Source organism: Papaver somniferum, chromosome 5 (genome assembly GCF_003573695.1).
Source record: "Papaver somniferum cultivar HN1 chromosome 5, ASM357369v1, whole genome shotgun sequence".
NCBI lineage: Eukaryota > Viridiplantae > Streptophyta > Magnoliopsida > Ranunculales > Papaveraceae > Papaver > Papaver somniferum.
The window spans coordinates 28,329,665-28,401,439 of NC_039362.1; the positions used below are offsets into that span (position 1 = coordinate 28,329,665).

General features: G+C 37.2%; 6 protein-coding genes and 1 pseudogene across 9 annotated transcripts; 5 read left to right on the top strand and 2 right to left on the bottom strand.

Annotated features, from left to right (window-relative positions):
• Positions 1-13,289: 13,289 nt before the first annotated feature.
• On the top strand, positions 13,290-17,103 carry LOC113281248 (probable magnesium transporter NIPA8). The gene is made up of 14 exons (XM_026529938.1): positions 13,290-13,559; positions 13,724-14,065; positions 14,154-14,235; positions 14,354-14,415; positions 14,569-14,654; positions 14,749-14,822; positions 15,118-15,220; positions 15,351-15,479; positions 15,586-15,685; positions 15,776-15,895; positions 15,990-16,080; positions 16,184-16,244; positions 16,436-16,538; positions 16,643-17,103. Exons 2-14 carry the CDS (start codon positions 13,973-13,975, stop codon positions 16,862-16,864), a joined length of 1,326 nt encoding a protein of 441 aa, XP_026385723.1. The 5' UTR covers positions 13,290-13,559; positions 13,724-13,972; the 3' UTR covers positions 16,865-17,103.
• Positions 17,104-18,729: 1,626 nt separating this feature from the next.
• On the top strand, positions 18,730-21,520 carry LOC113281247 (putative pentatricopeptide repeat-containing protein At3g49142). Its single transcript, XM_026529937.1, has one exon. The coding sequence runs from the start codon at positions 18,837-18,839 to the stop codon at positions 20,931-20,933; it is 2,097 nt and encodes a 698-aa protein (XP_026385722.1). The 5' UTR covers positions 18,730-18,836; the 3' UTR covers positions 20,934-21,520.
• Positions 21,273-27,493, bottom strand: LOC113281252 (proteasome subunit beta type-1). Its single transcript, XM_026529942.1, has 7 exons — positions 27,331-27,493; positions 27,124-27,231; positions 26,808-26,889; positions 22,882-23,011; positions 22,652-22,794; positions 22,480-22,566; positions 21,273-21,715 (listed from the first exon to the last, which is right to left on the bottom strand). Exons 1-7 carry the CDS (start codon positions 27,375-27,377, stop codon positions 21,641-21,643), a joined length of 672 nt encoding a protein of 223 aa, XP_026385727.1. The 5' UTR covers positions 27,378-27,493; the 3' UTR covers positions 21,273-21,640.
• Positions 27,494-36,584: 9,091 nt separating this feature from the next.
• On the top strand, positions 36,585-39,359 carry LOC113278898 (annotated as a pseudogene).
• Positions 39,360-45,152: 5,793 nt separating this feature from the next.
• Positions 45,153-51,151, top strand: LOC113281245 (DNA polymerase I B, chloroplastic/mitochondrial-like). 4 transcript variants are annotated; one of them, XM_026529934.1, is made up of 12 exons: positions 45,153-45,372; positions 46,280-47,040; positions 47,150-47,341; positions 47,557-48,260; positions 48,566-48,935; positions 49,119-49,214; positions 49,319-49,411; positions 49,509-49,703; positions 49,939-50,031; positions 50,126-50,338; positions 50,546-50,635; positions 50,763-51,151. In XM_026529934.1, the coding sequence occupies exons 2-12, from the start codon at positions 46,351-46,353 to the stop codon at positions 50,922-50,924; spliced, it is 2,898 nt and encodes a 965-aa protein (XP_026385719.1). In that variant the 5' UTR covers positions 45,153-45,372; positions 46,280-46,350; the 3' UTR covers positions 50,925-51,151. The 4 variants fall into 4 exon arrangements, 3 of the variants coding, with proteins under 3 accessions (XP_026385719.1, XP_026385721.1, XP_026385720.1); XM_026529936.1 differs by having other exon boundaries at positions 50,583-50,635; XM_026529935.1 differs by having other exon boundaries at positions 46,398-47,040.
• A 3,857-nt stretch (positions 51,152-55,008) lies between these two features.
• LOC113281249 (protein SRC2-like) lies at positions 55,009-56,993 on the top strand. The gene is made up of 2 exons (XM_026529940.1): positions 55,009-56,113; positions 56,669-56,993. Exons 1-2 carry the CDS (start codon positions 55,134-55,136, stop codon positions 56,703-56,705), a joined length of 1,017 nt encoding a protein of 338 aa, XP_026385725.1. The 5' UTR covers positions 55,009-55,133; the 3' UTR covers positions 56,706-56,993.
• A 698-nt stretch (positions 56,994-57,691) lies between these two features.
• On the bottom strand, positions 57,692-58,879 carry LOC113281251. The gene has a single exon (XM_026529941.1). The coding sequence runs from the start codon at positions 58,648-58,650 to the stop codon at positions 57,934-57,936; it is 717 nt and encodes a 238-aa protein (XP_026385726.1). The 5' UTR covers positions 58,651-58,879; the 3' UTR covers positions 57,692-57,933.
• Positions 58,880-71,775: the final 12,896 nt, after the last annotated feature.

Sequence of the window (71,775 nt, forward strand, 5' to 3'; positions counted from 1 at the left end):
ACATTCATATTTTTCTTTTGAAAGCTTTAAAATTAGGCAATTTTTTTAAAGCTTCATGAAAGATGCGCTTCACATGACCGCTTCGGAACGAAATGATGAAATTTGAAGCGAAGGTATGCCCTGAAGTGTGAAGCGTACGCTTCATGAAAGATGCTCTTCACATGATCGCTTCGGAACGAAATGCTGAAATTTAAAGCAAAGCGCACACTCCGAAGCGTGAAGCGTACGCTTTTAAAAACCATGATTTAGACCATTTTTCAAATCCACATAACCAATACAAACATTAGAATATAAGTTAAAAAAGGAGTGCTGCTACGTTGACCGGGGATGAATCCCATGTCAAATCATTGCAAGAACATTCCAATCGCATATCTCCCCAACTCGAAAATTCAAAATTTCCAAACTTAAACACAAAAAAACGGCCCAAAACGAAATAGCCATCTCGGGTCAAACCCTTTCACTTTAGGGGAAATTAGGCTAAGTCCCAACCCTTGGATAACCCATAATATGAGGCCCTTAATTAGAAGAAGTTTAAATCTAGGCCCTAAATTATTAAAAGACCTCGATACCGTTATGCATATTGTCAAGCCTATAATTTAAAATTTAAATTTAGGCCCAAAATTATTAAAATATTATGTGATGATGTTCCAACCACCTCCGACCACCACAACCACCGCCAACTACCTTAGACCGCCACCACCACCAACCACCTCTGACCACCACCGCCAGCCACCTCCGACCACCACCGTCAAACCACCTCCGACCACCACCGCCAGCCACCTACGACCAGCACCACCATCGCCACTGACAACCGCCGCTTCCAACCACAATCGCCAACCACCTCCCACCACCACCGCCACCAACCACCTCCGACCACCACAACCGCCGCCACCCAGCACCATCGCCGCCTCCGACATATGGATGTGTACATAGAAGTTACACATGCATATGGCATGTGTATCCAGAAGTTACACGTTCACATGGCATGTGTAATGTGAAGTTACACTTGTGTACATATGTGTACTGACACATGCGTATAACATGAAATGGTTGCACATGCATATGGCATGTGTATGCAGAAGTTACACATGCGTATGGCGTGTGTATCTACGAGTTTCAAATTCATATGTATGTGTAACTTTTTATTACACATGATATATGTATGTATATCCACAAGTTACTCATCAGTTATGAAAAAGCGGTGGTACAACAACCACATCCAATATCTCGCTTAGAAATCTGTATGGACAAACTCCAGTATACTTTCTAGATAATCAACTAGACAGTCAGACTCAATCTAGATAAAAAGTATATCAAAGAGTTGATATCTCAATTTCTCGATTTGATATATACTCAAGCAAACAGAAATCTGCGAGTCTTTATCAAATACTAGAGAGATAACTTGGATGGTACCAAAGACCAATATCCAAGTGTCAATCAATATAAATCAACAACCAAAAGGTCGGATATTCTAATTGATTGAACAACGCACAACCTGTGATATTTCAATTATATGACAAAACATAATGCGGAAAAGAAATAACACAGACACCAGAATTTCGTTAACAAGGAAACCGCGAATGCAGAAAAACCCCGGGACCTATTCCAGATTGAACACACACTGTATTAAGCCGCTACAGACACTAGCCTACTCCAAATTAACTTCGGTCTGGACTGTAGTTGAACCCCAATCAATCTCATACTGATGCAAGGTACAGTTATGCTCCTACGTCTCTGATCCCAGCATGATGTTACATACTTGATTCCTTTAGCTGATCTCATCCACGAAAAAGAGTTTCTACGACCCAAAGTCGAAGACTTTAATAAACAAATTTGTATCACACAGAAAAGTCTATGGTAATAGATAAATCCGTCTCCCACGAATATACCTACGAGTTTTGTTCCGTCTTTTGATAGATCAAGGTGAACATGAACCAATTGATAAACCAGACTTATATTCCCGAAGAACAACCTAGTATTATCAATCACCTCACAACAATCTTAATCGACGCAGCGAAAAAGATATTGTGGAATCATAAACGACGAGACGAAGTGTTTGTGATTTCTTTTATATCTTGCCTATCGGAGATATCAATCTCAAGCCAATTATTACAATTGTACTCGTACGATATAAACATCAAGATCAGATCACACAACTACGAGAAAGTAGTATCGGTCTGGCTTCACAATCCCAATGAAGTTTTTAAGTCGTTAACCTGGTTTAGTAGAAGAAACCAAAGGTTAAAGGAGAATCGACTCTAGCTTAGCAAAACTAGTATCACACAGAAGGTGTATGGATTAGGTTTCCCAGTTTCTTGAGTTCTCCCTTATATAGTCTTTCAAATCAGGGTTTGCAATCAATGTTAGCTTGGTAACAAAGCATTCAATATTCACCGTTATATGAAAACCTGATTAGATTCAAGCTAATATCTTTTAACCGTTAAATCGAAAACTAGCTTGTTACAACAAATGAAATGCACGTTTCTATGCTTGTGTAATTGTACCCAAACTTGTACATTTGTTGGTTCAGCAATAGTCAATCAAATGGTTAGCCATATGATCACTTTCATATCAACCATATTCTTCTTCACCATAACTAGTTCAAGTGACTCAAATGAACTAGTTAGAGAGTTGTTCAATTGCAAGGAAATCGTATGTAACTACACAAGACACAATTGAAGCAAAAACTATTTGATTCACTCAAAACGGTTCGTGAACTATATAGCCACGGTTTTCAATTTGCATTCCTTAGTTTATATAAGAATAAGTTCACAAACATAGTTTTTAGATATAACCTACTCAAGTTCGCGGACTTAAGTTCCCGGACGGAGTTCACAAACTCCAGCAGAATTTTTCGGGACAAGAACTTCCGCCAGTTCGCGGACTTGGCTCACGCCACCATGCCGGTTCTCTTGATCAACAAAGTTCGCAAACTTCGGTTCAAGGAATAAGGACTTATACATATATGTGTTTCCACAACAATAGTTATATCCTCCAATGGTTATATAATCTAAAATCTCATTTCAATCATTGAAACATTCTTAGAGGACGTTGATATTCTATAGTTGTTATTCACAAACTATTTATCGTCAAAATAAGCAATTTTCAAAGTGATTGAAACTTGTCATGACTTTCGTCACTAGGTAAATATGAACTTGGCTAAAGCGAAAGCTTACCAACACATATTTCGAGAAATAGATAGGCGAGATGAACTCGGCTCGAAATAGGAAATGTGTATAATCTAAGTCTATATAGCAAAACGACTTTTTTCTCAAGATAGGAGATAAATAGACTTTTGAGTGATAGATAAGTTCAAGCGTCCACATACCTTTTAGTCAATGAAGATCCACCGGTTCCTTGAGTAGTCCTTCGTCTTGTATGATGATTGCCATGGAGTTCTTGAGCTCAACTACACTTTCTATCCTAGTCCGAGACCTTAGCTATAGTAGACTAGAAATCAAACATTGATCACTAACATTGACAAACATGCTTGAGATAGCAACGCATGCGATTTCGACCGAGCAATGCTCTAACAATCTCCCCCCTTTGTCAATTTTAGTGACAAAACTATCAATATATATGGAATACAAAAAATAAATAAATTAACTTTTATACCTCCTATTCCATACGCCTAATCTTCAACATTACTCGAAATCTTCGTCTCTTCCAAGTATTCCAATGATCCCAAAGGTTGTAAGTTCAGCATCATCGTTGTTGAAAATTCGTAGCTATAACAACGAGAAAACAAGAGTTCTCAATCATTGTTATATAGTGTCATAGTATCATTACACAGCGTCAAAGTTCAATTGTATCACAACTTCAACAACAATACTATGGTGATATGTATCACCCCCCCTAGTCAATACTCCATCGCACATGGAAACCACTCCCCCTTACATAATGATCCGAAAACCATATGTATTTGTAGTGTGAACTACATATTAATTCTCCCCCTTTTTGTCAATAAAATTGGCAAAGGTACAAGAACGGTATCCTAATGAAATTTCTGAAAGAGACATTTCATGACCAAAAGAAAGAAACACATATCATCTTATTTAGATGCAATCATAAAGCCGAAGCTAAATGCATTCATCAAGGAATTTATAAAGATACAAGATAACCCCTATAATATTCCACAGCCGCACTCCCCACAAAGATTTGGCAATTAAGCACAAGTTGAATTAAGAACTCTCCCCCATAAAATGTCATTCCCGAAAGAACAACAAGAGCGACCTTAATTTTGAAAGAAAAAAAGGATTTCTTTGGACATAACAAATCACATACAAGTATGAATTTGAATCCAAAAAATTCAATTAAACTAACCACGAGAGAACCCATGATTAATTTAATCGAAAAATGTTCAAACATAAGTGAACTTATGGAGACTCAAAAATATACAATTAGATTAATTATAAGAGAACCCATAATTAATCTAATCGAAATACACAACCAAACTAATCACAAAAATAATCAATTTAATTGGTCATGCTCATCATAAGAAAACTTACAGAGCAACAACTAAATAACCAAACAAGATGATTAATTTAGTTGAAAATGCTCGACATAAAGTACCTCACGGAACAACAACATAGCTAATCATAAACATAATCAACTTGGTCGTTTAATGCTCAACATAAGACACTTTACGGAGCCTCACAGTAATACAAAAAATATGGATCAGGGAAGATCAATACTGCGAATACACAAGGATTCATTCTATTTTTCATCATTATTCGCATAACGACATTCAATAGACATAATCTTTGCAAACAAAAGATTTTAACCTATCTTCCATCAATAACTGACATAATAGGCTTAACTTTTGTTATTCATTCTTTTATCAATATATGCATATCAACATACGAAAGACTTTACTTTTGACAAGGTATGGGACAATCATAGTTCACGGACGTAAACACACATATCCCATAACAATATTGCAATATATAAAACCATAATGATTAATACTGCAAAAATCATCTTCCAAACAAATTTAGAATTTAAACCAATAAATCTAAAAGCAAGAAGATGAAAACGTTGGACATAGCTATGTGTAATCACAATAATGGTTATTCCAAACTCTAGTTATTCTTCTAACAAAAAGAAAAAAAATAGAAATTTACTAGGCAAAATAAAAGAAGACTCCAGTACCATGGCCGAACACGAACTAAGGTCAAACAGACGGTTCAGGATCCTCACGAGTCTTGGCGTCTTTGAGCTTGTGATTAGCAACATCCATTGCATCTTCAGAGAAGAGATTCTCTTTATGAATATCATTGATGTGAGATTTTATGATACCAAGGTCAGTTGAAACCTTTTTCTACTCACTTTTCAACACATCAAGACTTTTCAGAGTATCAACGAGCTGTAGTTTTGCTTCCTCAAAATACTTAAGAAAGTCATGGACCACTTCAGCATAAATCATATCATCCTTCTCAACATTCTCATGAGTATATGCATAGTAACACGAGGCATTATGATGATTTTCATCTACAAGGGTTCTTTTCTTCCTCCCTTCGGACTCAAAACCAATACCTTTATCAAGAAAGCCTTTAGCAAAACCACACGTTTGTGAAGAGGACGACATTCTTGATAAACCAAAATAACCTAGAGTACGCAAACGTAACTAAGAGGTTTGGTATTTATATGTTTTCTTAGGGAAGAAGACCTTTAGGGTTCACAAACCGTTGACTCGTGATGGTAACCCGTGTACACATACGAATACAACATGGCCCATAAGGAATAAAACAACAAAAAACTTTTTCTACATGAGAATTCATAAGTGGCTCAATAAATTTCATACCAACATAGGAGTAATTTAGAGCACAAGTGTAGCATCCCACATAGTTGCAAAAGAATTTTATAAAGAGAGAAACGATACAACACAAATACTTCTTAGGCAATATTATCTGCAGGCACTAGTTTAGCTATAAACGATAAGAGGATAGCTCAACTAAGCAGAACACCAAATTGCCATAGTATACCTGATTTTTACACATCTTGCTCAACAGGATTTTTATGAGCAAGTTCTTGACCCTTATGATTAATTAGCACAAGGATGAGCTCTGAGCTCATTAAAAGAGTTGTGTTTATGATCGAGTCTCTTTTTCCTTCTGAATCTAGAGAAGGATCCTTTTTTATGTGAGAAATTATCATAAAACTTATTGTCATCAAAGTACGAGACATAGTTAGAGTTCTTACCCGAAGAATTTTGACTTGATGAGGATGACAACCTGTCGACAATTTCTTTATATCCTTCAATTATCTCCACCAACTTATTTCTCATATCGTCAATTTTTCTTCTTTTTTCTGGGATTTCATTCACATCAAGGGTAATGTGGTTTCCAGAGGAATTAACTTGATCTTCTCTTAGGAGATTCTTGTTAAGACTTCTATTCTGCTTCAGAACATTTGAGGAACTCATTGAACTGACCTTCCTGGTAACATACACAGGGTAAGTACGAAAACCAACTGGTTTAGACATACGAATGTCAGTTACACCTTTGAGAATTAAGTCTAAGGTGTGTTGAAGTTGAACCAAGGAGGTTTTATTCAACCTAGAGTTTCTCTTTTGTTTAACAGAGTTTTTTGCATCGCAAAAAAATGCATACTTTCCGATCACAAGAGTGATTAGACAAAGTAGTCTTAACATCCTTGTTAGAAGATTTCTTCCTTCCATGTGATGTGGAACATCCTTGATCGATGGGAGATTCAGACACATTTTTTTTTGACAGGAAGGGATTCCGATTTTACTTCTGGAGCTGGAACGTTTTCAGGCGTAGCAGAAGTACTTGGTATATTAGACTGCTTAGAGCATCCTTGAATAGAGAGTTTACTCAAGCAATGTTCCAGTTCCAAAACATCCTTTTTGAGGCTTGCCTCGAGAACCATACGTGAAGAGTGATCTTCAGTATTTTCTTTAAAATTGCAGTCCCTTATTACACCAAGCAGAACATCGACATGGTGTTTAACCGATTAAATCTATCAGCTTGGATTCTATCAAGATTTAGAATCAAGACTCTCTCTTCAGCTGTTTCCCGTTCATTTAGAGAGATAGACTCTTTTGAGGGGTAATCGGAAATACTCATGTCGGAGCCTGTCTGTCTTGTTTGAACACAAGGTTCGTCTATGTTCGAGATTGAAGAATTTTTCTCTTTAATAGAAATAGACGAGACAGACTTTTTATTTCTGGTGACGCGTTTATTAGAGATACTATCGTCCATCCTCAGATCGCTACAAACACAGACTTGTAAGGTCTTGAACGTGTTTGCCTGATCTGATACCAATTGAAAAAGCGGGGGTACAACAACCACACCCAATATTTCGCTTAGCAATCTGTATGGACAAACTCCAATATACTTTCTAGAGAATCAACTAGACAGTCAGACTCAATCTAGATAAAAAGTATATCAAAGAGTTTATATCTAAATCTCTCGATTTGATATATACTCAAGCAAACAGAAATCTGCGAGTCTTTATCAAATACTAGAGAGATAATTTGGATGGTACCAAAGACCAATTTCCAAGTGTCAATCAATTTAAAATCAACAACCAAAAGTTCGGATATTCTAATTGATTGAACAACGCACAACCTGTGATATTTTAATTATATAACAAAATATAATGCGGAAAAGAAATAACACAGACACCAGAATTTTGTTAACGAGGAAACCACAAATGCAGAAAAACCCGGGGACCTAGTCCAGATTGAACACACACTGTATTAAGCCGCTACAGACACTAGCCTACTCCAAATTAACTTCGGTCTGGACTGTAGTTGAACCCCAATCAATCTCACACTGATCCAAGGTACAGTTATGCTCCTACGTCTCTGATCCCAGCATGATGCTACGTACTTGATTCCCTTAGCTGATTTTACCCACAACTAAGAGTTGCTTCGACTCAAAGTCTAAGACTTTAATAAAAAAATCTGTATCACACAGAAAAGTTTACGGTAATCGATAAATCCTTCTCCCACGAATATACCTACAAGTTTTGTTCCGTCTTTTGATAAATCAAGGTGAACATGAACCAATTGATAAACCAGACTTATATTCCCGAAGAAAAGCCTAGTATTATCAATCACCTTACAACAATCTTAATCGACGCAGCGAAAAAGATATTATGGAATCACAAACAATGAGATAAAGTATTTGTGAGTTCTTTTATATCTTGCCTATCGGATATATCAATCTCAAGCCAATTATTACAATTGTACTCGTACGATAGAAACATCAAGATCAGATCACACAACTACGAGAAAGTAGTTTCGGTCTGGCTTCACAATCCCAGTGAAGTCTTTAAGTCGTTAACCTGGTTTAGAAGAAGAAACCAAAGGTTAAAGGAGAATCAACTGTAGCTTAGCACAACTAGTATCACACAGAAGATGCATGGATTAGGTTTCCCAGTTGCTAGAGTTCTCCCTTATATAGTCTTTCAAATCAGGGTTTGCAATCAATGTTAGCTTGGTAACAAAGCATTCAATATTCATCGTTGGATGAAAACCTGATTAGATTCAAGTTAATATCTTTCAACCGTTAGATCAAAAACTAGCTTGTTACACACAAATGAAATGCACGTTTCTAAGCTTGTGTAACCGTACCCAAACTTGTACATTTGTTGGTTCAGCAATAGTCAACCAAATTGTTAGCCATATGATCACTTTCATATCAACCATATTCTTCTTCACCATAACTAGTTCAAGTGACTCAAATGAACTAGTTAGAGAGTTGTTCAATTGCAAGGAAATCTTATGTAACTACACAAGACACAATTGAAGCAAAAACGATTTGATTCACTCAAATCGGTTCATGAACTATATAGCCACAGTTTGCAATTTGCATTCCTTAGTTTATATAAGAATAAGTTCACAAACATCGTTTTTAGATATAACCTACTCAAGTTCGCGGACGGAGTTCACAAACTCCAGCATAATTTCTCGGGATGAGAACTTCCGCCAATTCGCGGACTTGGCTCACGCCACCATGCCGGTTCTCTTGATCAACAAAGTTTGCAAACTTCGGTTCAAGGAATAAGGACTTATACATATATGTGTTTCCACAACAATGCTTATATCTTCCAATGGTTATATAATCTAAACTCTCATTTCAATCATTGAAACATTCTTAGAGGCCGTTGATATTCTATAATTGTCATTCACAAACTATTTTTCGTCAAAGTAAGCAATTTCCAAAGTGATTGAAACTTATCATGACTTTCGTCACTAGGTAAAGATGAACTTGGCTAAAGAGAAAGCTTACCAATACATATTTCGAGAAATAGATAGGCGAGATAAACTCGACTCGAAATAGCAAATGTGTATAATCTAAGTCTATATAGCAAAACGACTTTTGTCTCAAGATAGGAGATAAATAGACTTTTGAGTGATAGATAAGTTCAAGTCTCCACATACCGTTTAGTCGATGAAGATCCACCGGTTTCTTGAGTAGTCCTTCGTCTTGTATGATGATTGCCATGGAGTTCTTGAGCTCAACTACACTTTCTATCCTAGTCCGAGACCTTAGCTATAGTAGACTACAAATCAAGACTTATAGTTTTGATCACTAACATTGACAAACATGCTTGAGATAGCAACACATGCGAGTTCGACCGAGCAATGCTCTAACAAGTCTTACACGTAACTCGTAAGCAATCACCTAAATATGCATATAGAACAAGCACTGTGAAACTCATCAAACAAACACGATGATGAAGACACATTTTAAGAGAGATCAATACCTGAAAGAGATTTGAATGGATGGATATCAACAAGTGGATGGATATCAATAAGCGAACTTTAATATCTTACTTCATATCTGCACTACCACATAGGTCTTGATCCATGAACTTCTTTACATCAATCCCCTGTCATGCATTAAACAATCTATATAACACTAGAACCACAATGTTCAAACCAAACAACAGAACCCTGCCTGAAAAAACATCACATATGTCGAGAATTTAACCACTGAAACACTTCGTTCTTTCAATTTAAAGATCATAATCCAACCACAAATCGTATAACTTACATTGTCATTCCAATCTGCATGATACACCTTTTCATAAGAACCTGCAATATATAGAACATAGACTTTAGATCCCTGCATGTGTAACTAGAAGTTACACATCCAATTAGTTTTTGCAACTAGAAGTTACACATCCATATAGCTTGTGTAACTACTAGTTACACATGCATCATGCTAGTGTAACTTTTAGTTAGACATGAAACTGACTTGTCTGGTATAACTCTGGCATCCATACAAAACCTCTCAGCTTCATACATTTTAACAAATTGATACTAGCCTTTTCCAAATTTCTATACAATTTACCTAAAATGATTTCAACTAATATCAATCAAGTGAAAAAATATAGAGGATCTTACGTGAAGCAAGGCATCGCTAACCTAAATCCCCAGTAACATTACTAATCCATTTCTAATATTCTTTTCAGGAAACGTCTGCAGGAAAATAAAAAAACATGCTCAGTTGTAGAAAAAGTATCTCTACAGAGCCAAATAAGGGAATGATCATAGTAAATTATATATTTTTACGGTCAACATATATAAGCAATCTTAAACAATCTCCCTCCATGCATTAAACAATCTATATAAATTACACTAGAACCACATTGTTCAAACCAAACAACAGAACCCTGCCTGAACAAACATCACATATGTTGAGAACTCAACCACCGAAACATTTTGTTCTTTCAATTTAAAGATCACAATCAAACCACAAATAGTATACTTACATTGTCATTCCAATCTGCATGATATACCTTTTCATAAGAACCTGCAATATATAGAAAATAGACTTTATATTCCAGCATGTTTAACTAGAAGTTACACATCCAATTAGTTTGTGTAACTAGCAGTTGCACAAGCATCATACTAGTGTAACTTTCAGTTACACATTAAGCTGACTTGTCCGGTATAGCTCTAGCATCTATACAAAACCTCTCAGCTTCATACATTTTAACAAATTGATAACTAGCCTTTTCCAAATTTCTATACAATTTACCTAAAATGATTTCAACTAATATCAATCAAGTTAAAAAATATAGATGATCTTATTCGAAGCAAGGCATCGCCAACCTAAATCCCAATAACATTACTAATCCATTTCTAATATTCTTTCCAGGAAATGTCTGCAGAAAAATAAAAAACCTGGTCAGTTGTAGAAAAAGTATCTCTACAGAGCCAAATAGAGGAATGATCATAGCAAATTATATATTTTTACGGTTAGCATACATAAGCATATTGATAGTAAGGGTTTATGCCTGAGTTTTTCTTTTTTCTAATGCAACTCCTACTCTCAACAAAATATTGGCTGAGCGGCATGACATCAGAAATGAAGTACTTAACTATAAACAAATGACTCAGACACAGCCAGTGATAAACAACAAAATAATTTTACCTTAAGACCAAAAGAATTGGCAGCATGGCATTTATAATCATCTTCATTGGCTGATTTCTCTTTTTCTGCTCTACTTTCTTTCATATATGTCAACACAGATGAGCCTGGTGATGAGGATAAACCAGAGTTCCCCTATTTCTCAGGAGAATAGAATAGCTGAGCAATCAAATTCTTTCGTGATTCAAGCGTGTCTCCTGTTGGTTCATCTATAGCCACTTGCATAACAATAAAATCAAAACATTAAACAAACTGCACAAAAATAAATAAAGCATAAACTTAAAATGGTTCATCCTCTTTCTTCTCACCATCTCTTCAATTAATCAATTCTGAAAAACACCACAACTTATTTCAAATCCTCCCAAACCTGCTCCAATACCACCACCTCTACCACAAGCTACTCCAGAACCTACACCTCTACCACCAATACCACCACAAATTCGTTAATCAAACTCAACATATGTAGGACTCAAGATAGGCAAAATAAAAGCACCAACAAGTCAATAACTGAATCCATTGGAATTATGATATTTCAACTAGTATTATCAACGAATCCAACTCAAACAATAACATCACCAGAAACAACAATCAAAACTTGTTGATTCATCAAAAATCATATTGTTCTGTTCCGATCTGTTTAGAACAACTAAATCAAAAATAAAATAACCTAATCAAATTAATAAGAAAATAGAACTACTAAATGAAAAAAGCATATTGAATCAAATCGAATACCTTACATGAAGTAGCTATGAAACAACAAATTGGAATCAACTGATTGATTTGAAGTTGTAGATTGATCATCGGTTGTTAAACCTATTTGAATCAAATCGATTACATGAGATGACTTCGAATCAACTAAAAAATCCAGATTAAAGGACTTAGATCAAATCGATTCAATGATTAAGATGTTAAATCGATTAACTAATCTATAATATCTTTGGTCTGAGATTCAGTAAAAATGCATGATTTGTTCATCGATTTGTACTCATCAGCGGAGATCGATAGACATCGATAGAGATCAAATCATTCCTCTATATAATCGTTTTCTTCTGTTTGACTTGATAACCCTAAAACTGTACAGAGCAGAGACGAGAGAGAGAGAGAGAAATGAAATCTAATAGTTAGTTTCATTGCATATAAATACTAAAGGGTAGTTTTGGTATTATTAAAATTCGTAATAATTAATTATTGGATCTGAAGAAAATTTGATTTTTTTGGGCCTAGCAGTATCATTTTCCTAAAACATGGAGTTGACTAGGGGTGAGCATGGGCCGGTATGGACCGGTTTTCACCTCATCTGCATCCAATCCAATTCACCACGGATTTTAAATTTGGCATCCGCATCCAATCCAATATCCAACAGATTTGCATCCAATGGATGCACCGATAAACGGATTGGGTGCGGATAATCCAATGGATGTGTGGTAGTTAAAATTTATAATGAAAAAATAAAACCAATATAAATGACTTCTTATAGAACCTACACATTTTATATATCTATATAAATATAGAAGTGCCATGGACAACACTCCAAGCAAATACCTTAAAAATTCCAAAACTATCCATATATATTTTAGAAATTATATAAATATTCTTAATCTAATGGGTATGGATGTCCAACGGATTTTCAAGGTTACATCCGGGTCCAAACCGTTATTCGTTAGATTTCAAAAATTCCATCCGCGTCCAACCCATTAGCGAACGGTCCGGACATCCATCCACACAAATACGGTTGGTCCCGGTTAAATTCGCGCAGATAAAATGCTCACCCCTAGACTCTAAAGTTGACAATGAATGATCTACTTAGTGGGGTTTTTATACGTTCAACACTACATAGAAGGGTGGTTATAGTATCTTTCACTTAACAAAGTGTCACTCCTTCCTCCTCTTTTGACAGTTGAGTAGGTTGTGGGGAAGAAAGAAAAAAACGTTTTCTATTCATCAAGAGTCTCACGTTTAATACTTTGTTGACCCCCACTTTCTTCTTCGTCAAAATCAAAATTCATTTAAACCAGAAATCATTTTCTCAATCTCCCTCCTTCCTTCAAAACAACTAGGGTTAGGGTTTCTTCCTCTTCATCATCTTTAATTGAAGCTCCCTTTCTCTTTCAATTTCTTATTAGGGTTGGATTCAAAATCTTAATCAAGGTAATTTTGTTTTCATTCCAGGAATCCTGGATTTGGTTATAGATCATTCGTTTTCAGGGGAAATCATGAAATGATTTGTTATTTTTCTTGTTTTGATTAGATCTGATGAAAGAAAATAGAAATAGATCCCCAAATTGAATATTAATTCTATTTTGGTTGTGCAGGTATTTGAGGTTCTATTTGGGTATTCTGGATCATCGGAGAGAGCTTAAATGAAAATGTGTATTACTTGAAGAAGAAGAAGAAGATTTTTCAGGCTCTGTGATCGATGGATCATAGAGAAAATCTTTGGTTCTACAATTGTTTTACAATTAGTTTGATGTTCTGTTATTATTCATAAGCTCACTAAGAGGTGGTAATATCAGTAGTTAACAAAAGATATTAGAAGTGTTTTCTGAATATATATATAATCTATGGGGGAGTGGATTGTTGGAGCTGTTATTAATCTGTTCGGCAGCATTGCTATAAATTTTGGAACAAACCTCTTAAAATTGGGACATAATGAGGTACGCTGGTTTGATTACATTTTTTTGATGCCTACTTATTGAGAATGCCAGTCTTAGAAGTTCTGATTGATTTTACGTTCTTTTGCAGAGAGAAAGACTATCCGCCCTTGAGAGTGATGGGGGCAAGCTTACGGTGAAACCAATAATATACATCCAAAGTTGGAGAGTTGGTAATTGTAGTCAATTCTATATTCACATTTTCTGTTATGATATGATAATGGTGTGAATTTGGTCTGTATTTTGGAGGAAGGAGATTTACTATAGTAGTTAGAATCTTGATATGTGCAGGGATTTTGTTTTTTGCTCTTGGGAATTGTCTCAACTTCATTTCATTTGGATATGCTGCTCAGGTTAGTTTCAGGACTCTAATCTCACACTGATCTCTAAGAACAGAATTGTTTTGCCGTTTTAGTGATCCTGCTCAATTTACATCCTTGGGTTGGACATGTGTTGGTATTATTGTGGGGTTTAACAAGTATGTTTTTTTTTTCTTGGTTATGTAGTCACTTCTTGCAGCCCTGGGATCTGTACAGTTTATATCAAATATAGCTTTTGCATACTTTGTTTTGAAAAAGAGGGTGACTGTCAAGTATGTTGTTACCTGAATGTCAATCTGCTTCTTCTTTGAAATTACTACATTTTTGTTTTTATAATTAACCTTTGGTATGTTGTTTCTCTTGCAGAATTTTGATTGCCACTGCTTTTATTGTTCTTGGAAACATCTTTCTCGTTGCATTTGGCAACCATCAGTCACCTGGTATGACTTGTTCTCGCAATTCAGATATTACACGTGTTTACTATTTGATAAATAATAGAAAGGTGCAGTTAAACATATGGACGAGGTATCCGAAGAATGACATGTCTTTCGTTTCAAAGCTGAGTTAACCTCGTATACCTTCGGATGTCAGCTAGTTTCAAGCTTACATTCGAAGACTTTCATGACTCCCAACACTTTGACTATTGTATCTTGAGAGTCATTAATTTATGCTCCAGATCACAAAGGATGCATTTTGAGTCCGTTATGGAATTCGTTGGCTTTTATATTTTTGCAGTTTACACGACAGAGCAGTTGGCGGAGAAATATAGCAACATTGTATTTCTTCTTTACTGCATTAGTTTGATCTTGGTAGTGGCTTTCCATCACACTATCTACAGGTAAACATATTACTGCATCTTTATCCAAAAAAAGTTAACTGCATTGTTACATTAGTGAATTGGGATTAGGCGGCTGCATGTTGTATGCTTCTTTTTCCTACCAGCTGATTTTTGAAACATGGTAATGCAGGAAAGGAGAACTTCTTTTTTCTGTTCATGGACATGATCTTAACTCATATTGGAACACGTTGCTTCCATTTTCATATGCCATCGTGTCTGGTGCTATAGGTTCATGCTCGGTATTATTTGCAAAATCTCTGTAAGTCTTCTTTACATCCCATTACCTTTTCTTTGAACAGTATTCTAAGATTGTACAGCTATACTTGGGTCTAATGATAGTTTTTTCTTTTAACTCATATTTCCAGGTCGAACCTGTTGAGATTGACCATGTCCAGCGATTATCAGTTCCATAGCTGGTTCACATACTCGATGTTGCTTTTGTTTCTTAGCACAGCTGGGTTTTGGGTAATGGTCTATGCTGCACGTTATTAATCAGTTTATCCCCTAGAGAACTGCCACCACACAATTAATTCTAGCTTTATTCTTACTTCACAGATGACAAGACTCAATGAAGGATTGGCTTTATTCGATGCAATACTTATTGTCCCAATGTTCCAGATTGCTTGGACATTCTTTTCCATCTGTACAGGATTTGTTTATTTCCAGGAGTATCAGGTTAGCGGTGAACTTGTCTATTTCAAGTCCGGTATTCTCTGCTTAGCTGCTCTTTTAGCCTGTTGTTCAAGCTTGTATTTGGTTCTTTACGCAGGTGTTTGATGCTTTGAGGACAACAATGTTCATATTGGGAATGTCATCTGTGTTTGTGGGTATTTCTTTGCTGGCACCAGATGAATCAAAAGGTACTACCAATCTCTACTCTTATGGTTCAAGTTGCTTCTCTTTTTTCTTTTTCTGCGAGATCATTATGGTGTGAAAAGTCTAGTTAACAAGTGGAAATTTCAGGTGGTGAAAGCAGAGAGTCTACATCTTTAATGTCTTCCACCTCTCCAAACAACACAGATAGGTAAAAATTCCTCAATCTCCAATTCTTATGAACAAATTTTGACACACTTGATTTAGTCCTCAGAAAGTTTTCGACAAAGGGGATTTTTCGGTATCTTATGATCCTATAAGCACTACCATATTATGTAGATAGGAATTTCTTCATTTATTTCTTTTTCATTCCTGTTAATAATTAGCTTTGTTTATATATAGGCTGGATAAACTGCCAACCATAGAGTCGGATATTGAAGATATGAGGTCTTCGTTTGTGCAAGCAATGATAAAGAGGGTGTCAGCTATAGTAGTCAAGGCAAAGGTGCTTTTAGCTAATATAGAGAAAATGTCATTGTCTTTACTAGTTAGGTTTGAAGGTGTTTATGGATTTTAAATTGCTTAATAAATATGCATTTCTTTCTGCAGAGCACGTGTTCATTGTCATTAGGTTTAGGAGAGGACACTATTGGAGCATCCTCGGTTTTTGTGATGCCAATGGTGTCTTCAAGAATGACAGGATTTAGAGGAAACGGGTTGACTCGGGGTAAATTTTCTCCAAGACACCCGGGTTGGACTAAAATCACAATTGATGACAGTGATGCAGAAATGCTAGAGACAAGCGCTATGCTGTCTCAGAACCGTGATTAGTGAACTCAAGTACAAAACATGAAGATGCCTGCCGATTACAAAATAGAAAAAGGTATTTTTTGGACAAAAACATTCTTTCATTTCAACTGTATCATGATTGTATAGAATCAATATTTTCTTTAGTCTGTACGTGTAATGTAATTCTATGGGACCTTGTCTGTATCATACCCTTTTATAGTATTCATGATATTGTGATAATAGTTCATTCATCCACAACGAGTTATCTGTTCCTTTTTTCATTTTGACCGAGTGAAGTGATGTAGCATACTGCCATTGGATAGTAGCAGCCAGCAAGATGTGGAACGCACCACCTACCAATATGCAATTTGTAGTCCTATTCCTGTTAGCTAGAAATATGCACTCTCAACATCTATTTTCTATTTGACAAAGTGTTGCTTTAATTGTATGTAATGATTTTTGAGGTGTGGGGGTTCAGTGTTCACCTGAAGTGAGGTTTTAAAGTTGACTTGTTCAGAAGCAATAATCCCTTCATCTTCCTGTAACATTCACACGGTTCATCTGGTAAGGAACTACAGAAGAAAAAGAACAAGTCTGTTACTGAGGAACTAACATTTTTACTGCCAACATACAAGGTAGAAGAGAAAAAACTTAACTCCAGCTGTAAGAACAGTTGCATTTTGCAAAAGCTAAGTGGCAGAAGTTAAACAGTTCACATGAAGAACCTCTTTAGCACTGACACTATGTAAAGGAGGCTCAATTTTTTGATTGTTAGGGAGATGTTAAATTCTGTAGGAATTACTGGCTAGTCCAGTTCTAGCTGACCCAATTAATGGCTAGTCCACCCGGGGAAAAGATTTACTCTCATGTTTTTGGACTAAATTATTTACTTTTTAGTCCAAAAACTTCGTGGAGACTATAAAGTGTATTTTATAAATTCCTAAAACATCCTTCCAGGTCTAATTAGTATCAACACATGTAAATGTTACTAGTAGTATGTTACTACATACTAGTAGTATCAATACGGTGATACTACATATTAATATGTATTGTACTAGTAGTAACAAAAATATCTTATCGTTACTAATAAATTATGTAACTACTTTACTATACTAAACTAGTATACTAGTATCCTACTATAGTATAGTATACTAGTAAACTAGTAGCAACTAGTACTAGTAGTAAAATATGTAGTATCAATACATGACAATTTTTTTTGATATGTAGTATTAATACATAACATACTACATATCAATATGTAGTATCAATATGTAACATACTATATATCAATATATAACATACTACATGTCAATATGTAGTATCAATACATAACATATTACTACTAATATACTAGTTACTACTAGTATACTACATACTACATATGTTATTACTACATGCTACATACTAGTTACTACTAGTATATTACATACTACATATGTGATTACTACATACTAGTATGCTACATATGTTATTACTACATACTACATACTACATACTACCAATTACTGCTAGTATACTACATATGTATTATTATTATACGTAATGTTATATATTAGGGTTAGTAGAGTAATTTTACTCTTTTCAAAACATTTTTGGACTAAGGAGTAAATATTTTTTGGCGCTGGACTAGTCAGTAACCCGGATCGAGTTTTCTGGATTAAACAATAAATCCCTCTTAAATTTTTGTTGATTTTTGTTGTTGAAAAAAAACCGAACCAAGGCCGAGGCCTGCTACTTCTACACTGCCGTGGGATTCCAAGTTTCCAACCTCTGACCTCAAACCTCTTGGTACGACCACCAGCGAATATTTAATCCCACGTTCGAAAAGGGTAATTGTATAAGGTTAAAAAAAAAAAAAAAAAAGCTCACACTGAATTGCACACATAACCGACTTCAACTATCTCTCACATTGAAGGTCAGCAATTTTGTGTCTCTGCTGTGTAATGGGGTGCGTCAATAATGCCCGGCCTTAGTGAAGTGCTGCACCAATTTTTTTTCTTCTAGGTTTCGCTTGATGATGCGTAAACAAACACTCCAACGTGCTTTGCACAATCTTGCTGAACAACTAAATCCAAATATCTTAATCCATCCCATCCCTGACTCATCAACATGCATTTCACTCATCAAACAATGCAAGACCATCGAATCACTGAAATCCCTTCATGCTTCCATGATTCGTTCTCACCTTCACCTCAACCTCTTCTTTTCTACCAACCTCATTACTCAATACTCTTCTTTAGGTTCCATTTCTCACTCATATTCAATCTTCTCGTCTACGCAAACTTCCGATGTTTTCCTTTGGAACGTTATGATTCGATGCTTCGTGGAAAGTTCTTGTTATGATCGTGCAGTTCGTCTTTATTGCCGCATGAAAGAATACGGTGTCAGACCTGATAACTACACATTCCCTTTTGTTGTTAAGGCGTGTGGACATCTCCAAGACGTTAAGTTGTGTCGAGTGGTGCATGGAGATGTTATCGAGTTTGGGTATGAATACGATGTGTTCGTGGATAATTCTCTTATAACAGTGTATGGGAAATGCGAGCAAGTTGAGCTTTCTAGACAAGTGTTTGATAGAATGTCTGACAGAAGTTTAGTTTCGTGGAGTGCGATGATTGGTGCTTATGCACAAAATGGATTTTACAAGGAAGGGTTTTCTGTGTTTCGGATGATGTTAAGCGAGAGAATCAAACCGAATAGAGTTGCAGTGTTGAACGTAATTCCGTGTGTCAGTAGTGAGACTGATGCAGATGAAATTTCTGGAGTTATAGTAGATTCTAGACTTGATTTGGAACAGTCGATCCAAAATGCAGCAATGGTAATGTATTCGAAATGTGGGAGAATAGACATTGCTCGAAGAATTTTCGAAAAGATACCTGACAAGGATTTAGTAACTTGGAGTTCTATGATTGAAGCTTATGCTCAAGCTGATAAGCCAATCGAAGCATTGGATCTTTTCAAACAGTTGAAGCTGCAGAAGGTACAATACGATTATGTTACTATCCTTAGCGTTATTCGAGCATGTTCAAGTTTAGGTTCACTCAGACAAGCTCAGTTCATTCACGGGGTTATCACTAGATGCTCGTTCCAAAATGAATTAATATTAGAAACTGCGCTAATTGATCTTTATGTGAAATGCGGGAGCTTGGAATATGCTCGAAAAGTTTTTGAGAGAATGCGGAAACGGAATTTAATTTCATGGAGCACCATTATATCAGGTTATGGCATGCATGGCCGAGGAAGAGAAGCACTACTATTATTTGATCAGATGAAGGAAACCGAGAAGCCCGACCATATCACATTTGTTTCTGTCCTATCGGCTTGTGGTCATGCTGGATTGATAGCTGAAGGTTGGAGTTGCTTCCATTCTATGACAAAGGATTTTGGATTGACACCAACGTCTGAACATTATGCTTGTATGGTTGATCTCTTGGGTCGTGCTGGCCAGTTAAATGAAGCTCGAGAGTTCATCAATAATATGCTAATCAAACCAGAGTCTGGCGTCTGGGGTGCGCTGTTAGGTGCATGTAGAATTCATTCTAATGTTGAGCTTGCTGAATTTGCTGCAAAATCTCTTTTTGAATTGGATCCAGAAAACCCAGGTCGATATGTTTTGTTATCTAACATTTATAAATCTATGGGGAAGAGAGAAGAAGCGGATCGAATTAGAGCTGTAATGAAAAGGAAGGGTGTGAAAAAGGCTGCAGGTCACACCATTATTGACGTCAAGAATAAAATGTACAAGTTTGTGGTTGGGGACAAATCAAACCCCCAAACAGAACTGATACACAAAGAGTTAGAGATACTAATGGAAAGGATTCGCAGAGAAGGTTATGTACCAGATACGAACTTCGTATTACATGATGTCGAAGAAGAGATGAAGGAGAAGATGTTGTATTTGCATAGCGAAAAGCTAGCAATTGTGTATGGAATTCTGAACTCAAGTCCAGGAACTGTAATAAGAATCAAGAAGAATCTTCGGGTTTGTGGGGATTGTCATACTGCAACCAAGTTCATATCTAAGGTTACAGGAAGAGAGATTGTAGTGAGAGATTCTCATAGATTCCACCATTTCAAAGGTGGAGAATGTTCTTGTGGGGATTATTGGTGAAAACCCTGTCAGAAAATCTATTGTCGAGGATAATAGAAGAAGAGGATTCCAGTGACAGGTTTACCTTGAATGTCTTAGAAAAGGCTTTTTCGACCGTCGAACTCTATGCCTTGTGCAGTCAGAGTTGAATCCATTTAGGCTATGGGATCGAGGTATTATTTCCGTGAGCTATTAGCTGTTGGGAGCTGGGACAGTCAGATTCCATCTCTTGTGCTGCGCTTCAAATCTATATATACTACTTTTCAAAAGCCATCAGGTATTAAAAGACTAATACTGCCTTGCATACCTGTTGCTGACCTGTTGTGCGCATACATAATATATGGATATAGCACTGTTTTGTTTAATGACTAAATATATAACCCATGCCGTTGGCTTATGGGTCTGAGCAAGAAATAATGAGACATGGACAATTCATAAGACAACCTCAAAAGGAATTCCTTAGAAACAAAAGGAATTCCTTAGAAATAAATATGCAAGCAACAAAATCCAATACATATGCAACTCTTAAACTCTGTTTCAGGGAAGACGTACAGTCTCGGACAGCCTTTCCCACAACACTAATAAAAGAGCTGGAAATTCAGCAGAAATTTGTTATTTTGAAAAGATGATCTATGGTAGTTGATGGTAGCAGTTAGAGAAACTGTCAAAACTGCAGTTTCTTGTGCTCCAGATTCCACACCAGAAGGAACAGCATCAGGGCACACATACTAATCTTTCCTGAGCTCAACGTACTCGGTTCTGGTACCTGCTGCGTTTACGATCATTATTTCAAGCCTGTCTCCCTGTACACCATACATTAAAATGTTAAACATGAGGCGGGAAGTAGGGAAAACAGACCATGGAACGCATTTGCAGAAGCAAAAAGAGAGATAGACAAATATCTAAAACACATATTTATGTAATAATTCTCTAGAAATCCAAGGCTAAATAACATCAGAACATGGAGCTTTTTATACACAGATAACTCCAACAAAACCATCCTTCATTACCTAATATTATCTAAAGTACTTGTTACAAGCCACATATCGTCTAAACTTCCGATAGCATCGCTAATGTTCTCGTATCTTTTGGAAAGTTAGCCGAAGCTTTCCAAAAACCTTCCTTCTTCCTAGGACAATCTCTAGCACAATGCCTTGACCACACTTGTAATAATCACCTTTGAAAATAGTTCGTTTTCCTTCGTTTTCCTCATAAAGTTCTAAGACACTGTTTTGTATGATTCAGGAAGTGTCCAGATCAGTTGTAGGGATTTTTCTCGGTCATTCAAGTTGTCACCAGCAACTTCGAGTTTGAATTTTAATGAATCAAATGCAGAAATATGATCAATAACTGGAACTTCTAAGTTCCAACGGATATAGCATCCGAAGCTATACAACTACCTGACACTTTAATCTTCATGAGGGATTGTAATCACATTCTATCGATAATTTATGAACAAGGAAGTTTATGAATTTTTGTGACAAAATAGATTTCTAGCAACAAGCCCACACCAGGTTTTAAGAGTTCAGCCAGGGATATGAAGAATACAAAGCAAGTGAGAACTTACAGTGTAGATATCTCTTTCAGTTGCAGATGCAAAAACATCTTTAACCAAATCAATTGCTTCTGCTTCTGATAATGGAGTCACAGCATCCTGTAAATTTAGGTGACATTTAGTTTCTTAAGTATACAAGATACAAAATTGAAACTGAAGTCCATAATGCAAACCAAAGTCATACCACGGCAGGTAACAAGAGAGGGCTGGGAGACTTCAGTTGATTATCCAAAACAGGCATGATAAGAGTAGAACCGGAACCTTGAGCACTGTATCCAACCCTCTCATAGGATCCCACGGCATCATAAGTGTAAACACAACCCTTTCCTGAAAATTCATTTGAAAGGAGTTCAGAATTGTAGAGAAAGTACTGAACATGTCAAAAATTCAGGTTTAAGCTGATACCCCCCTCACCTTCATTATCAAGGCCACCTAAGACGTTGAAAGCATAGTAAGGAAAGAAACGTTTGTAGTAGAGGGTATTGGAGAGCAGCTGCCCCATGGCAGGGCAGCTCACCTGCTTCCCATGTTGGTGCTGATAGATCTAAACCATGAAGATATAGATGACGCAGAAATTAGTATGCACTTAGAAAAAACCACAAGTCTACTAGTAATTGGTATCACTTTAAAGTGCTCAGCTTTGATTGACTGAATTATGGTCTGGGATATACAGTGGCGGAGCCAGCTTTTCCAAATGAGGGGGGCTAAATTTTTTTTTTTGTCGAACCTCTAGTCAATGTCCATCACATACTTGGCCTATATAATAACATGGAGTAATATCGTGGCCAAAACTTATAGAGTTGCTACCAAATTTGATTGAACACGCACATTAGAGAATATGAAAATGATCACGGTGCATGGTGGGTGCAAAGATGAAGCTATAGCTAGTTGAATCGATATCGGTTTACAATAAGCATCAGTTAATAGAAACGGAAGAACGAAAAATGATAGAAGAAACAACATTAACAATGGATACAAGCTTCCGCACATACCTAGTTTAGAAAAATGTATACTTCTTCAAGCTCAGACTATAGCACATGCCTTGCATTGCATAAGTGACATATAAAGCATATATAAAAACCCAAGCTTCAACTCTGGCAACCCAAAAGTACCTCTCATCCCAAAAATAATACCAAGCGTCAGCTCTGGCAACCCAAGCTGAACCATTGGAGTTGCAATTCATGCAAGGCGCCCCTGTTATTTACTGTCTTAGAAGGTAATACTCATCTAATTGCGAAGAACTGGGGGTAACCCACCAAGTGTGTAGGGTGCTTGAGTTGTATCTTGTATGGAAACAAGACACTTCAGGGAGGTATCCTAATACTAATCTCTTAGAACTAACAACAAATACGTTGCATACAATTAGAACCCATTTAATCTCTTGTTATTACCGTCTTAGAACTATTACCAAACACCTTGCAAACATTTAGTAACCACCGATATGAATGTAGTGGACAAACAGTATGTATACGGTGGACTAAACTGCTGATTACTGGTGGACTAAACTGATCATTTTCAAACTACTCCTTTGGTGAAGTTTTGTAAGAAAAAGGGGGGGCTACAGCCAGGTTTAGTCAACCTGTGCTTCCGCCCCTGGGGATATAATAATCTAGGTAAACAAAGTAATTCTGTAACTTGACCTACCATACCAGACGTCGTAACTCGTACAAACAGAGTTATAAACACAAAATATCACAGGTTGTTTTTAAGAAGGCCGACTTGGGTGACAGTCCATTCTGCAATTCTGCAATTCTGACTAATTTGGTCTGTGATTTTAAGAAGGCCGACTTGGCCGACTTAGTACACTCATCGCAAGCAAAGTTCGACCCAATTGCAGTGGAATTCAAAGGCGTGAAACCGACATTCAAGTTCCTATTTACTGGTATAGAATGCATTACAGGTTTTACAATGTTGGCTTTGATGACCATTGCTTTTGTACTTGCAACTAGCAAATTCAGAAAGAATCTAGTGAAATTACCAGCGCCACTGAACAGAATGACTGGTTTCAATGCCTTTTGGTATTCTCATCATCTTTTTGCTATTGTATACATCCTGCTAATCATTCATGGAGAAAGCACATTCTTCGTCCATGACTGGTACCAGAAAACGGTAAGAACCTTATGAAAATCATGCATTTCTGCTGTTTTCGATAACTAGTCAGGTTATCCAAAGAGAATTTTACTTCTGCTAAAAAATACCCAAAAAGACAGTCTTACAACTCGGTTTGACTACAACTCATCAGACTAACCATGCATAAAGCAACAATGTCATTTTGTTATCTGCTTAAGGCTCGAAAAGACAATCCAAATCAACTAAGCATTGAAAATATTTACTTGCAGACATGGATGTACATATGTGTTCCATTGTTACTCTACGCTGGAGAAAGAAGCTTAAGAACCAGAAGATCAAGACAGTTCTCTGTGAAGATTTTCAAGGTATACCCTCACTATCTTTATCGAACAAGGGTTCAAGAATTTCTGCTAAACCTTAATGGTGGATAAGGACAGGATCCACCAACTGTGGAGTGCAGAAAAACATAAAGAGTTTATCTGACGGTTCATTGTGATGTTCATAAACAGGTTTCAGTATTACCAGGAAATGTATTCAGCTTAACTATGTCTAAACCCCAAGGGTTTAAATACAAAAGTGGCCAATACATATTTCTGCAATGCCCAACAATCTCCTCGTTTGAATGGTAAAATTCACACCCTGGCTGTCAGGTTCTCGCTCAGTTCAGGTCTAAGGGATTTTCTCTGACTAACTGGGTTGTTTTTCCTAATTATGGTTACTTGCAGGCACCCATTTTCAATAACATCAGCACCTGGAGATGACTACTTGAGTGTACACATAAGAACAGTAGGAGATTGGACACAAGAGCTAATGAGAGTATTCACAGAAACTTGCAGTTCCCCGAATCATATTGGGTTAGCAAAATTTGGACAACCAGGAAGAATTGATCAAAGAAGGTAATACATAACAACACTGAGGTTGCCTTTCCAATTTACTAAAACCTAACGGACTAGCTTATTTTCATTCCAGTTAAACAAATTCTTTCGTTAGGTTTGAACGCCTAATGAACTAGCTTATACGTCCAAAATGCTACCCTACTCTGCTAACACGAAATGGGTGGGGGTTTAACTTTATTTCAGTTTACCGCGGTTATCTGTCGATGGACCATATGGAGCTCCAGCGCAAGACTACCGAAACTACGATGTTCTACTACTTGTTGGGCTCGGGATTGGAGCAACGCCTTTCATAAGTATCCTAAGAGATCTTCTCAACAACGTAACATTAGCGGAGGATCAAACAGTAAGATAATTCAGAAAAAATAAGAACGACATTTCAATTTCATATAGATTGGTTCTTTTATGAACTTCACGAGTCAACTAAGGAATTGTATATGAATTTCAGGATTCGTCGGTAACGGATATGAGTAGATCAGAAGATAACAGTCTGAATAGTATAAATTCTCAAACAACAATGTCAGCAACAACAACAACATCAAGTATGAAGAAGAAACCACAAAGAACTACTAGTGCTCACTTCTATTGGGTGACTAGAGAACCTGGTTCTTTTGAATGGTTTAAAGGTGTTATGAATGAAGTTGCTGAAATGGATCAAAAAGTAAGTAAACTGAGAATTTATTTCAAGTTGTTTATTTTAAGGTTCTAGATCCGAACTGAAAACAGGGAGTTGGCTTGGCTAATTGAAAGGTCAAATCCACTGACCAGTAAAAGAACAGGTATGGCCACTATGGCCACTCTTTTTTCATTTCCTATCATATTCTGCATGGTTGTCTACTAGTTCAAAGACAAATAACTCTAATACCCCTATCTGTGAACCCGGAAAAGAAATATTTCCAGAATTTGGCTGATAAAATTTTCAATAATCAAACACCAAATGTGAAGTGAATTTCGAAGGAAGCCAAATCTAGTCTAATCAACATTTTACTATACCCAACCAGCATAACAAAGAGTTACACCAACATCTACTGACTATGGCCAAAAACCAAAACTTAAGGTCACTAGCTTACTAAGGGAATACAAAGATTATCACAAGCAAACCTAAAGCAAAGTATTTATGTTCTCTTGAATCATCGCAGTCATGATTTACAATGAGAAGATAAGAGTGAATAAACGAAAGAGGAACAACTTGCAATCTATTATCTGTGTGGCCAAATTCTTTCTGTATTTTTATTGGTTTACACTTGCCTATGAGAGCACTTCCTAACTCAAGCCCACTCCGCAAAACTTTTACTAATAACAGAACCAAGGAAATAGCAAAACCAATAAAAACAACAAACACTTTCACTAAACATATAGTTAAGAGTTGCAACTAACCAAGTGCTTTGCAGACAAGGCTTTCTGCAGAGCTTTCACATCTGCCTGAAATCCCCCTGATGCCATTATACATTTATCCGCCCTACAATTTGACAATAATTTAAGAAGTTCAGCTACAATACCCAACCAATCTCTAATTGGGTTCCAACAAAACCAAAAAAATTTAATTTATACAAAAATTGCCCTAAAAAAAGAAGTATTTTTTAACTAAGATTTAGACCATAAACTAACAAGGAAATAAATTTAGGGCTAAATTTTGCCATAAACAAAAACTAGGGTTTATAAAAAAATCACAGAGAGAGATTAAGCATCATACAATTTGCAAAGTTTGGAGTAATCTCGTGTAAGAATACTGTAACCAGTAGACATCCTAGTATCTGCTGCAATGACACAGTAATCTGCTCCTGCGATCGCAACACAAGTTCTGCAACAACAACAACCAAAAAACAACAATCAGAAATCAGAAGTGAGTGAGGTCAGTAAACTTAAAGAGAGATGGGTGATTGAGAGTTGAAGAACTAACCCTCCATTCATGTCATAAGGATCAAATCGCTGTTGTTTGTGAGCCATGGTTAGATCGAGATTACAGAGAGAGAAGAAGGTGAAGAAGAACTAGGGTAGGACTTGGGTTTTTGATTTTGTGTTTTTGAGGAGAGCTTTCGGCTTTTAGTTTCGTGGTGAGCTTTTTCTTTTAACTCAAGAAATCATGTCGGAGCGACCGTGCAGGAATTTATACCTGTGTATGCGGAATTTGGAGGAGTGACTTGACATATAAGTAGATGATGTGGCATTATATCGGCCGTCAATCTGATGACCAAAACGCGGTATCGTACGGAGTCGGACTTTAACGAATCAGATCCACATATGTCAGGTGATTTTGGTGAATTAGATTCAAACGATTTTAGATCTAAACGGTTTTTATCCATTAAAAGAAAAAAAAAAATTAGTACATGCGATTTTCTGCCGGTCAATTGAAATAAAACACTCATTTTTTATACTTTTTTTTTATACGACATATTTAATCTAGTTTCTATGAACTTAACAAGTGGGATACCCATCTTGCTAAACCGATCCGCTATCCAACAGAAAACAACTTCCGCTATATTCATGGAGGAAAGTAAAGCAAATAGGGAATACAACCTTCCCTAATGGGAGTAGATCTCATACCTCTTTCCCACACTATGGTCAAAATAAAGTGGGCAACACCGTTATAGAAGTGGAACCAACCGTTGTATTTAACTGGTGTAGACAAATTATATTTAATACCCTAAATTAGATTAGACAATGAGAATATAATTTTGTTACGGTGGTAACTGCATATCACATAATGAGATAAAAATCAAAATCCCACAAATAAGACGTCGATATGGTTTGTATTCGTGACTCAAGTATGTCTCGTGAAAAATCAATCATTGTGATCCAAAAGTATTTTGTTACCTTAAATTTTCTAAAATGATCTACCACTTCATGGTCCAAAATTTACCACACAACCACCGCGACTACCGCGACCACGACCACCTCTTTGGCTAGTACCCACGCCGTGCACCTCCTCTTCAAAAAAAAATTCTTCGCTTCTAGGTGAAGGTTGACTATGGCTAGTAGTCGCACCTCCAAGAGAGTTTCTACTCCTATTTAAGCCTCTTTCTTCCGTGACTAACCCCTCATACAATTCTGCCATGTTTGGATTATGCATGTTCCTTATTTGCTCCTGTAAGATCTTTTGTTGAGGAGCTTTAATCACACCATTACTACGGATGCATGAAGTCATGCTATTTGCCAAAGCTTGTCCTCGCTCTTTCTATTCACATATCAAAAAGAGTGTTAAGAGATCATTTCATAATATACATTAATCTTAAAATCCAAAATCAATATAGCTTTTTCCAAGTCAGACCAAATAGACCCTTTTTCTCTTTGGTCTCCTCGACCTCCTTCCTTTGTACAAGAGCCTTTTGAATATATGGCCGGGCCTCCGGATTATTATTGATCACATGTGGATGACCAAAATGATAATACCAATCCATGTAATCATCAGAAGCTTCTTTCGTGTTGTTACAAGCCCTTGCCTCTCCCGTTGCGAGTTGATATATTTGTTGATGGCGGTTGTTCCAAGCATCAACAGTCGGAGTTGGGCGGTCGTTGAGTATAATGGTGGGGCATTTTGTCTCGGATCCTTCCTTGGATAATTTGAAGTTTTCCTTGATAACCCTTCTTGAATATGACCAATTTGGCGTAGAGTTCGACGAGGATTGGTCATAATGTAACCTATGGGATGGTACAATGGTTTATTGTAGGCTGCGGTCTCTGTGAACTGCCGAACATCTCCATTTTGGATCCTCAAATAAGGGTCAAAGATAGCATCTTCAACAGTGAAAGCATCTATTTGGTGCCTCACTCGAATGAGCTTCTCCTCTTTGTTCCTTTGTTGACTACTAGTGAACTTAAACTTCTTTCCTGTAGGGCCATGATCATGTTCTTCCCATTCAGTACTACGTCTCAGGCTCGGAAAGTGGTCATACACCCATGCCTAAAAAAACAAAATTAATTTAAACTATTGGCACATGACTAAAAATAAAAAATATAACAAACTATTATATGTAACCAAACTTACCATTAGAAGCGCGACATTCCCGACAATTTCAGTAGCTCCAACCCTCGAGGCCTTTCTTAGGATGTCAAGTAAATATGCAAGGGTGGCAGTGCCCCACGAATAATCTTTGATCTTGTCCAAATTCTTCAACAATTGTAGGTAATGAACATTCACCCTATTGTCCGAGTTATCAGGAAAAAATACGGTCCCAAGAGAATACAACAAATACGTTGTGGTTGTACGCCTAACTCTTGTTTCATCCATCACCTCACCTGCCCTTTCCTTTATGAGCGTTCCTCCAAACTTTGTCTTCAGATTCTTCAATAATAGCTTTCTGATGATAGGTTGCTTATGTGGTTCACTTGGGTCATACCAGCAGCCAACCGAAACTTCATCTCGGTTTCGTCTTTCTCCCACCCAAGTGTTTCTTGGACAAGGATGTAAAGGTCAGTCCAAGACATGTTGGTGTCGAAACCTTTGGCCGTAGATTTTTCGTCAACTTCTAGGTCAAGAATTTGCTTCACATTGTCCGGTAGTATTGTCATCTCTCCAAATGGAAGATGAAACGTATCGGTTTCAAGCCAATATCGTTCCCTGAAGGAAGAGACCACAACACTATCATACTCCGATTGGGAATGAAGAATTCCAGGCCCTAATCCTGTACTAACCACTAGATTGCGAACAGAAGCACATTATCCACTTAATGGCCAATGTATAGCCCTTTGACGCTTAAGCAATTTGTTCGCCTTTGCATGGTCCTAAAAAAACAAATATACAAAACATGTAGTGGGTTATAACCCCAAATGTGTCACTATCCATCCACATAAAATCCATCCAAACAAAGGTAATACAAAAACCCCAAATAATCTAAACAGTCTAGACTGCCCTTCCCCTAATTCAACCCAAAATAACTAAAGAATAAACCACCCACTGTATCTTTATTCGTAAACCCAAAAACTCCATTTGTAATGACCAAAAAAAAACCCATTAAACTCCCTTCCCTCAAAATCCAAAAACTCTCAGATCTGTGAAAATCATCCACCGATTTTCGATTCTCTCTTTTTCAATTCTTACTTACTTCAACTAGTGAAACATAACCATAAATCGAATCATTTCTAAACCTAATTTCTGACCTGAATCGCCTCAAAACACAAGATGGTGAAGAAACAAACTCAACAGAAGAAAAAGAAAGATGAAAAATTAAACAAAGCAGTGAAACAAACTCCAAACAGTAAATCAAAGAAAATATTCCAAAAGGTAAGAATCGTATCAACTAATTTTGTATGCACTGGTTTTTTGTGAAGTAAATTTCGTCGTATTTCTCATTTGTCAATTCAAAACTGTGTTGATGGTTTTATCTTTTTTTTTTTAATGAAATCAACATGAATAAGTGATTTTTGGCTTGGTTTCATCAGTGATTTTGATAATTAGGTTTAGGTTTGGTTTCATCAGTAATTTTCGTAATTAGGTTCAGGTTTGATTTCATCGGTAAATTTTTATATGTTTTCATGTGTTTGTAGCTATTAATTAGGTTTAGATTTCATTTGTTTTCATTTTATTATTCACGGTTCAATTTTAAAATTTCTATTGGTGTGTTTATTTGATGTTTGTATGATGAAACCATATTTGGTTTCCATTTATACCCGGGGTTTACATATGCTTGGAAACCAATTTTTTGTTGGTGTGTTTACTTAATTTTTGTTTAATGTAACCAGATTTGGTTTCACCATTTCTGTTTATGGTTTACATATGCTTGAAACCAAATTTTTATTGGTGTGTTTACTTAATGCTTGTTTGATGTAACCGGATTTGGTTTCACCATTTCTTTTTATGGTTTACATATGCTTGAAACCAATTCTGACAGTGTGTTTACTTAATGGTTGTTTGATGTAAATAAATTTGGTTTCATCATTTTCACTTATGATTGGAACTAAATTTGTTGGCATTATTTATTTATTTCGGTGTCTTTGATGGAACCAATTTGGTTTCATCATTTTCATTTATGGTTTACTTATAGTTGGAACCAAATTTGTTGGTGTTTTTACTAATTGGTTTCTTTGATGCAATCAAATTTGGTTTCATCATTTTTAATTATGGTTTATATATGCTTGGAATCAATTTATGTTGATGTTTTTACTTAAAGTTTATGTGATGTAACCAGATTTAGTTTTACCATTTCCAGATTCGGCTTGACCATATTTAAGAGATCGATGACACAATTAATCAACCAGAAACATACAAATGCTAAAAGCTATACATGTTGTGAGCAAAAAGGATAAGTTAAAAGCCAATTATGTTGATTTTGAAATGCTGAAATCAACTATGTATGTTTGTAATTTGTGAATCAATTTCTTTTTCGAGTGCTTGAAATATTTGTTTGTAATTTCAGGTGAAACTTTCGAGTTCATGTCTGCTATTGCATGAAGAGCCTGTTGAAGGGAAAATGAAGTTTCTGAAGAGGGCATATCATAAAAGATGGGAAACATGAGAGCAAAGTTGGCATTCAAAATCCTGATTGCAAAAGCATATCAATGAAGACATTGATGTAACTATCAACTAGTTGTAATACTTGTTAGCAAGTTGTAATAGCATTTTGCAACATTATATATTTCTTGTCAAAATGCTTATAATATTTCTAAAAGATTTCAGTTGCTTATGAATGGTTTCAACCGTGAATTCATTTTTTCTTGTCGAATTGATTTAGTTGTGTGTTCGCTTTCAAACCAAACTTAAAAGAGATTTAAAACTCATGTGTGATATAGGAACCATGTTTAAATGAAGTTTCAACTGTAAGTCTGTGCTAGTTCATCCGTAGAAGAAACATCTTGATGGTAAGTACAACTACCAATAACTGTATGTAAGAAACTAAGGTACAAGTATAATTTTCATATGGCAAATGAAACCAAAGAAACAACAGTAAAAAATGATGAAACCAAAAAGGGTTCCAACAAAAAATGATGAAACCTATTTTGGTTCCAGCAAATTATAAAAGCCAGCAACTCTGAAATACGTAATCTAAAATGAAACAAACATGAAACACCTGTATAAAATTAACATGTTTAACTGTACAGAAAATGTAGATAAGAGAATAAAATAAAAATAACAGTCCAACTAAATATAAAATGAAATAAAAAAAGATTCAAATACATTGTAGTCTAAACAAAAACTGAAACTGAAATTCGATAAATTTTCGTCGAAATGACTTAACATCTGCCGCACATAGCATGTCCTTCGAATTTTTGTTGTAGAACTCAATTTCAAATTCTGAACAAAGAGCTTGTCGCCAATTCAATAAGGTTGTACACTGATCGATCACTCACAAAAGTAAGATGTTTTCGCGGGGAAAATACTTCCTTCAAATTCTCCAAAAATAATTTCCAGTTCGCATCGTTCCCAACGAAACCACAACAAAAACAAAAGAATAAATTTATGCAACATAAACACAAAAAGAATATGAGAAAAGGTTTCAGCATAAAATACAATGAAACCAATATAAAAAATGTTTCAACAAAAACAGGAAAATAATAACTAACATGGAAAAAGGTTTCACCAAAAATAAATAAATGATGAAACCAACAAAAATAATGATGAAAAACAATAGAATGTCTGAAAACCTACCCCTATTCCCGGTTAGACCTTGCTGCCACAATATGGCCAAGGTATTTGTTTTTAAAGTATGAAACCAAAAAAGGAAAAAATATCCATTGTGTGGCATATAACCGCAAAACAGATTTCATAATCTACAAGACAAGGTATGAAGCCAAAAAAGGTTTTACTATATGTGAATATGAACAACAACAAAAAATTGAAAAACATTATACATGACAAAGTATGAAACCTGAAAAGGTTTCACTAAACGTGAATATCAACAACAACAAAAAATAAGAAAAAAGTGTAAAATCGTAACAATAAGAAGGCTTCATTCTAATAAATCATAGCATTCATAAGAACGTCAACAAATTCACAAAAATCATAACATAAATGTAGGTTTCGTCATCAAAAGTAAATTTCAAATTCATAAAACAAATCAAAATTCAATACAGAAAAAAGAAAATTGAATACCTGAAAATTCAATTGAGCTGATGAATGATCCCAATACTCCAAATAGCTTAATCTGAAGATGATCAATACGAAGGATTGTTCGACTGGATTCTTCAACTCGAGATGCAATTTAAATTGATAAATCAAGTTGAGATATAATTTCAATTAAACTGTTAAAACCAGATCTCGGATAAACTGAGACTGTAGCTTCTCTTCTTCAATTAAATTGGAAGGAAATACCAGATCTCAGAATTTATTCAATCAATTTGAACCTAAAATTGATTGAACCTAAAATTACTCTCTAAATGATGAAATTGGCAGGATCTCGAATCTTTGCGTGTTTGAATTGAAACCTTAGAAACTAAGGAAAACACGAAGATATAGGAAGAAGACCTCGAATTTTTTGTGATACTGATTTCTTTGAAGAAGATCTCTTCTTCTCTCTCTAAATGTTTCTTCCGCCAAAGTTTTCTTTTAGAACACGTATAATATATACAGAAGGTCAATTGAGGAATTTACAAAATTATTAAAAACTAAATCTACACATTATAAAAGGAAATGGGGTTTTGTTCCATTTTTTTCTTAAATGGTTTTCATTTATAAGAAATAATATGGATGGAGATTTTGTATCCCAAATTTGTTCACCTTGGTGTTTTACCACTTGTTTTGTATACAAAAATAGAATTTCAAATAGAAACATATTTTGGTGAACTGAAATAAAGAAACAAATTGAATCAAGATAAGTTATAAATTCAATGTTTTAAGAAAAGTAAGGAAAATCATACCCTAGTCTCACAGACTTTTGCGGCCCAGGAACCGGTATAACCAAATAAGATTGAAGACTTATCTGGGGCCTCACCCCAAGGTCTTCTATTCTTCTTCGGTGGAAACAACAACTCTTTGCCTTTAGGAATATGCATCCCTTTCGGTGCAGGATCCTTTATCGACTTCTTTTCTTTCATTGGAGGTGCAGCTACAACAACCTCTTTTCCCTTGGAATTTTCTCCCTATTCATCATTTTCTTCCTCTTCCTCCTCTTCATCATTTGCTTCCTCTTCCTCCTTTTCTTCATCATCGGATTCTTTAGATTCTTCTTCATCTTCATCATCATTATATTCTTCCTCTATAATTTCATTTTCGTTGCCTTCACGGTTAGTTCCGACTCCGACCTCTTCTTGATCATTATGTTCCACTCCTTATAAATCAACTCCAGATTCAGCCACATGTGGTTCTCTCAACCTAATTTCAAATTTATTCTTCTCCTTTTCATTCTTGTGGATACTTCTATTGTCTACCCCTAAATGCTTGTCACCGCGAGGGGTGGGCGTATGCTCAATCGGGGTTAAGTTATTTCCTCTCTTATTCTTCACCCTATCAGGATTCCTACACAAGCATTACAATTGATTGATTTACTAAGGGTAGAACAAACAATATAGAAAACAACAAACAAAAAATTTTGGTGAGCATGCTGATTTACGGTTTGAAAGATACATCATATAACAACTGTAACTAATTACGGTTGGTAACTAATGAATCGAGACCAACCGTAACTACCCTACGGTTGGTATGTCAAATTAACTTTTGAACCGTAAATCATTATTTGATAAATTCTTAAGACACATGATGATTTACGGTTGGTAAGGTTGTTTCAGTTATAAACCGTAACTCAATTACAGTTGATAAATGTGATGCAAATACAAACCGTTAAACAAACTTTGAAACACGTAGGAAGAATTACGGTTCGTAATTCAAGTGTCGTCACCAACCGTAAGTCTATTTACGGTTGAAAATAAAAAACGTAAGTGAACATATTTCTCAAAACTAAGAACTTACGGTTGGTATTTGAGTTAAAACCAACTGTAACATCAACCCAATCTACAGTTACGGTTCGTATTTGAGTTATTACCAACCGTAACTCACATGCAACCAGAAATTTCAATTTCAATTTTCATACAAAACCCTAATTTTTGATACAAAACTAACTTAAATCCAACACAATAGACTAAACCCTAATTGGGTTTTTCGAAACATACCTCAAATAAGTCATTCCAGTTGATTTTGAAGGTTGAGGAGTTTCAGATTGATGTTCTCGACCTATTGGAGGATGTGGTTGATTAGAACGAATACAATCTTTGTCAACCTTCTTCTTCGGCATCTCTAATATAGTTTCCAATCAACGATTATCAATTTTTCAAATCGCGGAGTAATCGAGGACGATGAAAATTTCGGTTTTAATGGAGGTTATGGTTGATGAGAGGAGGAAAAGAGAAGATGAAGATGAAAAAAAACTGTTTTGATTTTTTCTGATTCATTAGGTTTAAAAATAGGGGAGGACAATTAAGTCTGTTTAACTAAAAAAAGTAAGGGTTGTCCATTTAAGGTGAAAAGGGTAATCTAGTTATTTTGTTGTACCAATAGGACATCCCCTAACCAACTAGAGGGACATTATTATCATGGTTCAGTTTCTCTAATAATTCCTTCGGCCCCTATGACGGGTTTAATGAGAAGGTTCAATTTTTTGATTGCTAGGGAGATGTTAACTCTTTTTTTATTTTTGTTGAAAGAAACCCTAAGGCTGAGGCCTGCTACTTCTACCACACTGCAGTGGGATTCCAACATCTGACCTCAAACCTCTTGGTACAACCACCCACGTACGAAAAGGGTAATTCCGTAATTGTATAAGGTTAAAGGAGAAAAAAAAGAAGCTAACACTGAATTGCACGCATACCCGACTTCAACTCTCTCTCACATTGAAGGTTAGAAATTTTGTGTCTCTGCTGTGTAATGGGGGTGCGTCAATAATGCCCGGCCTTAGTGAAGTGTTGCACCAATTTTTCTTCTTCTAGTTTCGCTTGATGATGCATAAACAAACTCTCCAACGTGCTTTGCACAGTCTTGCTGAACAACTAAATCCAAATACCTTAACCCATCCCATCCTTGATTCATCGACATGCATTTCCCTCATCAAACAATGCAAGACAATCAAAACACTGAAATCCCTTCATGCTTCCATGATTCGTTCTCACCTTGACCTCAACCTCTTCTTCTCTACCAACCTCATTATTCAGTACTCTTCTTTAGGTTCCATTTCTCACTCATATTCAATCTTCTCGTCTACGCAAACGTCCGATGTTTTCCTTTGGAATGTTATGATTCGATGCTTTGTGGAAAGTTCTAGTTATGATCGTGCAGTTCGTCTTTATTGCCGCATGAAGGAATACAGTATCATACCTGATAACTACACATTCCCTTACGTTGTGAAGGCGTGTGGACATCTCCAAGACGTTAAGTTGTGTAGGGTGGTGCATGGAGATGTGATCGAGTTTGGGTATGAATACGATGTGTTTGTGGGTAATTCTCTTATAACAGTGTATGGGAAATGCGAGCAAGTTGAGCATTCCAGACAAGTGTTTGATAGAATGTCTGACAGAAGTTTAGTTTCGTGGAGTGCGATGATTGGTGCTTATGCACAGAACGGATTTTACCAAGAAGGGTTTTCTAGGTTTCGGATGATGGTAAGCGAGAGAATTAAACCGAATAGAGTTGCAGTTGTTAGAATACAACTGCAGGATCTTAGATTGTCCACACAATGTGGGACTAATAATCTCACACCCCCTCACGTGTAGCCTCGTTGGGTCTAACACGTGGACAATTAATCGAGTGGCGCGGAGTAAAGGCGCGGTCAAATGACTCGTCGCAAATAGCCTGCTCTGATACCATGTTAGAATACGAGCATCCAATTCAAAACCAATTGGCAATGAGTGGAGAGGCCCATAGTATTATAAACTGCAGGATCTTAGATTGCCAAACAATGTGGGACTAATAATCTCAACAACATTATTGAACGTAATTCCGTGTGCGAGCAGTGAGGCTGATGCATATGAAATTTATCGAGTTATGGTAGATTCTAGACTTGATTTGGAACAGTCGATTCAAAATGCAGCCATGTTAATGTACTCGAGATGTGGGAGAATAGACATTGCTAGAAGAATTTTCGAAAAGATACCGGACAAGGATTTAGTTACTTGGAGTTCTATGATTGAAGCTTATGCTCAAGATGATAAGCCAATTGAAGCATTGGATCTTTTCAAACAGTTGAAGCTGCATAAGATACAATACGATTATGTTACTGTCCTTAGCGTTATTCGAGCATGTTCAAGTTTAGGTTCACTCCGACAAGCTCAGTTCATTCACGGGGTTATCACTAGGTGCTCGTTCCAAAATGAATTAGTATTAGAAACTGCGCTAATTGATCTCTACATCAAATGCGGGAGCTTGGAATGTGCTGGAAAAGTTTTTGACAGAATGCGGAAACAGAATTTAATTTCATGGAGCACCATAATCTCAGGTTATGGCATGCATGGTCGAGGAAGAGAAGCACTACGTATATTTAATCAGATGATAGCCGAAGGCTCATGCTGGATTTTGAGTTTCTGTCCTATCAGCCGAAGGCTCATGTCGTATATTTAATCGACCATATCACATTTGTTTCTGTCCTATCAGCTTGTGCTCATGCTGGATTGATAGCCGAAGGTTGGAGTTGCTTCGACTCTATGACAAAGGATTTTGGGTTGGCGACGACGTCTGAACATTATGCTTGTATGGTTGATCTCTTGGGTCGAGCTGGCCAATTAAATGAAGCTCGAGAGTTCATCAATAATATGCCAATTAAACCAGAGTCTGGAGTCTGGGGTGCGCTGTTGGGTGCATGTAGAATTCATTCTAATGTTGAGCTTGCTGAATTTGCAGCAAAATCTCTTTTTAAATTGGATCCAGAAAACCCAGGTCGATATGTTTTGTTATCTAACATTTATAAATCTACGGGGAAGAGAGAAGAAGCGGATCGAATTAGAGCTGTAATGAAAAGGAAGGGTGTGAAAAAGGCTGCAGGTCACACCATTATTGAAGTCAAGAATAAAATGTACAATTTGTGGTTGGGGACAAATCAAACCCCCAAACAGAACTGATACACAAAGAGTTAGAGATACTAATGGAAAGGATTCGCAGAGAAGGTTATGTACCAGATACGAACTTCGTATTACATGATGTCGAAGAAGAGATGAAGGAGAAGATGTTGTATTTGCATAGCGAAAAGCTGGCAATTGTGTTTGGAATTCTGAATTCAAGTCCAGGAAGTGTAATAAGAATCAAGAAGAATCTTCGAGTTTGTGGGGATTGTCATACTGCAACCAAGTTCATATCTAAGGTTACAGGAAGAGAGATTGTAGTGAGAGATTCACATAGATTCCACCATTTCAAAGGTGGAGAATGTTCTTGTGGGGATTACTGGTGAAAACCTGGTCAGAAAATCCATTGTGGAGGATTATAGAAGAAGAGGATTCCAGTGACAGGTTTAACTTAAAATATCTCAGAAAAGGCTTTTTCAACAGTCAAGCTGTATGGAATATATAGAAGGATACATGTGCTTGTGTTTTTGATAATGTGCAGTTGCAGGTTGACCCACTGTCAGGGTAGTGAAGCCAGGAATTCTTGAGTGGAAGGAGCATGTTAATAAGTTAAACACTGATGGTATGAATGCTGCCAGGATAAGGGAACCAGTTAGATGGGTTCCCCCACCCATTGATTTTCATAAAATAAATTTTGATGCCTCATTTCTAAAGGTTGATAAATGGGCTTAGGGCTAATTATGATTTCCATGGAGCATGGTGTATTCCTGGGATAGCTCATGAGGAGGAGCAGGCTGAAGCTTTAGCGGCTTTGGAGGCGATAAAGTGGGCCAAAAGAAGGAGTATCTAGAAGTTACAGCCGGAAGGTGACTGTCTTAATGTAGTTAGAGCTATTAACGGCAATACTGGGGCTGTGAAATGTCTTAATGAGTGGTGTTGTGTTCATGTCCCTAGGGACACAAACGCGGTAGCCAATAATCTGGCAAAGAAAGCTAGAATTAGTCTTATTTCTTTTTTTTGGGTCCTGAAACCTCACATATGTGGTTGTCAACTCTGATTAGAGAGAAACTGATTGTTGCGATTTGATGATGCAATAGAATTTTCTTTTCCTATTAAAAAAAACAGTCAAGCTGTATGCCTTGTGCAGTCAGAATTAAATTGTCACAGACATCAGATATTTGCATTCTTCAAATAGAGATGCATCAAAGCCATTTTCTGTAACTTCCCAGAAAACTTCCTGACCAAAGCTTTGCCAGTTTTTTAAAGGCTTTAAGTTTGACCACACAACTCGTTCCTTGAAGTACTAGGTAATTCCTCCTATATTTTTTCTTTTTATCTCAATTTTTTTTTGTATAATAATACTGATGAGTGAAAAATACTAGAACCTCCTACTATATGAGTTCAACATATAGAAGCCCCACTAAATGGATCATTCATTGTCAACTCCATACATTAGGAAAATGATATTGCTAGACCCAAAATATCAAATTTTCTTCAGATCTGGCTCATAATTAATTATTACGAATTTTAATAATACCAAGACCATCCTTTAGTATTTATATGCAATGAAACTAACAATAAGATTTCATTTTCATTTTCACTTTCACTTTCTCTCTCTTTGTCTCTCGTCTCTGCTCTGAAGAACTTCTCTGAAGAATATTAGGGTTTTCAGATCAAACCGAAGAAAACCATTACAGAGAGCAAGAAAACGATTTTAGCTCTATCGATCTCTGCTTATGGTGTTTACCTATTAAAAACCGAAGAACAAAATCAATTGTTCATTTATAGTTTTCAGATTAAATCTCAAATCAGAACTGCAACAATTTTCTAGGTTTTTTTTTTCTCTATCGGTTACAACTGAATCTCTGTATTTTTCAGTTGATTCGAAGATAACTCATGTATTGATTGAATTATTCTAGTTTTCAATCGATTTTATTCAAATATGTTTAAGAAGTGATCATCAATCTCTAAGTTCGAATCAATCAATTGACTCTAATTTGTTGTTTCAAAGCTACTTCAGGTAAGGTTTTCGATTTGATTCAATAGGTTTTCCTCATTTAGTAGTTTTATTTTCTTAGTTTGATTAGGTTCTGATTTTTGTTTTCGTTGACTTTATTCAGATCGGAGCAAAACAACATGATTTTTCTTGATTCAACAGGTTTTGAATCTAGGTATGTTTAAATGTTGTTGTTTATGTTGATAATACTGGTTGAATTCAATCAGCTGATCTCTCGTAATTCTAATGGAGTTGTTGACTCTTGTTGTGTTTTTATTTTTCTTATCTTGCCTACACATGTTGAGTTTGATTAAAGAATCTATGGTGGTGTTGGTGGCGGAGATGCAGGTTCTGGAGGAGGATGAGGAGGTTGTGGTGGTGGTATTGGAGCAGATTTGGAGGAGGATTTTGAAGTCAATGGTGGTGTTTTTCAGAATTGATGAATTGAAATAGATGATGATAAGAAAGAGGATTAACTATTTTAAGTTTCTACTGCTGGTGCTAGTGGTCGCAGGTAATTAGCTGATTTCAGTTATTTAATTGCCGAGTGTTGAATCTATTTGTAGAATCTGTAACTTTGTAGTAATGTAGCACAAGGTTTTCCTCTTTCTTAAATGTTTATTTTTTGTTTTGTGATTAGGGTGAACTTGTTCTGATAAAGTTACCATGTTAGCATCCCCTGTGTATGATTAGTTTTTACTATTGAATTATGCATCGAGATAGTTTTTACTGTTGAAAATATGGGTTTTTGGTGGAGCAAAAGTTGATGAGCACAGTGAAGCATCAAATTTGCTGATGTTGCAGGAGTCGATGAGGCTAAAGAGTAATTGGAAAAAATATTGTAGTATGCCTAAGAACTTTCTTTATTGGTTGCGTAGACTGTTAAAAGAAGTTACACTAGCAGATGCCAATTGTATACCTTTCAAATTCGTATGTTGCATTTTCAGTTGATTAAGTGCTAGTTGATCTTATTTATTGAGTAAATTTTACTGTTTAAGAATCGCAAGTAGCTCTATCTGATGGACCTGTTTGCAGCGCTAATGAAGATAACATATATGCTCCGAGTACACAAGCCATATGGATGTGTAACTGCAGATTACACAAGCCTTATTGATGTGTAACTTCTTACTACACATGCCATACGGATGTGTAACTTCAGGTTACACAAGCTATATGCATGTGTAACTGCCGTTTACACAAGCTATTGTGTATACTCTGTAAGCATTATTAGCTACTGATGCTGCTACTGATCATTTATTTTCTTCATAGTCCTTGGTTTTCATGTAATGTAATTACAAGTCTTCTGCTCTTTGCTCTGCCTAGCTGATATATATTAGTCGTGATGTTTTATGGAGTTATATAGTGTCTGAATCTCGGTAATAACAAGTAAATTTGTTCAGTATCTTGGTTGTTCTAGGAACACAAGAGTAGTCTTATAGTTTGTGTATTTTCATAGTGTTGTAATAGATGTAGAAACAAAAACTTTCATGTTTGAGTTTATGTTGGTTGGATAGGTAGTAGCTTTGAGTGTTTCCAGATTACATGGGTTGTTTTCATAGTGTTGTAATGCTTAGTTGTTTTTTTTTGTTTTGTTTTGTCTGTGGTCTTGCTGAGATTGGGTTGTGTGTGATTTTTATACTTCAGGAACTATGGAGGGTTTCGTATTAAGTTTATTCTAAGGATTATTGAGTCTTATCCAGATAGTATGAAAGTTAGAACTCAGAATTTCACTTTCTTGCTGAATGTATTTCAGTAGTTGTATGGATGTGTAACTAGTAGTTACACAAACTATATGGATGCGTAACTTCTAGTTACACATACTAATTGGATGCGTAACTGCTAGTTACACATGCTGGTAAAACCTCATATATTACCCGAGAAAACTTGCCAGATGGAGTTTATGATTCTTCCACTTGCAAGATGGTTTTATCCTTTGTTCAGTCCCATAGCTTCGTGCAAGTACATTCTTTTGGAAGTTTGTTATGTAGGTTTTTGCGAAACTTGTATGACATGAAATGAGAATATATAAGTATTACATATTAGGCATTAGGCGAGCAAAAATGATATCATGTGGTTTATTTTCGAAGTGCAGGATGATGGCTTAATGTCTTGGAGGAAACTGAAGAAGCACTATTTTGTTTTGAGTAATTCTGGAAGGCCAATATACTCCAGGTCAGTGTCATTGCTAAAATGGGAATTTAAAGATCTATTTGTCTACTTTTTTAATGAAATTTGATACTATTGCTGGGTTTTCTTGCTGATCGTAACTTTGGTTACCATACTTGAAGGTACGGAGATCAGCATAAGATTGCTAGGTTTTCGGATACTTGCCTTCTTCTTGCTTAGCCTACAAGGAAAGCTCCAGGAACTATATAACAATATGTTGCTGAATCAGGTGTTCTTTTTGCGATATTGATATGCTAGCACAAGGTTCGTATCTATACCCTGTTGAATCATGTGTTCTCTGATTGTCTTCTAAATTCTCAACATTTTGTGTGCATCTGTAACTCTTAGTTACATTAGGAAAATGCATGTGTAACTCTTAGTTATAGTAGGGAAATGCATGCGTAACTACCAATTACACTAGAAAGATTCCCAACCAAGTTACACATGAATGTGTAACTCTTAGTTCACTAGTCATATGCATGGTTATTATCTTGATTTCTTGAAATGCTGCCAATGTTTTGGTCTTGTGGTAAAATCCTTTGTTGTTTCTAATTGGCTGTGACTAAGTTATTTGTTTATGGTTAGGCACTTCATTTTCGATGACCCGCAGACAATGTTTTGGTTACTCTGCAAGCGAATCTTAGAATTTTTATGTTTGTAGTGGTGTAGGTGTAGGTTTTGGAGGAGGATTTGGAGCCGGCGGTGGTATCAGAGTATGAGGTAGGGTGTGCCGAGTGTTGAATCTACTTTGTTGAGTATGTAATTTTGTATATTATTTAGTAACATACATGAGAATTAATATAGGTGGGATATAGGTTCTCAATGGTTTGTTTGCTTAACTCATTTTCCCCTTTACATTTGTTTAAAGTGACTTTATTGCTTAACCAACCCGACAAGGATGAGATAGTTCATAAATTGACCTCATCGTTCTATGTTCACTGCAACTATGGCTTTGACACAATCCATCAGTTGGAAGGTAGTTGCAAAGACAACAAATTCATCAGGAATATAAGGGTATTGTTTGTAGAACAAGGAACGCAAGAACCACACCCTCCAGTAAGTTACCCAATACAAGAAGGGTTAGGACAGTATCGCTACACAAGTTATGACCGGAAACAATCAAGTTATAGGGGACAAACCTAACATTTCACAAGGAGATAAACTATATGTCCTGTCTCACTTTTACTACTTGAAGTTATTTCACATGAATATTTGTAGTTATCAATTTCTACGTTATTGAATTTTTTTGCTAGAGTTACACAAGTAGACATCGTAATAGCTGAGCATAGAAGTCATATGTATGTGTAAGCCCAAGTTACACAAGTAAGATGCATGTGTAACTCCTAGATACACAAGTCAGATCATGTGTAATTTTCGATTACACATGCCATATGCATGTGTAATTTCTAGTTACACATGCATTTTTGTATGTGTACCAGCTGATTATAGATGTTTTGTTTTAGGAGTGTTTAGACTATGATATCTCAATATTTCTATGGAATTAATTTCTGAATAATTGTAACCTTTTCTGGATCAATTGATGTCTATGCAGGTCTCGACATGGTTTGCACGCACTGATATGACACTAGATTACTATTAGAAGCAAAAACATTTACCAAAGCTTTGGTCTGAGAGGTGTTATTGTTGTTGTATTGCTGCAGTTTCTTCCCATGAGGTCTTGATTAGGTTAGTGTACCCGAATAAAATAAGCTTGTAATGATCTGTTGCTCATCATTTGATCAGTCCTTTAATATATCAGTGATGTTGTTTGACTGAAATTGTTTCAAAAATTTTAATAGATGGAGACCTAAGATGTGGAAATTAAAGAATGAAAGTCAGGTTACTGGAAAATGTTGATACTTGTTTGAATCTGGAAGAATGATTTGGAAAATTCACATCTGTTTAATTTCCATTTTAATCTTATAAATACTGATTGCTTGTTGTTATATTTCAGGTTTCAGATAACTTCATAAAAGCTAATTGCTTAAACGTGATAATGGTCTCGCTGGAACTGGAGTTGACGCCGAACACACAAGTCAGACGCATGTGTAACTCTCAATTACACTAGATAGATGCATATGTAACTCTCAATTACATTAGACAGAAGCAAGTGTAACTTCTAGTTACACATGCTAAAAAATTATTGTAAATGAATATTAAAGTAATACATGTACTTTTTTATGCGTTCTTTTTTATGTCTATTTTTTGATATGTAACTTTGCATTACACATGTCATAAAGATGTGTAACTTCTGGATACACATGGCATATGCATATGTAACTTCTGTTTACACATGCACACTATACTTTTATAATTTTGGACCTAGATTTAATAATTTTGGGCTTAAATTTAATTTTTATTTAATTTGGGGCTTGACAATATATAAAGGGCATGAATGTCTTTTAATAACTTGGGGCATAGATTTAAACTTCTTTTAATTAAGAGCCTAGTATTATGGCTTATCCATGGGTTAGGCCTTAGCCTAATTTTCCCTACTGATGAATAGTAACAGAGATATAAGGGGCTATAAACCGGCCCATGTCCAATTAGTAACACTCTAAATTCGGGCCTTACCTACTAAATTCGTACACTCTACAGTGACTTCTGTCACACACTTGCCTCTTGCTCACGGGTTGCTCTGCTTTTATTCTCACTAAGAGAGATCACTGCTGCTAGTAATATTGTTTAAGATTGTGAAGATGATGAGGAATAAGTTGCAGATTTAAATGGCAGAAACTCAAAGAAACCCTTTTATACCACGTTCTCCTTCACCTCTTTGGTTTTCTCAACCTTCACCATCCTTGATCGTACTAGTTTCTTCATCATTTTCTTACCCCTTTTTTACTACTTTTAACAAACCCTCCAAAGGTAATTAATCTCTTCTTCCTTGTCTGTGAGTTTGGATTTGTGGGTTTTACTTGAAATCTCTTGTTCTTGTTTATAATGCTGTTACTTTTTATGTTTTTTTTGGTGAAGTAGTAGGGTAGATTGAATGTGGGTTCTCATTTGCTTATGGTTTTGGATTAATATGCATGTGTAATTGGAAAAGTCATTACTGATATTGGTGACTTTAGGATGCTCGATTTTAAGTGGTAGTAGTGTAAGCTCTTTTATTCAGCAATCTAGGAACAAATTTCTACTGATTCACAAATTTCTACTGATTCACCTATATTCCACAATGTCACTCCCTTAACTGAATCAAGACCAAAGAAGATCTCCTTTTTCCCGTATGAGCTCATAAACCAGGTTAGATGGTTGATGCCTTCACATCCAGTCATAATACCTTTTTGTTGCAAAATCGCATCTCCTCACATCCTTGTCATCTTGGAGTTCAGGTGTTCACTAGGGAACTCCATTAACTGCCTCCCTTCTTTGTCTTCATCTCTTCCTAACTCTGTCAAGATAATTTCTCAAACAGGCCCTACTTCAGTTTGTAGGACATCAGCCAGTATACCGTCCTTAAGCCACTCCAGTTTGTACGCAATGGTAGTGCAAGGTTGTAAAGGAGTTAAGCTGCAAAAATTTCACTTTATCTCAATTAGCAGTATTTATGGTATGATGGTATCAAGTAGGTTCAGTGAATGGAAACCTAAACATGTTGTCAAAGTGAAAAACCCACACAATAAATGACTTTGTTCGTGTTACATATGTTTTTGATGCTAGAGACGTCTTTGTTGTTCATCATTAACTCATTGGCTTGATTGTAAATTGTAATTCTTATTTGCTTGCTTCAAAACTACTTCTGAATGGCTGGAGGGAATTCCACTTTCTCCAGGCGACAAATAGCACTTCATCCAGAATTACAATCTTGGCACTTTTCACGGGATAGCCGGACAAGAAGATAGTATGTGCATGATTGCTGAAAGAGAACCTTACACTCATTTTGGTAACAGGCACGGAATGTTTATGGAACCATATAACCCATTTAGATCGTCTGCACGGCTGATGGCTGATTACATGTGTAAAGGCAAAATTTTCTTCGAACTCCCAAATTTTGTGGTTTCTGAAGGAAGGCTTGTTTCAAGAGGATCAGGAAGTTTAGTGAATGAAGAAAACAAAGGAGCTCATAGATGCTTTTATGGAGAATCAGAAATGAAATTTGGGGACATTCCGTTTTGTAGATCCAGTGATTACGGTGATTCCATATGTATTTTCACTGGAGCTGCTGAATCAAAGAAATTAAGAGTCGTAAAAGTAATCAATTTTGGGCTTGATAGTGCTGCCAAAGATGAAGGTGTACAAAGCTCATTCGGGAGGACATACTTGGGTGATGATACAGGAACTCAAAAAGCTTCTACTTCATTACTGGCGACAAGTGACAATGGATCATCCGGCAGTGTCAGTACGGCAGATGAAGCTACTTACACTCGTCCAATAAAAAATGGAGATGAAGCTACTAGTGCGGCAGAGTTGCGAGAGAGTCTTAGTCGAATATATGATGAAGTTCTTGTAGTTGAAAATATCCCAGCAGCAAAGGAAATTGTTAAAATGCTTACAACTAAACACAGGAATCGCATCTATTCTTGTAATACTGAGGCACGTTTTTATTCTTCTTCAAATCATTGAATTTGTTTTTATCCCATTATAATGTAGTCTTGTCAGGTGAAGGTGGCTATTTATTTAACTGACGTATAAATACTTACAGGTATGCAAAATTGACGTACAGAAAGACACGCCTGTAGATCATGGAGAGGTAACATGTTTTAGTATCTATTCCGGAGGAGGAGGGGATTTTGGTAAAGGGAAGTCTTGTATCTGGGTGGATGTCCTGGACGGAGGCGGTAGGGATATTATGATCGAATTTTCTGCTTTCTTTGAAGACGCGTCAATTAAGAAGGTATAAGCTCTCCATTGCTTGTTTGTGTTTGTCTACTAAATATTTCGTGTGATCAAAATGAAACCATAATCACTTCCCACCTGCTTTATTTGAAGCCTAATTTGCAATTCACCTTTTCATGTTTTAGAATTCAATCTTTCTTCTTTACAATATTGGACTTGGTGATTTCTTTTAAAGCAGACAAGCATGAAAAGAATTGCCTAATCATTTTGCAGGTCTGGCACAACTATAGCTTTGATAGTCACGTCATAGACAATTATGGGCTTAAAAATTCTGGATTTCATGCTGATACTATGCATTTGGCAAGGCTTTGGGATTCTTCCAGAGGGTCAGAGGATGGGTATTCTCTTAAATCACTTACAAATGACCCAAGAGTCATGAATGAAAACAGTAAAATGTGCGGGAGCAGGAAAAAGAAAGTAGGGATCATTTCTGGGATCAATCAAGGAAAAGTATCATTCAAGACCATTTTCGGCAAGGGAAAGTTAAAGAAAGATGGATCCGAGGGTAAAATTATTGTAACTAGTCCTGTTGAAAAGCTTCAACGGAAAGAAAGGATGCTGTGGATCTGTTATTCTTCCCTGGGTTCAGTAAACACCCTGAAGCTTTTTGAAAGTTTGAAAAAAAAGTTACAGGCAATGGAGTGGATTCTAGATGGGTGTGCCAAAGGAAATATGTACAATTTCTATGAGGAGTATTGGAGACCATATGGCGAGCTTTTAGTGAAAATGGAAACTGAAGGAATGCTTGTAAATCGAGAAGCTCTTGCAGGCATGGAGAAGTTGGCCATTGTGCACCAGCAAGTTGCTAGAGTTAAATTCCGCCAATGGGCATCTAAGATGTGTCCTGGTGTTCTACACATGAATGTAGGAAGTGATTCCCAACTGCGGCACCTATTTTTCGGTGGAATGAGAAACAGGTAAAAACGTGTGACTGCATTATCTAAAATTAAATTGCACATTTCCTATTACAAATGGTGATTTTCCTTTCTGATATATGTGCATATATATATGGTTCTCGTCATCCAACCAACGCTACATATCTATTAATATTTGGAATGAACTAATTGATGACTAAAGGGAAGAAAAGTGGTGTTTTAGTTTGTGCGAAATACGATGTTGTTGATTTGCATCGGTATACCGAGTTTTGCTGTTATTTACACAATGCTTTTGATACTACAGAAATCATATTGATAAACCAGTAATCTTGATTGCCTTTTAACAGTAAGGATGAAACACACACTCTTGAGGAGGAGAAGGAATATAAAGTACTTAACTTTGATAAAGTGATTGGAGAAGGCAAGAAGGTCGCTACAAAATTTCACAAAATTAGACTTCACAAAATTGGCAATGAAATAGAAACCGATATGTTCACCGCCAGTGGTTGGCCCTCAGTCGGTGGAGATGTTTTAAAGGTCCTTGCAGGCAAGGTCACCTCGGAATTCAAGGAGGACATCGATGCCTCTCAATATGGCACCGCTTACAAAGCTTTTGGAGAGGGCAATCATGGAAGGGAAGCTTGCCATGCCATAGCTGCTCTATATGAAGTCCGCTCAATTGACTGTATGATATCTAACTTCATTTTGCCTCTGCAGGTTATCTCCTGTTCTACTACATTGTAATTTCCATTTGATATTAAAGAAGAATTACCCTCATCTCTGTGACCCCCTCTGAGTCACGGTTGTGGGGCTTCTTAGAGATGCTATAAAATGTTTGCTTTCCCCGTGAATGTTCTCTCCCGATACTTCAACGTTTATATTGCTTACTAATGTTTGCAGAGCAGCGCAATATCTGGCAAAGATGGTCGTATCCATTGCTCTTTAAATATCAACACTGAAACTGGACGCTTATCAGCAAGAAGGCCAAGTTTACAGGTCAGTCCCATCTTTACATTGGATCCACCCAAAACTGAAAGGATTTCTTGATTCTCATCTTCTGTCCGTATACGAAGCTTATTTACTTCTTTTGGGGAAGTTAGAATCAACCTGCTCTGGAGAAGGACATATACAAGATCCGCCAGGCATTTATAGCTGGAGATAACAATTCCCTTATCATTGCTGATTATGAGCAGGTATTTGCCCATGGCTCATCTTTTCTAATAGTAGCAAAGCTAATACATTTATAGTGTTGGATCATCTAATCTGTTTAGTTTCTTTTAAAAATTTCAGTTGGAGCTTAGAATTCTTGCACATCTTTCGAACTGCAAGAGCATGCTGGTTGCCTTCAAAAATGGTGGAGATTTCCATTCACGAACAACCATTAATATGTATCCACATATCCGTACAGCTGTGGAGCAAAAGGAAGTTCTGCTTGAGTGGTATCCTGAGCCCTGTAAAAGCAAACCTCCTCAGCCGCTATTAAAGGTAATAACGCGTAGTTGAGCTCATCGGCAGTGGATTCCAGTGTTGAGAAAACATTCCTGGTAAACCATATGTGATATGTGTGACATTATACTTAGATGTGAGAGCTCTTACATTATAGTAGTTATATCTACAATAATAGTTCAAGTCTGACATTTTTTATATTGATAAATAAACTTGAAAATCATCGTTTAATGATTATGGTTTACCTGATTCTATTCTCCCGTGGATATTTTAGGATGTTTTTGCATCTGAAAGAAGAAAGGCCAAAATGCTCAATTTTTCTATCGCATATGGCAAAACTCCTCAGGGATTGGCTAAAGACTGGAAAGTATTTGCGCCACACCAAACAATTTACTTATTATCTTTACTCTGACATAAAATAATTCAACTTAAGTATTTGCTTTTACCAACTTCTTTTGCAGGTTACAGTTAGGGAAGCTAGTGAAATAGTTAATTTATGGTATACACAAAGGCAAAGAGTTTTGGCTTGGCAGGACGAGTGCAAGAAAGAGGTTAGGACAAAAGGTTGTATAAAAACATTGTTTGGCCGGGCTCGTCGCTTCCCTTTGGTGGCTTCAGCTGATATTGGTGCTAAACGTCACATCGAACGAGCAGCTATAAATACCCCTGTTCAGGTAACTTATTCACACTGATAGTTCCCAGAGAGCCTTGCATCAAAATGGAAGGAAGCTTCTCTATTCTCTAAAAACTTCTAATCCAATTGGCTTTTTTTTTTTTTTTCTTCTTCTTCCCTTTATTGATGTAGTGCTTACCAAGTATATTATACTTCCCTCCATGAGTGTGATTGTTCTTTTGCACTCGTACTTTTGTAAATTTGTCAGGGAAGTGTTGCTGATGTTGTTATGTGTGCGATGCTAGAAATATCGAAAAATGCTCGTTTGAAGGAACTAGGTTGGAGGTTGCTTTTGCAGGTTTTGTTCCATGCTATGCTTTTTGCCATTCCATAACTTGAACCTCGGATGATGTGCGCCATTGAAGCATATACTTCAATCTCCAGTAAAAAAGATGCACTAACTTGAGATTCTTTTATGGAATCAGGTTCATGATGAGGTAATATTGGAAGGTCCAACGGCGTCAGCAGAGGAAGCAAAATCCATCGTAGTGAACTGCATGTCCAATCCCTTTGACGGAAAAAACATTCTTAATGTGGATCTAACTGTTGATGCCAAGGTTGCACAGAACTGGTATGCTGCCAAGTAAGAGAATATAGCAGTCAAGTGACAAAGTTAAAAGCTCAAAATAGGTAAAATCATTAGATGTAACACTAGTTTCAAGTAGCAACAGATCCATGCAATCTCAAATTTTAGATTCCTATAAAAATTTCCAATCACTTGGAAAATTATTGGAAGCAAATTTAGACAAATTTTAATTAAGGTGTGTTGGGATATATGTTTTAAAATAATTATTTTGTACATTTATATCAACAATTCGAGCTTGGCCTAGTGGTTAAGCATTTTGGGCCCGGAGGGATAGGTCTAAGGATCGAATTCTTCCCCCTACTGATGGGTGTATATATATAAATAATATATATAACATTAGTCCAGTCCGGGAGCGGGGCCTTGGGGGTCTTGGGAGGTCTCTTGAATTTGGAAAGTAGTTTTTGTTCCTTTTAAAAAGTTTTTTTTCAAAACGTTTTCACAGGTTTTAATTACATATTAAATAGTATTTATTCTGGCATAAATTACTTAGACCGTTTTTGGACTTTACACAGGATTTTATGGAGACAATTAAAACCAAAATTTATTCCCATTAATTTTGTCTTAATTGCGAAGGCTATAATAAGCCAGTTTTGAGAAACAGAAAAGTAAGAATTTTCCATATACTGTTTTTGTGAATCAAGAGACCAAGTTTTTTCTGAGCAAGATTAAAAGAGTGAGAGTGATCGATTTCTCACTGTGTGCGTGAGAGATCGACGAGAGTTTTTCTCGGCTGTTTTATCCTGGGGATGTTGTGACAAAGAAAGACTCGGCTGTTTTATCCTGGGGATGTTGTGACAAAGAAAGACTGCTTGCACAAAACTCAAGGCAGAGCCACGAAACGTCTTAAAGAGAGCGACCTGATCATGACTCAGCCGCAATCCAATTTTTGTGTTTAACCTTTGTTTTGCGGGAGTGAAATCAACAATAATTCTAACAAGGTGTAAACATTAAGATGTAAATTTAAGATCACATTGCAATTTTAAAAAGGAGCCAGTCAACCTCTAATTGTAAATGGTACCGTGTCAGCTGGGTTTAAGATGAAATCAATTCGCATTATGAGACATTTGAATTTGAATTGAGATACTGAGTTTGACTTGGGCAGTGGTGCAAGAAGCCTGACCTGGTCAAGATGAGACCTACCACTTTGCAAGACCGACCTGGTCTGACTTCACTTGAGGACGGCAAGGAGTAAGGATCGATGAAATTCGGACTTAATTAACCTGACTTGGTTGGGGTATACCCAAACTAATTGGGGTACATCCAAATTTAAATGGACATGTGCCCTTATTAAGGGAAGGCCAAAACGTTGTAAAGTTACTTTAATGTTCCTGCACTAATTAACTTAAAACTAAACCCTAAACTTAAAAACTAAAAACTGATTAATCTTTCTCTAATCCATCTTCTCTAATCTCTCTCTTCTCTTTCATTCCAAAAACCTAAAATCAACCGAAAAATTTCAATTTTGATTTCTATAAGAAATGGTTGATTCTAAACAATCCAGTAGCAAGAGAGATTCAATAGGTAACATGAAAAGATCCAAATCAGTGGGAAAAGATAAGGAAATAGTTGGAACAAGTAAACCCAAGAATCCAATCCTTGAAGATGTTGAAAAGAAACCTCTACAAGCGAAAAGAAGACTGTAAGTGACTTCTAAACCCAAAACCGTTATTCTGATGTGTTGTATGCTTGTTATATTAGGTTAGAAATCAAAAGAAATCGAAAATTATGATTTTCTGGGTTTTCGGCCGGCAAGGTCGATAATTGAACAACATGCCGACCATTGGTTATTTTATGCAGCCGACATGGTATCAGGATGAATAACCTGCCGGCTGTTCATAACAGCCATGGCAACTGTTAGATAAATAACCAGGGCCGGCAGGGTATAATAACAAACCATGCCGACCTACATCTGGTCGGCATTGTTTTAGACCTGAAACCTGCCGGCGTTAGGCCACAAAAACCTTAATTTTCTAAGTTAATAGTCGGCATCTTTCTTAAATAGGGCCATGCCGGTGTGATGGTTGTCGGCACTGTATATGGATAAAACCCTGCCGGCGTTATGGTTGTCGGCACTGTTTAGTTTATTGACCTTGCCGGCCAGTGGATGACCAAAACCATATGAAAATGTGTAACAATTTTCATCCTTCTCCCGCTTTATGTGTATGAGTAAGTGGTGAGGAACTGATTATTTTTCTCTGAGAAACAAGGAGAACAGTAAATTGATCACCATTTCCGCATACAGGTAAAGTGGAAGGGAGAAGAAAACTGTTATCACTCAAATCACGAATCGACCAATATCGTATGTTCAACAGTGTTGTCTGTTTTCATATCTCTTTTTTGTGCATTGTTTAGGTTCCCAGAGCAAAAAAAAAAAAGAAGATCTACCTTGTCTTGTTAACAATGCAAAAGACTTATTTAAATTTTTGGACACAATTTATCCCAATTTAGAAGATCCTAAAGATGAAACTGAAGAGAATTGCCCGTTTAGAAAGTTATGTTTGATGGGTAAGGAAAATCATGAAGAATTTCTAAGGTTTATGAACAGTCCTAGCAATCTCCTCAACTATGAAGAATGCACATCATCAGAGGAGGAAGAAGAGGAGGTTGATCCAAGCACTTTTTTCAGGGCATGTGACTTTTCTGGAGTGAACCCCTATTACAATGAGGATGGTGACTACATAGGTCCAGTGAAGGGGAAGGGAAAAGCAAAAGCTGATGCTGTTGGAAAAGCTAGTGATGGGGAGGAAGATAACAACAACAAGAAGGATCCATGAAATTTTTAAATTTTATTATGTTTCAATTGGTTTACCGCGTCGTCTTTTTCCTTCCGTTCCAAATCATTAGCATAATGTTCCGAAGTATCGGGACCCCTAATTTTCTGAGCTTGAGGCTGATCCGCCATCGATACCAATGCAACAATCTACAAAACATCAAAAGTTAGTTGATATGTATTACCATCGTCGGCAAGGTCGACATATAAAACACTGCCGGCTATAAAGAGCCGGCACGTAAGAAAAAACCAACATTGCCGACATGAGAAAAGCCGGCATGGTTGGAAAACTTGAAGATGTCGGCTTAAGCATTTTCAAGTTATTTTGTATTACCAAGGTCGGCAAGGTCGATATATAAAACATTGTCGACTAGAAACAGCCGACACGTAAGAAAAATTTAATATTGCCCACCATACAATAGTCGGAAAGTTTTTAAAACTTTGCCGGCGTAAGCATTTTCAGTAACAGCTCCTGTGTCCCAAAAAAATGGAGGTCGGCATGGTTAAAATTTTCAACCTTGCCGACACGATTACTGCTCATGAAAAGTCGGCACGTTGTTCAATTAACAACCACGCCGGCATGTTGGACGGCATGATCGACAATCGTCGACCCTGCCGACCCTGTGCAGCAAAAATGAAAAAACAAAACCAAAATCCATCATTTGCATGGAAAAATCACAATCTTCACCACGTAGGTTGTCTACCTGATTACTTGCAGTTTCATTCTCTTCTTCTTGGTCATTGGATTCTTCGTTTGGCTCAATACATTCATCACTTCCATACCCATCATGAGTTTGAGGAAAATAAAAGTGAGGGTCATGCATGTAATCCATTTGATCATGATCTGGTAGATCATCATACAAATACTCATCTGTAGGAGGAAAGTTAGAAGGCTCCCCCACTTCAAAATCAGGATTTGAATCACTCATATCACAAATATCTCAAAAACCCTAACTTTCCCTCCACCTCCCCCCCCCCCCCCCCCCCCCCCCCACCCCAAAAACTTCCTCTACTACTTCATTCTACTTCCCTCTCTAAATGATTTCTAAAACCCAACTTATAACTAAATCAACAAACTAATCTAACTAATTTAACTAATCTAATCATTTTAGTTAAATTAAAGTTAATCATTGTGGGGGCATTTTAGCCATTTAGAAAATTCTAGGTTAAGGGGTGGCTTGGCTTTACTTCATAATGATCTGATTTTGTCTCATTGGGTATACCCCAATTAATTTGAGTATACCCCAGTCAAGCCTGGTTAATTAAACGTGGAATTTTCTCGAGCATATGACCAAAATAAAATCACATGGTGCACATAACATTATACACCCACCGACCATGTTCTTGTAGTTTCTTGTGTCGCTGTTTGTTTTGGAACAATCCCAAAAAAATCCATCTTATCTGGGTTTTCCAGAGAAGAAGAGATCACAGAGTTTTCTAATGGAGCCACCGAGCTCCATGGAGCTCAAAGTGATGTCCTGTAATGGTATAAACGTTTTTAATTTCTTTCAGAAATTATGTACCTATGTAACGGTTTCCATAGTTTCAGAAGATCCAAAGGAAAAACAGAAGAAACGCAATCATGATAAACAAAAAACACCTATTGACAGAGAAGGAGATGGAGATCCTGAATGGAAACACGATATCCGGTTCGATCTTAAACAGATTTTGTCGTCGTCGGCGTTGACGTCTTTGGATCATATGTTTGTTCATTTCGATATACTTGCTGAAGGATTTCTTGGTGATAAATCTGTTGGACAAGTTGTAGTTCCTTTGAAAGAATTGATCCTTGAATCTCATGGCGGAGGAGCTACGAGATTTATTAGTTATCAGGTTCGCGGTAGCGATGGAAAACCCAACGGAACTTTGAATTTCTCTTACAAAGTTGTCGGAAATGAAATTTCTTCAACGTTCCAGAATAACAACAACAATCCGGCAATAGTTTATCCGCCGGTACAGGCGGTGGCGCCACCTCCATCGATTTCTTATCCACCGATTGACAATTATCCTTCGTCACCACCGATGTTTTATCCACCGCCAATTGAAGTTCAGCATCAGCATCAGCATCATCACCATCATAATCCATCTACTTCTTCGGAAGTGTTCTATACGGCTCCACCGACACCAGCTTCTCCTCATACTCCCACGGTGTCGGTGGCAGATATGTTTCCGTATCCGCCTCCGCAGCAACATCAGCTACCGCTGCATTACCAACCACCACCGCCAGCTCCGGCGTTTCCATATGGATACGGTTCAGGGGGGTTTGGATACCCACATCAGCCTGGATTCTATCCAATGACGACAATCGGGTATCCGCATCCAAATCCATATCCTTATGTGGATAGGCCTTATGGAGATACTTGGCACAGGGAAAACCAGCATGGAGGAGGATCTCCCGGTGGTTCGTGGAGGAGAATCAGGTGATTTTGATTTTCTGTAAATAGTGTAACATGTTATGATTAGTTTTTGCTGTGCGTTTTGGAAAACCAAGGATAGTCTTTTGCTTTAGTTTTAGTCCAAAACTAGTACATTATTCCGTCTTTTACAGTGATCAATCAATAATGTTGCGTGTGCTTTGACTATAAAATCTCTATGCAAAGACACCTGAATCTCTCTAAGAATGCACTGACATAATATATCCGTGTTCTGGATCTCGTAAGGTTTTGGTTCACACGACATAGTGTGGCGCAAGCGTTTGCAACTAATCGTGCAGGCTATTTTGGTGTATTATTAGGAATCTTATATGGTACTTCTGAATTTTGAGTTTTGTTTAATTCTTTGGGTTTGGTAGGGAAAATTTGATCTTCTTAGTTGATTATAAGAAAGTAGGTTACAGGCATATTGAATGTTGGCACATCTGGCAGCCACAACTCACAAAAATCTTGGTTATAACAATTTCAGCATTTTGCTGTTAACATTAACCTAACTAGCTGGGAACATCTATTTCTGAAGCTCCATCTGATGTGTGGTGGCAGGAAATTGTTTGGACGCCTCAAAAAGAGATTCCGTTAATGGTATGATGCATAATGGATTTGGACAATGTGATTCACATTTTTTTAAAGATGTTATCCGGCTGAATTGTGGGCATTGTTTGGTGATTAATGGAACTGATTTTCACTTGTGAAGAAAGAGATTTACTAATACATTCTTTGTAGAGAGCGAACGATTAACTTAACTGCTGTTTTTTTTGGTCTCTTTTTCTCTTTCCTCTGAAATGAGTTGTTATGTGAGTCATGAAGATGTAAAAATATGGGTACCGATATGGATATATCATATATATGCACTTACTTAATCTGGTGATGCTGCTTGATCTTAATATTGAACAAAGGACCTAAGAGTGAAGACTGGAGAGACTTGTATCAATGCCATGATATGTTGACTTGATGAAAAACAATTACCAATCAGGTGAAATTTTAGCCACTTTAGCATAGGCAACTATGACATAGGTTCAGAATATATGGTGTTTTTTCCTTTATCATTATTACAGCAGGAGGGGAAGGATAGATAATGGCTCAATGCACCCATTCTATTCAATTTCAAAGCAGTAAAGTTGTTTTAAGTTAAAAAACTCTTTACAACTTGCCAGACATAAGTTGGAATGGTGGTGTTCTACCTTTGGTGATGACCAGACCAACTTTGTTGGTCTTAACACACATAAAAGGTAGGAAGTTTCTTTTATGGGAGCCAAGATCAGCCACAGCACTCCACTTACTAGCTAAGAAATTATGCCGTTGCATTTATTTATTTCTCCCATCTTCTAATTTCAAATATATAGTCTCATCGGTCATACACTTAGTAGCTAAGCAAGCACTTGCAAGTAGCAAGGATAGAAGAAGAATCATTTGACACCAATCAAACCTAGCTAGACAGCCGTAGTGCCCTACCACCACCACCACTAACTATTCAAATGCAACAACCACTATGATTAATGTATGGTACGGGGTCTCATCTTCCCGAAAAAAAGCAAAAAAAGAAGAAAAAAAACGACCCTACGAGGCTACAAAATCACCTTTTATTATACGCTTTACCAAACAAGTGGTAACCAGGTATGGAATTCAAGAAAACAGATCAAACAGGACTTGGTATCAAAATGATAAAAATTACGAATAGTTCTACGAACATTGGCATGCATAAGCCATGAACAAATGCATCCTACCATAAAAAAAATCATGGAGGATATCACAAATGATATATAGTACGGAATGATATGATATTAACCGATGATAATAATGAACAATTATTAGCAAGTACCCCGAGCAAGCATCTCTTGGTATTGGTTTTCCTGATATTGTAACAACTGTGTTTTACTTTGAAGCCTTAGTTGTTCATAAAACCTTTTTATGAAGTCCTCTGCTTCATCGTCAACTTCCGGATTGCTACGCATTCCCTCTAGTTGGATTTCATTTTCCTCCTCGGACGAATACTCTGTGACTCTAACAGCGAACGGAGATAAGAGCGGGCTGAATCTACTGTCTCCAGGGGCCAGATCAGGTGTTGCTGCGGTACTAAACTGAAAGCTGAAAGCACACTCAGGTGAATACCCGACTTTAGGCCGTACAACAACAACAGCTTTAGCTTCTTCTTCTTCAATCTCTTCTTCGTCGAGATCTTCCTCATTAGGAGGATTGATACAAGGGAAGTAATGGTGTTTACGTTTCGACATGTGGGAAAAAACAGGATTCGGACTGTTGCTGCAAGAGAACTCGTAATCCTGTGGGTTGCCGAAGCTACCACGCGTCAAATCGTGAGAATTGTGATGGTGGTGATGGCTGTGGAACGTCATTAGATTTCCCAATGACTTCCTCATTAGTTTACCTCTCTTCATCATTAGGTTCATGTCCATGAGCAGTTTCCTCTTTGACATGAAACCCTTTCGCATCATGTAATATGCAATCCTCAAGAATCTCCATAGCCTCTTTCCGATAACTGAATTTCTAGATGATGAATGTACCTCCATTTCTCTAAACCAGACCGAAGTGATAAAACTTTGAATTCACAACACACACAAACAAGGATAAAAGATATCTTGGAATGAATCACAATTTAGATAGATAGGATAAATAAAGAAAAAAAATCTTTATAAGTAAGAAGATTAAAATGAATATGTTTCTGTGTTTTTGTTTATCTGCGAGGTGCTGTAACCTCGCAGAAAGAAAAGAAAACCTTATGATGGGAGATACCAAGAAGTGAAATGCAATGGATTTTATAGGGAAATAACGTCAATAATGTGGAGTAGAGAAGAGAGTCACAATCCAAACAAATAAACAAACAAAAAAAGGAAAAGGGTTCAAGGGAAACTTTGAAAAAGGCTTAATGAAGAAGGGAAGTGGGTGTGTCACCTTCCAACACTAGACACCAGACCTTTTTTTTTTTTTTTTCCATATGGTACCACCAACCGCTCCTCCGCAGCGCGTATACGGCTTGATTGTTCATAATCGTTGGTATCGTACAGCTAATTAATATTGTTTAAATGTTGAGTTATAAAGTGGTACTAGTATTGTACCGTTGATGTGGATAATGGGAAATCAAAGTTAGTTCTAAAACGCTGATTATGATCAACTTTGTGAACTGTACGAAATAGCTTTTCTAATAATCTAAGATTATTATAAACTAAAACTTGCATTAGGAATGTAACTTATTCCCGAAATAAGGAGGAAAGGGGGGAAAAGAAAATGAAAGAAAAAGGTTTTGTGTGCATTAGTGGTTATATGCCTTTCTTACGCATGTGGTTTGTGGTTTTGAAATCTGTATTAGCATTGTGAGTTGCCAATTTGCCATGACTTAATGAGGCTTGATGAACAGATGCTAAGTGTAAGAGATTTATATTAGGCATTTTGTGATGTCTATTAAACTCTTAATTTAAAAAGAGCCAAGGGGTGGGAAACGGGAATAATAAAGATTTGAAGTTGGGGGAAGATTTTCCTTTGTCGTTCTACTTTTTCTGTTTGTTTTCTTCTTTTTTTTTTTGTTAATTTTATTTTCCACTTTTGCATCATCTCCCAACTCTGTGAAACGCACAAAGGAGAAATCAAATAAAATCGGCCAACATCTTCTACTTATTTCACATGTTGTCTTGTACTTTACATGTAATTCATCACATGCAATACGATTTTCAAAGACCGACGAGTCTAAGTTAATTGTCTCGTCAAAACTTCGTCAAGAAAAACCCATAGGGACAAAACCTGAACTAAAGAAAAAGAGTACAATATTAAGCAAACTTAGAATATAGTTGGACTCGAATATGTTGCCTCATTAAAACCTTAACGAAGGAAAATGAGTAAAACGTGACAGATGCAAGTAAAGGTGATCCTTTGAATATGTTGTCTCGTTAAAAACCTTGCCGAGTAACAAAACCTTATGGGAAAAACTATTCTCGGTCGAAGGAAAAAAGAGTACAACACAACTTCAATTTCGCAGTAAAATATGTCAATATCATATCCTTGGATCCTCTCCCTGATGTCGGCATCTCCCCCTCATTACTTTCAGAGTTGTTCCACACAGTTCCTTTAGTCATGTGCTTTTCGAAACTGAGTATCGGTAATGATTTAGAATATAATCTACCATATCTCCCTTTGATTACTTTCGTTGGAGAAGAGATTATTGTTCCTTCATAATCAACAACCTTTGGATTGCAGTTCCTTTAGCATTTTTGTTGTTGTCGTCTTTGTATGGATAAAACAAGCTCACGTCAAGGGTTACTTTTAATTATATGATTACATTCATTATACCATTTCAATGACGTTGCATTGGCGGTGAGATGTATCTTGCTAATAAGTTCACTGAGGATGTAACATTTGGTCGAGTACATTATGCTAAGTACAATAATGCGTCTATTGTACTTAGATAAGGGAAATTAATCTCCCGACACAGGATGCATGTCCTTGTTAAATTTCTTGACAACTTTAGACCTATGCAAACTGGTGAAATAATATACCACAATCTCAATTTTAGATCAAGCTTTCCCTAGATTTCTCATCTTAAATTTGGATTTAGAGTAGTTTGTAGGATGACTGATTACATTAGAAGAACCCATCATGTCTGTACCATCGAAATAGGTAGCTACAATTCCAAATCAGGAACTTGCTTGTGAATACGCAAGGAAAAATACCTTACTTGTTTATCTCCTCCAAATCAAATAGACACTTAGACGGTTATATCACATTCACATGATTGTTTCAATCCATAAGTGAACATCTAGTCTAATTGTGAACGGACTTTGTGGTCTAAAGTCACTTAATTTGGGTAAGAAAAGGCTATCAAGCCCTTTTGTAAATATATTATATCTCTTGATTCTTTCAGAGATACGTAACAACCACATACATATGTTGCATTTCAATTCCTTTTCAAATTACCAAGCTAACTAAGTAGCGGAACGCTATAATGTTTATTACGAGAGGACAATTCCATGGCTTTGTGAGAAACCTCGCGCCACAAGGTGAGTCTTTATAGTTTGAGACTTCATTCTTCCCACTATGCTTTATGACAAATAATCATGTATGTCCCATAGGCTTTACACTTTATTGGTTAGCACTAGCACACCAAATACCTGTATATTTGTCAAAGAACCAAGTTCTACCTGGATTGTGTAGGAGAAATATGCTTTTTGTTGACATTAAACAATGAGAAGCATGGTTCGATCTCATTGTTCTCTATTTCCTTGAGAAACTATATATAAAAATAATCATTAGTATGCTCGCACGATCTTTCCATTGACTCGTGTGTGTTCACATAATCCATTAGGATTTCATTGTTCTCTGGAATCATTAAACTTGGGAACATCCTTCAATATTGATTCGTAGACATAGTCAGAGACAAGAAAACGAGATGATTTCAGTAATGATACAAATTAGGTTGTGCCTTTATCATCTACTTCCTTTCTAGGTGAGAATTGATCGAACCTGGTGGTATATCCATCTTCCTTTATGGAGCCATGGCTTTAACGACACTTCCACCATGTGTAGTTGCAACACCTTAGTCTATGATGTACCCCCTACTGAGGATTTCTAACCTTGCAGGCACATTTGCAGCTGGTATGTGTGATCTTGTCATGTTGCCGATATCAGTGCACTTTCTGAAATATATTATTATTTGTCACTTCACATTTACATTTGTGGAGTACAAGAATCAATATGAGACATAGTGGGAACACACCACGACAATTTCTTTCGTTCCCCTAGAAAATACTTTTTCTTATCTCCCCCTAACAACGAGAAGACCGTCTCATTAAAATGACAACCCGCAAATCTAGCGGTAAGAGATCTCCTTCAAAAGGTTTTAAAACGCGGATAATTATTGGGAGCAAATATCCAACATAACTACTTAATCGTTTTCGTGATCCATCATAGTACGATGTGGACTCGTAATGACACATATATATTGCAACCAAAAATACGTAAGAACACGAATGTCAGGCTTATATCCAGTTACCAACTGGTAAGCAGAAAAGGTTGACTAATATTGCATATCCCCAAAGCAATAAAATGTAGGTTGATACGCATAACCTATGCCTTAGACATCATCTGTAACATTTGATGGTAGTCTGTGCGAGGCCATTGGGTATAAGATGCTCTACATTGATCCTATTAAACATGTAATATTCATTAAATCCTTTTGATGTACACTCACAAGCATTTACAAGGGGTGGTGATCCCTTACATGTATAATATGTGCTAGTAATTTTCCAAACGAAAAATTTCTTGGGAACTACAACTAGTCCAAAATATCAAAACATCCGTCAGAGCCATAAGTCACTTTGATGGTCCGCATTCTGAGTGGATATTTTTCTAACATCACCTTATTTCTTTGAAAACATCTAAGTAAAACAACATGGTCTAAATCATGTTTTACTAAAGAAATACTTTGTAACATGAGTAGCGTGCTTTCTTACTTCAAAGCATAATCGGGAGAGCCAGTGGAAATCTAGTAACTTTAGAAGTCACTGATTGTGATAGATGTCGTAACTTCGCATTCTCATTTGTCTCTTACACTCAAATGAAGGGATGCCCGTGTTAGTACTTTCAAAACGAAACATCGTGTCACAACCAATGTACCTTATGGTTGTGTCAAAGCATTTACGAGTCAATCCCAATTATTGAATTATTAGGGTTAATCTGGATTCAACAATCCAAGCATCATCGATTTATAATTCACTAGATTGACTTATTATTATTATTTTTCTAAGGATGTGCTTCCTTTCGCATTCATTAGAGACAACTTATTTGATGCAATCAACTCCATTCTCACTGTAAGTTTTCAAAAGATAGGTAATAGTTCACGCATGAACACCCTTTAAACTTAACAAAGTATGATTATCCCTTAGTACGTACAAAGCTTATGTGACTTTTAGTCTTTGTTCCATCTCGGTAACAATTTTTGAGCAGTGCTTCGCTCGATGATCAAATAATCGTAGTCGCAGTTCAAAAACTAGTGTATATTCCTTAAATTAGTGGGAGAAAAACCATTATCAGTTAGACATTGTGTGGCCTTATTGCGTACAAAAGTGGGATTCAACTCAAGTACTTTAGAGTGAATATATGTTACGTTTCAGGGGATGATATATTTTTCATCCAGATATATCTCAAGTGCTTTAGAGAACTTATGTCTTGTGGGAATGATGTACTTTTCATTCCATAAGCACAGACATTGTATCTAGTTCAATTAAATAGTCAATTGGCCATGCAAAGTTCTTCATGTCATTAAAGTTGATGTATATAACATGATCTCCTCTAGAAATTGGTTGCTACTATGATACACTCATTACATTGAATATACCAACACTTATAACCAGATGCATTTCCAACTCTTTCATATTTATGATGGGAGCTAGAATTAGATTTTAGCTAATTCCATGTTCGGTTGATACTTGTGAGTTGGTGTTATTACTACCGAAGATATAAGTACATCTTTGTCTCATGATACACATGTCATTCTACACATATTTCACTATGCTAACAAGCATATGAATTGGTATGTCATATCATCATTCAGGGTTTTTTCTATTTTCAACTTTGAAACATTTAGTTTAATTTGAGAAATTTCTTTATCTCAACAGGCCAAGAGAATATCAATACACAAGTCAACCACTTACATTAGGCATTGCGGTTATCCGGTATTGTGGGGTTTCCCACGAGCATCGCTTCGGTTATCCAACAACAACTTCCCAGGAGGTCACCCATCTCTGGATCACTCCCACCCGAACACGCTTATCTGCAGAGTTTTCTGCCAACTCTACAGACAATTGTGTTGAAAAGGCTGTAGCAATTGTGCTGAAAAGGCCTCGATGTTAGGAAAATAAAATCGTTACTTATATTCCATTCGGCCAACCACTGCCGAATATCGGGATATTACAATTTGTAATGACCCGTCCCTCCACCGATATTGTCCCCACTTAGCCATTGCGATTATCCGGCAGTGTGGGGTTTATCCACTAGCAACTTCCCGGGAGGTCACCAATCCCTGGATTTCTCCCGTCCAAGCACACTTAACTGCAGAGTTTTATGCGAACTCTGGAGCCAATTATGCTGAAAAGGCCTTGATGTTAGGAAAGAACAAACCATTACCTATATTCCAATCGGCAAACCGTACCCGCCGAATCGGGGTATTAAAATACCACCACCTTAAATTGGAGCCGTTCTCGGCTCCGGAATACATATACAAGCCAAGATCTCCGACATTTCCTGCCCCTCATGAGAAGCACCTGGACCAACCTCGTCCAGTGTACCTTCCCACCCTCGGCTAGTGACCCGTCGTCGGCTCTCTGATGGAGGTTGTTATTACAATCACTATGCCCGCGCCTTCTCCATTGGAGGATCCATCTAAGAATATCTCCCATCTTCGTGAATTCTGAGGTTCCAACAGATTTTCTGGTTCTTGCTTGTCTTCCTCCATTCCTGGGATGTCGTCTATCTCCGCTTCGTCGCTGAGAGGTAGGTATGCCAGAAAGTCTGCTAATATTTGTGATTTCTCAACCTTTGTAGTTTCAAAGATTGTGTGGAACTGTTTGATCATGGCATTCCATTTTGCTACCCTTCCAATTTTCTCCGTGCTATCGAGGATTTGACCTATCTGAGCCTTCGTGAAGACTCGCATGGTATGTGCATCAAAATATATCCTTAGTTTTTGTGTTGCCACTACTAAGGCATATATAAGTTGCTCCACCTTGGTGTAGTTACGCTCCACTGGGCTGAGTATTTTGCTGATGTAGTAAACTGGTTTTTCTCCTTGTCCTTAGTCTCGTACCAATATTGCGCTTACAGCGTAGCTTGTTGCTGCTAAGGATAGAGTGAGTATCTCACCTAGATCCGGCTTCTGTAAGATGGGTACTAATAAAAAGTACTCTTTGATTTTTTGGAAAGCTTGTTCGCATTCTGTGGTCCACATGAACCTGCTTCCTTTCCTTAGTATGTCGAAAAAAGTCTTGCATTTGTTCGATGACCTTGCTATGAATCTTCCCATGGAGGCTAAAATTCCATTTAGCTTTTGTACTTACTTTAGTGTTTTTGGAGATGGCATCTCCATTATTGCTCTGACCCTTTCGGGGTCCACTTCTATTCATCGCTTAGTTACCAAGTACCCTAGGAATTTTCCTGAGGTTACTCCAAACGTGCATTTCTCCGGGTTTACTTTCATGTGAAAGTTTCTCATGGCTTCAAATATCTCCCTTAGGTCTGACAGGTGGTTTTTCACCTCTTTTCTCTTGACTAGCATGTCGTCCACGTCGACCTCTAGTATCTTGCATATCCATGGCTTAAATATTTTGTCTACCAATCGCTGGTATCGCTGGTATAGCAATACAAGCCTCTTGGGGGTAAATAACGCAGTATGCTCATGATCTTCTTCTGCAAGGGAGATTTGGTTGTAACCAGAGTAGCCATCCATGAAGGATAATCTCTGATGACCTTCGGTTGCATTGACCAGCTGGTCAATATTTTGCAGCGGGTAGCTGTCCTTGGGGCATGCCTTGTTGAGATTGCTAAAGTCAATGCAGATGCATACACCTCCGTTCTTCTTAGGTACAATGACCATGTTGGATATCCCCGTGGGATACTTGACTTCTCGTATCAATCATGTTGCTAGGAGCATTTGCAACTCCTTCTCTACCGCCTCTTGGTAGATATCTGCCACCTTGCGATACGTTGTTTGAATGGTGGCAATTATGGTTTGAGCCGAAGGTGGTGGGAGACCAAATTCGGGTCAATTCCTGACATGTATTCCATTGACCACACAAAGACATCTGCTTAATCCCGTAGTAGCCTTTGTAATTGCATCTCCTCATCCTCTTCTAGTAAAGTTCCGATGTTGATCATATTTGGTTCCGTCTCCGTTCTGATGTTGATTTTCTTTGTTGGTTCCACCGGTGAGCAGGTTTGTTTCTGAGGTCGTGAAGGCATGCTTTTCTGTAATTGTTATATTGGCAGAGACATCCGCTACCGGAGTGGCGAAGGTGCTTGCTTCATGAACTGAGGGGGCTTCGGGGACTTTAAAGCCTCCATCTTTTACTTCATTAGTATTTACCTGTCGTCTTTTTCTTTTGTGTTGCTGTGAAGCAAACCTTTCTTCGTTGAGTCTAACCTCTGCTAGATTGCATAACCTTGCGTCTTGCTGATCATCTTTGATTTCCATTTCACCCATGGGTGTAGGGAATCGAAGATACTGATGATGGGTCAAAGATTTTCCTCTTAATTGATGGACCCACAATCGTCCCATAATGACGTTGTATGGCGAAGGTGCTTCCACGACACAGAACCTTGTATTGGTTACTAAAGGTCCTCCGGGTACCTACAAGACAATTTCTCCCTTTGGTCTAGAGACTTCTCCATTGAAACCGTATATTGTGCAAGTAGATGAATCCATTTACTCAGTTGTTAAACCCATACTAAGTAGGGTTCGTAGAACAATACATTTAACGAGCTGCCCCCATCAATGAGGACGTTCGTAACATTCCATCCATGTATTGGAAGAGTGATCACAAGAGGATCATTGTGTATCTCGACTTCTTAGTTGACATCTCTTGTTGAGAATGTTAATGGCGTGACCATCCATTCTTCCCAAGTGCTAGTAGGTGGTCCACTTATATTGAACACCTCGTGCTTTTCTAGCTTTCTTCTGTTCCGAGCCAACTCGAGGATGTCTTCGAGTAGCTCCTCCTTGCCTCCGCTGGAGAAGGTGATCATGTTGATGTATTTGCTATTCTGAGGTAGTTCTACCCTTTTCTTGGGGGATACCTCAGTATCTGCTGGTTGGATTTGCACATACCCCATGAACTTGCCTTCGTCTATGAATCTCTAAATCATGTTCCGTAGGTGATAGCATGTGTCAGTTGTATGTCCGTAGTACTGGTGGTACTCACAGTACTCCTTAGACTCTTTTGTTTTATCTGGTTGCTTTCCCCTAGTGTTAGGGTCAGGAAATCCCGACTTTGCTCCTTCTTTGCTTAGAATGTGGGAGAACGTCGTGTTTAACTTTGTGTAGATTTTATCTACAAATTCTTCTCTTCCTTTTCCTCTGCCTTTGCCATCTCCGTATTTGGATCTTTTATCCCCAGAGCTGGTTCTGCCCCCAGCTTCATTTTGCCTCTTAGGTATCTCCAGAATTGGTTCCAGAGAGTTGGTTCGTTGCGGAGCTTCTGTTGTCTTTGCTTGCGCCCTGGGGTTGTCCTTCTGGATTTCTTCAAGTCTGATGTAGCGATCTTGGACAACCCTAAGCTCTCCTTCAGAATCCAGGGCTCGGTTTTGAAGCTCCACGAAGATAACTGAGGTTCTATCAAGTTCGTACTTATAGCAATTAATGCTAATTTCTAGATTGACTTTCCCGATTGCTTGGAATGTCTTCTGCCACCTGTCTGTCTATTGCATCAATATTTCCCGGGGTCCGATAACTAAAGAAAATAGCCTATCTAACCCTGTCTTTGTTGACTTGTTGTACATGTATGTCTCCAAGAACACCGTAGACAATTGCTCAAAAGAGTCAATTGAGTTTGCTGGTAAATTATCATACCGCCAATGTTGATCCCGTGAAGCTTGCAAGACCTACAATGTACTACCTCATCTCTTTCCCAATGGGCAAGGACACGAGTGTAGTATCGCAGGGTGGGCTGCGGGATCTGAGGTACCATTGTATGCCTGAAACATAGGTACTGGGCATTTCGGTGGGACGGGTTCTTTCAAAATGCGAAAAGACAACGTATATGTTGTCGCTTCTTGGAGTACTTCTTCCATCCTTGCGCCTGCGTGGCCGGTTTTTAGTCCTTGTATTTCTTTCCGCATCTTCTCCATTTGCTCCATGACCATGTTCACATTGTGAGCATCTCTGGAAAATACCTCATTATAGTAGGACTGAGAGGGCTTGTAGGTTGGATCCGTTTCGTCTGGATCGTAGCGTGTCTTTCTGTCTCCCCCTGGCGGGTTAGCCTTTGGTGGGTTAAGATCCACCCTTCGTCTTTCTGAGATATCTCCATTCTCACACCTCTTTAAAGGAGGGTGAGTTTGGGAACCTTCGATCTGTACGTCGAGCATATCTTTTAGGTTTTGTTTCTCCTGGGCCATCATGTAAATTGCATCCTCATGCTCCTTGTTACGTAGTAGCAAAGCTGCTACTTGTGCTGCCATTTGTTCTTCGTTGTGGATTCCACCGCTCTGAGGAGTGATGTCGGTCGGATCCTCAGAGTCATCCACTCCTTCTTCTATGACTGGAGCGTCGGGATCTAGCTGGATTGGAGTCAGGTTTCCCAACCCTCGTCCCGTAGGAGCTAAGGTTCTGGGTAACCCTGTGTTAGCCACAGGTGGCTTCGTAACATTGGGACGCTCTGGTAACGGGATGCCGTACTGTGGTTTTGCTCCCGATGTTTGCCTCATCCCCTTAGTAGGAGTAGGTGGTTCGTTATCAGTCGTTTTTCTTGCTATCTCGCTTTGTCCATCCTCCGTTTCATTCCTTTGGTTTGTTCGAGACGGGTTTTGAGATCTTCCTTTTATAACAGCGGGTCGTGAACTTGTTGGTACATCACTTGGTTTCTGCGTACCTTCGACTTTTTGTTATCCTGTGGTCACAAAGAAAATGACAAAATTTGTTGTTAGGGTGCCTTCGCTAAAAGTAGCAATTAATGCTCTGACACAGAAGACGGCTAAGCAGCTTTTTCAGAAAAAAGACTGAAATGACGCCTTGAAAGACAGGTATAAAATTTCTTATGACACCCTCGGAAAAAAACAACCTTAGATGTTGAAAACGAATTAAAAAGGGTGTCAGATCTCCCAAGAAAAGAGGTTATTAAATGCTTTGGAAGATCTTTTTTCCTTAAATTCTCACTGAGATTCCTCTGTAGTCATAGGTACTCAAATCTAAAAGATTCTTTGTCGGAAAAGGTTGTTTTTTTAGTACAAAACAAAAGATTAGACGTTTTGTGAGTGCGTTTTTGCCAAAAACTTTGTAGATCTGTGAGGTTGTAAGTCATTAGAGGCTATGAACTCAAAGAACATACGTAAATGACGGACGAACAAATCACTAGGAAGTGAGATTCGTCGTTGCAGAACTCAGATCTCATCGTTAAAGAAGATACATAAGTTAAAAAGTAAAGGAACATAAAAACTCAAGTTGGTGTGCAAAACCTTCTAACGCCAAACTGTGACTACTAATTTTCCCATAGTATATGTAATGCATACAGTTCGGAGAATCGAATACTAAGTAGTATTGATGCTTCTGTTGAAATGATAATGCTTAGTTATAAAAAGATATTCAAGATCACAATAACAGCGAAGAACATAAATGTAATGTAAATGATGCTAAGTTATCATGAGACACAAGAGATTACGTGGTTCGACTTTTGTCTACATCCACGGGGTAATGAGTGATTGTTTTTGTTAGAGCATTGCTCGGTCGACCTCGCATGCATTGTTATATCAAGCATGTTTTTCAATGTTAGTGATCAAAACTATGAGTCTTAATTTCTAGTCTACATAGCTAAGTCTCGGACTAGGATAGAAAAGTGTAGTTGAGCTCAAGAACTTCATGGAGATTCATCATACAACGACGAAGATCTACTCAAGGAACCGTGGAACTTCATCAACAAAAAGGTATGTGGAGACTTGAACTTATTTATCACTCAAAAGTTTATCTCTTCTATCGCCTACTTCTTATAAGACAAAAGTCATATGCTATATAGACTAGATCATACACATTTGATATTTCGAGCCGAGTATATCTCGCCTATCTATATCTCGAAATCATGTGTTGGTAAAGCGTTTCGCTTTGATCAGGTTTATCTTCACTTTATGACGAAAGTCATATTGTTTCAATCACTTTGAAAATCGCTTTGACGAGAAATAGTGTAACAACTATATAACGTCCTCTAAGAATGTTTCAATGGTTGAAATGAGAGTTTAGGTTAAAATAACCAATGATGGATATAACCATTGTGTGGTAACACATATGTGCATAAGTCATATTCCTTAATCCGAAGTTTGCGAACTTTGTTGGTTGAGAGAAACCGGAGGAATTGGCTTTGCCAAGTCCACGAACTCAGTTTGCGAACTCAGTCAGCGAACTGACGGAAGTTCTTGTTCCGAGAATTTCTGTTGGGATTCCAAATTCGTTCGTGTAGTACAAGTTCGCAAACTCAGTCCGCAAACCTAGTCCGCGAACTGGCGAAAGTCTCCTTGCCGAGATTTTCTGATGAGTTTGGAAAACTCTGCCGGTTGTCTTAAGTCCGCGAACTTGCTTGCATACTTGAGTGGGTTATGGTCTAAATATGTGCTCTGAACATGAATCTAGGCTGTTCTTCGGGCACAGTTTTCACAAACCCAGTAAACGTATATCTCAAGTGTGTGTGACAAGCTAAGTTTTCGATGTAACGGTTGAGAAATATTAGTTTGAATCTAAATCAGGTTTTCATCTTACGGTGAATATTGATTGCTTTGTAACTAAGACAAAACCATGATTTGAAGACTATATATAGGAGACATCTAGCATTGGGAAAAACTAATCCCCACACGTCTGTGTGATACTAGTGCGCTCGCTAGAGTCGATTCTCCTCTAACCTTTGGTTTTCTTCTCTAAAACCAGGTTAACGACTTAAAGACTTCATGGGATTGTGAATCCAGACCGATACTACTTTTATCGTAGTTGTGTGATCTGATCTTGCATCTTCTATCGTGCGAGTATAATCTATTGATTGGCTTGAGATCGTGAGAGTTCTCCGATAGGCAAGATAAAAGAAGTCACAAACATCTTCGTCTCACTGTTTGTGATTCCTCGACGTCCTCTTGTGTATTCAAGTAAGAATGTTGAGAGGTGATTGATTAATCTAGGATGTTCTTCAGGAATATAAGACCGGATTATCAATTGGTTCATGTTCACCTTGATTTCATTGATTAACACTTGGACATTGGTCTTTGGTACCGTCCAAGTTATTCCTTGTATTTGATAAAGACTCGCTATTGTTTTTAGCTTGAGTAAAAATCAAATCAAGAGAGAGATATTAACTCCTTGAGATACTTTTATCTAGATTGAGTCTGACTTTCTAGTTGGTTCTCTAGCAAAGTATTTTGGAGTTAGTCCATACAGATTGCTAACGAAATATTGGGTGGTGTTGTTAGACCCCCGCTTTTTCAGTTTTTATTAAGTTTTGGTGGTTACAAAGATCTTAAATGCTTCCCAAAATAATAGATATAACTCAAGTTGAAGTAAATACTTAATTTCTAAACATTAAAGAGGTATAAGCTTAAGACAAGATCTTCTCTCCTAGAAATTGAATGCCCTTGGTTTGTTGTTGAAGCTTGGTATTTATAACCCCTTCTGCTCCAGGTGTATCTTTGCTGTCTTTGGGTCCATCGTTCCCTGATATACCTTTCGTACAAATGGTACCTTCGTTCACCGCGTGCTTTCTCCAGTCGGACTCTGCCATCTCAGCTGACCCACGTTCCTTCGGGAACTTCCCAGCCTCAGTACAGATTGTACCTTCGTTCACCGCTAACTTTTGCTAGTCAGAACCTGCCACATCATCTCTCTCCATGTGCTTTGATTATGCGTGTAAATAAGAGATTTGTGCATTTAATGCTGATTAGATATGTCATTTTCTTTGTCCTTCGCCAGC

What these genes read in the sequence shown, in the direction of transcription:
- LOC113281248 (XM_026529938.1), top strand. Translation starts at nt 13,973, where the DNA reads ATGGGGGAGTGGATTGTTGGAGCTGTTATTAATCTGTTCGGCAGCATT. An exon ending in AAAAAGAGGGTGACTGTCAA is followed by an intron (nt 14,655 to 14,748) that starts GTATGTTGTTAC and finishes TTTCTCTTGCAG; the next exon opens with AATTTTGATTGCCACTGCTT. An exon ending in GGCACCAGATGAATCAAAAG is followed by an intron (nt 16,081 to 16,183) that starts GTACTACCAATC and finishes TGGAAATTTCAG; the next exon opens with GTGGTGAAAGCAGAGAGTCT.
- LOC113281247 (XM_026529937.1), top strand. Translation starts at nt 18,837, where the DNA reads ATGATGCGTAAACAAACACTCCAACGTGCTTTGCACAATCTTGCTGAA.
- LOC113281252 (XM_026529942.1), bottom strand. Translation starts at nt 27,377, where the DNA reads ATGGCTCACAAACAACAGCGATTTGATCCTTATGACATGAATGGAGG. An exon ending in CCTTATGACATGAATGGAGG is followed by an intron (nt 27,232 to 27,330) that starts GTTAGTTCTTCA and finishes TTGTTGTTGCAG; the next exon opens with AACTTGTGTTGCGATCGCAG. An exon ending in CTGAAAGAGATATCTACACT is followed by an intron (nt 21,716 to 22,479) that starts GTAAGTTCTCAC and finishes TATGGTGTACAG; the next exon opens with GGAGACAGGCTTGAAATAAT.
- LOC113281245 (XM_026529934.1), top strand. Translation starts at nt 46,351, where the DNA reads ATGTGCATGATTGCTGAAAGAGAACCTTACACTCATTTTGGTAACAGG. An exon ending in TTCGGTGGAATGAGAAACAG is followed by an intron (nt 48,261 to 48,565) that starts GTAAAAACGTGT and finishes GCCTTTTAACAG; the next exon opens with TAAGGATGAAACACACACTC. An exon ending in ACTTCATTTTGCCTCTGCAG is followed by an intron (nt 48,936 to 49,118) that starts GTTATCTCCTGT and finishes TAATGTTTGCAG; the next exon opens with AGCAGCGCAATATCTGGCAA.
- LOC113281249 (XM_026529940.1), top strand. Translation starts at nt 55,134, where the DNA reads ATGGAGCCACCGAGCTCCATGGAGCTCAAAGTGATGTCCTGTAATGGT. An exon ending in GGTTCGTGGAGGAGAATCAG is followed by an intron (nt 56,114 to 56,668) that starts GTGATTTTGATT and finishes GTGTGGTGGCAG; the next exon opens with GAAATTGTTTGGACGCCTCA.
- LOC113281251 (XM_026529941.1), bottom strand. Translation starts at nt 58,650, where the DNA reads ATGGAGGTACATTCATCATCTAGAAATTCAGTTATCGGAAAGAGGCTA.